The sequence below is a fragment of the Ostrea edulis genome, chromosome 1, assembly GCF_947568905.1.
Source record: "Ostrea edulis chromosome 1, xbOstEdul1.1, whole genome shotgun sequence".
Lineage (NCBI taxonomy): Eukaryota > Metazoa > Mollusca > Bivalvia > Ostreida > Ostreidae > Ostrea > Ostrea edulis.
In genome coordinates, this window is record NC_079164.1 from 86,652,730 (window position 1) to 86,713,677 (window position 60,948).

Below are 60,948 nucleotides of genomic sequence, written 5' to 3' on the forward strand. Positions count from 1 at the left end.
AAAGATCATGTTTTTAATGGTTATAAGAGAGATAGCATGTCGTCCATGTTAACTGCATGTTATGTTTAACACTGTTTTATATATTATGAATTACTTACCTGCAATACACATTTAAGAACAAATAATTTTGTTGTTGTTGTTATTATTGAAGTGATGAGTTGCTTTTTGCAGTCAGCAACAAACAATTTATATTAGAGGGGTGCCCTCCCCTCCAGATCATTAAATCCCCATATTCTCAGGGGGGATTGAGAGAAATGAAATTACGGAAACATCTGAAAAGGTCAGGTCCAGCTTCATTAATAGATTTTATTTGTTTTCTGTGATCATTCGGAAATGAATCATTTATCAGGAGTGCATCTTTTAAAACTATCTTATTCTTTCTCCCTCCGTGAAATCAATACACAACTGTATGACGTCCGTGAACACAGCAGTTCTAAAAGAAATAAATCAAGCAGAAAACACTAACCGCTGTCATCTGTACTGTCTGTGTTATGCAACATAGAGTATTTTTTTTTTATCTGTAACCGTGTTTTAATCAAACGTTGGAAGGCAAAGCAATATTAATTAAGTTCGTTTTCATTGAGTAAGGGGCTTGTTCCTCACAACAGTAATCTTGATAAAACGTTTGACCTTTAAAAGAGGCCAGTGGAGCCACTTTACAAGAGGCCAATGGAGCCATATTGAAATTCTCCTTCCGTCAGATCTTCTAGATAATTCAACATATACATGTATTCATGTACGTGAACGTTAGATACGAATATGTAGGGGCACAAATTAACCAAATGCTTCCTCAGTGTTGATCCCTCCTCGCTTCAGAGAACATCGTGTACTGAACCCTAGACCGAATCCCTGCAGTCCGAGGTAATTGACCATCACAACATTGGTGTCAGAAGTGGGATATAAATGGAGTGATGAACAGCGCCTTGAAAGACCGATTGAATCCTTACGAGACAAAGCACTAAAATACTACTGCACATGTGCCAAACAAGTTCAAAAATAACTACAAGGACCTATGCAAGAAATTCAAGTCAAGATTTTGGGCAAAAGGATTTGCCTCTTGCTGTTCGAAGAAAGCTTCAAGATATTAAACAGGAGAACAAGTCGGTTGAGGAGTTTGTCGAACTTGTACAAGAAATGGTGGCAGAAGGATATCCTGACGCTCCTGAAAGTGTCATAGATACAATTGCTGAAGATACAATTGCGAAGATACCTTTCCAAAGGGCATTGAGAACACACGGACAGCATTAACAGCCATGGACAAAGATCCAACAACCTTAGAAAGCGCATTACAGCATGTTAAGGCAGCTATTAACAACAAAAGACTTATCTTAGGAGCCCGTAAGCCTGAAGTCAGGAAACATCGGTTCAATGACAGTGACAGCGATGAAGAATCAGAATTTAGTTCTCGCTCAGTCCACCCTCAGGCTCGAGTGGATGAACTTGCAGTAGATGTCGAATCCTTAAAGTTGGGTTTGGAAACTGTAAATTCCAAGATTGATAAGCTTATAAACTCACTCTCAAGCCGACGAAGATCTCATAGGACCGTAGGTCAACCAAGATCACCCTCCCCAGCCAGAGGAAGTTCCTGCTATAATTGTGGGGAAATGAGCCACTTTGCAATAGACTGTAAACGACAGAAAAAGACAAGATCACCGTCACCCCAAGCTAACCATAGACCAACATTTGATATGAGACTCTATGAATGCAAAGTTAGACCACAAAACTTGCTGATCAATATTAAAATAAATGGCACACCTGTGAAAGCCATTGTCGACACAGCAGCACAGATTTTGGTCATAAATAAGAGGCTAGCTAATTCGCTGACATCACCATTAAATATTGGAAGAGAGGTGACCCTAAGGGGTATGGGTGCGATCAGTTTGATAAAAGCTCATTATTCCCATGATGTAGTTCTCGAAATTGAAGGAGTTCAGTTCGAATGGCCTGTTATAGTAGCAGACATCACTGATCAAGTCATAATTGGCCTCGATTTCCTTTCTACTAATAAGACACTTATTGACCTCGCTGATTAAAGCATCAACGAATAAGGATTAAAGCAGAGGTACTCAAAGCTGACAAAAAAGCTATCAGTGTTGCTAGAGTCTTGCTACAGAAAAAAGCGGAGAACTCCACCCCGTACTGCAGAACGAGTAGTTGGCAAATTAGATGCTACCATGGAAGGAGAAGTTATGGTATAGCCTTCGCAGAGTATAAAAGGTTTTCTTTTCCCTTACTCCATCACGAACCAAGAGTTTGAGGATGTGCCTATGCTGTTGCAAAATGTGTCGACACACTGAGTGGTCCTACCAAAACACCATGTTCTGGAAAATGTAACACCAATTGACGAAGTAATCAAAGACCACGTACAGATTCAAAATGATATTCAGAGTAGTAAAACACTTACAGAACTACATGATTATTTGTTAGACTTGGAAAGGAGATCTGTGGAAAACCTACCAAAGAGCCATGCGGATCAGGTTCGAGAATTGCTCATCCAGTTTCAGGAAGTTTTCGCGAGAGATGACATGGACATAGGCCTTTTCAAGGGAATCAATCACAAGGTGAATACTGGGGATGCTCAGCCAGTCCGTGCTAAGCTAAGACGAACTCCATAAGGTTTCGAAAAGAAAGAAGAAGCACATTTGAAAAACTTGTTAGATAATGGAGTTATAGTGCCATCAAAATCTGAATGGGCATCTGCCCCAGTACTTGTCCGCAAAAAGGATGGCTCTGTGCGCCATTGTGTTGACCTCAGACAAGTGAATAGTCTGACAAAGAAAGATGCCTTTCCACTACCGAATATTGAAGAGTGCATGGATGCCCTTAGTGGAAATGTTTATCTCAGCACATTAGACATGACACAGGGCTGTCATCAAATAGAAGTGGATCCGCTCGACCGCCCCAAATCAGCTTTCATAACTAAATATGGACTGTTCGAGTTTGTAAGGATGCCCTTCGACACTGTAATAGTCCGGCTACAATCCAACGCATGACCCAGCTTGTCTTACAAGGATTGAATTGGAAAGATTGTTTGGCATACCTGGGTGATGTAATTGTACTTGGAAACTCTTTCGATGATCACCTTTCCAATCTCCGAACAGTTCTAACCAGATTTAACAACATAACTTAAAGTTAAAACCAAGGAAATGCACTATGTTCAGGAAAGAGATACAGTTCCTTGGCAGAGTGGTCATCGAAAAAGGTGTAGCATTTACCCCAGGTAGCATACAGTGTGTGAACCAATGGCCTGTACCCAAAAGTCGTAAAGAAGTGGAGACTTTTCTGGGCTATATGAACTACCACAGGGAATACATTATGGATTTTGCCATCTCATCGGCTCCATTGTATGATCTCACAAAACCAAAAAGTACATTTGTGTGGGGTGACATACAGGACAATGCATTCAAGTCCCTTCGACACGTAATGTCCCAGCCAGCAATATTAGCATTCCTTAATTCAAAAGACCTATTCATACTTGATACAGACGCATCAGATTATGCAGTAGGTGCTGAAATGTCGCAAATACAGAATAACAAAGAAGTACTTATAAGTTATGCAAGCAAAACTCTATCATCAGCCCAAAGGCGGTATTGTACAACAAGGAAAGAACTCCTGGCTATTGTCGCTTTCACCAGACAATTCACTGAACTGAACAGGTTTTATCTCCTTGGAAAGCCATTTATCATACGAACGGGTCACCATAGTCTAGCATGGCTTCTGAGATTTAAAAATATAGAAGGCCAGCTCGCGAGATGGCTGGAGGAATTGTCACAGTACAATATGACAATACAACACAGAAGTGGAAAAACACACAGCTATGCCGATGGGATTTCAAGAATACCACCCACAAAACCCCAGTGTGATTGCTGTGATGCAGATAAAGTTTTAAGTGAACTGCCATATGTGTGTGTGTGTGTGTGTGTGTGTGTGTGTGTGTGTGTGTGTGTGTGTGTGTGTGTGTGTGCAAGTATAGTACTGCGAGAGAGTTCACAGCCAGTGGAGTAGGTTCGGAGAAGATGTTAATGACGTTGTCCCACTTGCCATTCGTGCGACACATAATAAACTTCCTACATATGAATTCAAATCTGATCAGCCTGATGAGACATGTAATTGGTCCGAAACATTTAGCCAAAAAGAGTTGAAGGAAGCTCAAGAAAATGACCAGGAACTGAAACAACTTTTTCAGTGGAAAACAGGAAGTGGTCCAAGTGAAATTGAACTTCCCCTCTCCAGTTCAGCAGTAAAACATTGGTGGAGTTGCCAGGACCTACTCAAAGTTATTAAAAGTGTTCTCTATTACACTTGGGTAGATGATAATACATCATACTGTTGCTTGTTCCAAAAACACTTAGAGGAACAGTATTGTCAGGTTGTCATGATTCAAAATGCACATGCTACCATGGAGAGCAGAAAACATTGCAGAGGGTACGATCAAAATATTTTTGGTATGGTGTTACCCAAGACTGTAAAACGTATGTCAAAACTTGCAAGGAGTGCAATACCAGCAAAAAACCTCACATTCAGCCAAAGCCTCACTTGGCCAGTTCCATGCCGGTATTCCCATGGCAAGAATACATATAGATATTCTAGGACCATTCATAGAATCCAACAGAGGTAACCGCTACATTGTCATGATGATTGATCAGTTTACCAATTGGTTGGAATGCTATGCACTCCCTAACCAATGAGCCGAGCAAGTAGCAATGTCACTGGTTGACCATTTAGATCAGTGCAAGAACTTCATGAGTGGCCTATTCTGAAAACTTTGTAAACTGTTGGAGATCTCAAAGACACACACGACTCCATACAGACCATGCGCAAATGGACAAATAGAATGATACAATAGAACCGTCTTGCAGTCAATCCGTTGCTATTTGAGAAATGTGCGTTTCCAGCGACAATGGGATAGGCACCTACAGCTAATTGCTGGTGCCATTAAGACATGCGTCTCCATAAGCACCCATACAATGTTGGTGATCTTGTCTACATGATAGACTAGTCCACTAAAATTGGCTAATCAAAGAAACTGCAGAAGCCATGGATTGGGTCGTACGTTGTAGAGGATAAATTGTCATCTGTTTTGTATGGGATCAGTGTCGAAAGAAAAGCAAAGTGGTGTACCATGACCGACTAAAATTATGTTCTGATAGAGAAATCCCTCTGTGGTTAAGTTGATACACAACATCTCCCCACAATACCCTCCACCAGATACATCACCACCGTTGTCGAAAACACCAGAATCCACAGAAGAAGACTCTTTGGAGGAACCCTTAACGTATCCGGCTGACAAAAGAAAACTAGAGGAATTAAACGAGGAAACATCTGTGTGTCTGAGATGTGAGCTCGCAACGGAAGCTACTAACAGATCACAGTGGAATGTTAAGCTTCCTAATGCGCTGGCTGATTTTGACCTTAGTGGTTAAATTCACCATCCCTGTTGTATATATAATTGTTTATAATTTTTCATTGTTTTTTCTCCTTTTTTCTGTTGAACTTCTCTGTGTTCTTATATGTCAGATCTTAGGGAAGGTGTTTTTCATTTCACATTCAATGTGGCTTGCTTTTGCTGGCCCATTTAATTATAAGTATCGCTGGAGCCATGTCCCAAAAATACCATGGGGAGGAGTGTAGTGGAGTCGAATATGTAGAGGCACGAATTAGATGCCTCCTTAGTGTTGATCCCGCCTCGCTTATGAGAACATCGTGTACCGAACCCCAGACCGAATCCCTGAATTCCGAGGTAATTGACCAGCACAACAATATTTGCTATGAAATTCAATGTTTTCTCCTACTACCATGAGCCAGTAACACATTACCCCACCCCCCACCCACCTACCCTTAGGAATTTTTCTACACTATGATTTTTTTTTAAAGTGTGTATAAAAGAAAGGTAAATACAGGTTGTTTGACAAATTTACGTTGGGGCGTTTTTAAGATATGACCAATTGAATTTATAATTTTTTTTTTACAAATTCAATATGGCCGTCACCGTGTTCCATACCGCATTAAAGACGACACACTGTAAACACAAACAATGGGCTAGGGACTTCCCAGAGAGGACATCGGTGAGAAATAGGAATAAAAAATAGAAGACAGTGTAATATGGAAAGTGGCACATATTTTTAAATGTCTGCAAAATACAATTTTCATACATACATTCCATTCATGTCTTACGAAATTATACTACATGTATTCCCAAAACATGTACCTATTAGGTTGTTCAATGAAAGGTGAAGATAACGAACAGTGATCAATCTCATAACTCCTACAAACAATACAAAATAGATAGTTGGGCAAACACGGACCCCTGGACACACCAGTGGTGGGATCGGGTACCTAGGAGGAGTAAGCATCCCCTGTCGACCGGTCACACCCGCCATGAGCCCTATATCCTGATCAGGAAAACGGAGTTATCCGCAATCAAAATCAGTGTACCAAGAACGGCCTAACAATCGGTATGAAACACGTCAGACAGCATTTGACCCAATAATAGGTAGTATTGACGAACTAGATCGTTATAACGACCATAGAATTTGCGAAATGCTGACTTCAATCGAGACTGTTGAAACCCCTGTACCATCAACTTTTTTGTCAGTAGCTTACCTCGATTTAAAAACTGACTATATGCAGAACAAGCTCTTGCATATCGAATCAGTTGAGATATACAAACACCATATGCAGGTGATAATGGAATATTCCTATATAAATATGGGAAGTTGACTTAAGTCTATTCTTAGTTTATTGTCTAGAAGCCAGGAAAGTACAAATTTACATGAAAACATCCCGACATAGTGCAGATTCAATTTTCCTAAAATCATGCCCACGGGGGTAGGTTGGGACCACAATAGAGAATCAAGGATTTACAAATATATGGGCAAAATCTCAAGAACCACTTGGCCTGAAAAGTTAACATTTACATGAGAGCTTCCTGACATACAAATATATAGGTTTGTAAAAACCATGGCCCCCGGCGGTAGGTTGTGGCCACAATAGGGATAAAAGTTTTTCATGCAAATATATAGGGTCAAATGCTGTCTGACGTGTTTCATACCGATTGTTAAGCCGTTCTTGGCACACTGATTTTGACTGCGGATAACTCCGTTTACCTGATCAGGATATAGGGCTTACGGCGGGTATGACCCTCAACAGGGGATGCTTACTCCACCTAGACACCTGATCCCACCTCTGGTGTGTCCAGGGGTCCGAGTTTGCCCAACTATCTATTTTGTATTGCTTATAGGAGTTGTGAGATTGATCACTGTTTGTTATCTTCACCTTACATCTTAAGATTTTGTCTAGCACTCATGTTAAAAAACCTGCATGTTTATAAAAGTGTAAATGCAAACATATACTGAAAATTTTATTTATGAAAATTATTTCAAAAGTTAGCTGGATTTGAAATTTAGACTGAAGCCTATTCTCAGTTTATGGGCCTAGTGGTTTTTGAGAAGATTTTACTTATATATTCGCACATAAAACTTTGATCCCCTATTGGGGCACCAAACTACCCCTGGGGGTCATGGTTTTTATTAAACTTGAATCTGCACTATGTCAGGAACCTTCCATGTAAATTTCAGCTCTTCTAGTCTTATGGTTCTTGAGATTTTTAAATGACCCCACCTTATTTTCTGCATTTTTGTGACTACCTCCCCTTTGAAGGGGGCATGGCCTTTCATTTGAACAAACTTGAAAGCCCTTCACCAAAGGGTGCTTTTTTTGGTCAAGTTTGGTTGAAATTGGCCCAGTGGTTCTAGAGAAGTTGAAAATGTAAGAAGTTTACAGACGAACAGACAAAAAGCATCAGAATAGCTCACTTGAGCTTTCAGTTCAGGTGAACTAAAAACTTATCATACGCAGAACAACAAGCTCTTGTGTATCGAATCAGTTGAGATATAAACATGATATGCAAGTGATACTGGAATATTGCTACATAAATATGGGAAGTTGACGATGGAGAAGCTGAAATCATTCATTTTATCATCAAGTTGAGTCATTCGTTTGCTGTTAAATGTATTTTCAATTAAATATTTAAGTATGAAGCAGAAGTGGACGACTCTGTGGTGTCTTTTATTTCAAGTTCAAAAGGAAATTATCGAATTGACATGCAAATGAAAATTATTATTAACAGATAAAACGTCATCGATATATCTAAATGTTGCATTGAAGGCCACGGCAAGAGAATTTTTCTTCTCATGTAGAAGTTTTTTTTAATAAATTCGGTTTATTAGAATATAAAAACTGGTCAGCTAACATAGGAGCTTAATTCGTTTCCATGGGAATTCCAGCAGACTGTTGGAGGAACCAATCACCAAAGACTACAAAGATATTGTCAATGAGGAACTCCAGCATATTTTTCATTTCAACTTCAGAGTACCTGTATATGGAATCAGAGTGGTGTTTAACAAATTAATTTTTTAGATGACTGATCACTAAATATGAATATTTCCGTTTTCCATTTTTGTTGAAGAGGCAACTGTCTTATGATGTCAAAAAGTCTAATCTTTACTTTATCGTGAGGAATGGCTGGGTCAAGTGTTGAAAAGTCATACGTTTTGATGTTGATTTGAGAAAAGTTTTGCATTGTGGTAAATAAAATTTGAAAATTTTCAGTTCATATCGTGTCTATGCCCCTTTAAAGGGACTGAATGATTCACATGTACTGAAATTTTTCTCTCCTTTTTATGTTAAAAATTAAAAAAAAATATCTCATTTAATGTTGACAACCAAAATTTGGACTTTCTGAATGCAAGGATAAGAGTGATATTTTGGCCTTAACTCTGTGTTATGAAAACAAAAACTTGAGGTTTTTTTGTTTAAAAACAAACCAGTGAAATGTTAATTTTGTAATTTAAAGCATCTTAATTTTGCACAGTCACAAATTTAACTTTAAAATAATTTTACCAAAAGAATACTTGAAATGTTATATTCATAATAAACTTAGATCAATATCTATTCATTTCGAAAACTTCGTAAACAATAACATCTCAATCTTTGTTTACAAAACAAATAATAAACTCTTTATAATGAGCTTTTGTTATAATATATGACCTCAATTTTTTGAGAAACCTTTTAAACACATTTGACAGTAGATTTTGATCATCGAAAGTGAAAAACGGGGGAAATTGTGAATCAGTCCCCCTATGGATTCTCAATATTTTCAGCAGATACCACAGATGCAAACCAATCTCAAATCAATGTAGAAATGACAAAGTATGAGAAGGATTAACTCACTGTATCAGCATCTTTTTACACACATGAATTTCTATGTGTGACTGAAAACAACGAACACAAAAACTACATAACAAATAATTTAAGTACATTTCATGTACACAGCATGTAAATCATGACCAAGAATGACACTACATAATAACTACATGTAATGAGGACAATAATAAGACTCCTATAATACAAAACAGATTTCTATTTGATCATACAAATGCTTCACACATTTCACTTCAATTTCGTGCAGATAGATGTAAGAGTAAGTTGTGACAATTATATATATGTAAAACATGAAATGGACTCACATTCATGTGATGAAAATATGATTTAGCAAACATGACAGGTCACCGATTCAAAAAAACATCCATTGAAAAACAAACTGACCTACAATCTCCGCAAACACAAATATACGTATTAAGCGATGGATTGTTGAACATTACAATTCAAGACATCATAATTCTGCACACTTCACTGAAATAATGATTTTTTTTAAATAGATGATGTCTCTGAAAATGGTGTACATGGATATGATTTACAAACACTTGGTTGGTTGTTTTTTTCTTCAAATTATGTCATCAATGACAGAAAACATTCAAGTACCCATTCATTGATGTAAAACACAACAGTGAAGAAAAAAACCCAATACACTACCAACTGCAAACAAAGGATGGAGAAATCCTATGGCTGGTGTTACACCAGAGTCCTTGATTTACAATCTATGTTGCATGTAAATGATTGTATTACATTAAATTTATGATTGACATTAATATGTTGTATGTTACAACTGTACATTACATTTAATTGATTTATATTACAAGTTATAGTTGTACATCTGTACTACAAGAAATCCTAATTTACACATTTGCTTCTCATGACTGCACCTGTAGTGGGAGATCAATAGGTGTTGCAACCATCCCTCTCCTCCCCTATGGTTGAAATTTATTTTGTAATAAATTAATTGAATAAATTAGTAATTGTGCCAAAGTGGGACCCTCTTTTTCTGCAAAATATGTACCATCTACGATTGCAATACTTTCAGAAAATTTCTGCATCTGCCCCCGACATATATTATATATTGTGTGTTATGGATGAACATTGTAATACACAGAGGTTTCTTAACATACAATAGGTGGCTTATTATGGTTGGCAATATATCACAGCTCTTAACTAACAATATAATGCACTGTAAATTCCAAAGCCATTGTCTCATTCTGGAGTTCTTGATATTTCACTGTATGAACTTTATTTACACTGGAAGTAACATCACCTATCCACATTCCACAGTACTTTCTTCCCCCTTATCTACACTTTGTCAGCATCATTATCATTCATCATTTCAAAACCAAATGTTTATTCTAGTCACTTCCCTCTTTCTTTTCTTCCTTTGTTCCTTCAATATCTTCACTGTGCAGCCCTTCATCCTCCATCTTGGACTCCTCTTTCATTTCCACGTCCACACTCTCTAAAATGGCATCTGTACTTTCCATGGTCGTGTCTTTCTTAAAGGACACCTCCTCATCCACCTCTTCATGTCCATCATCCACTTCATTGCCTGTCTCTTCCTCCTCTTCTGGATGATCGTCCATCATCTCCACATCCAACATCTCTTCTCCTAGTAGGTCTTCTTCCTCTTCATCACTTAGTTCTGCTAACATTTGAACCTGTGTCATGTACTCCTTCAAAAATCGAAACAAACAATAATGAGTTTATGTTCCTTGCTCTTGATGAATTTAAGTGTAAATTGTTCCAGTTTACAACATCTATTTCCATATACTGCATTTAATTAAATACATTGTCTGATAATGATCTGACAACACAATGCAATATAAAAAATTGATGAAAATAAAAAATTAAATCTCTTAAATTACTATTTCTATGCATAGTAAGAAATAAATTTCAAATCCTATCTAATACTGTATACAGTGTATTAGGAAAATTGTGTCCCTTTTCCTTTCTTTTCACACTTCATTGGACATGAATAATACCTTTTTCTCCAAATGGCCCTGACATATTCAAAAGACCTTAGGATAACATCAAGAAACACTAAAAGTGGTTACACACAATATTTGTATCAAGTTCAACTGTCTAAAGTTTTACTATTCAAAATATGGTTTGGACAAGAATTCCAAGTGGCCTTTACATTGTCAAAATAACCTTGAAATTGGATTTTAAGACATACCTACGGTCATTAGCAATCATAATGTCAAGAGCGCTTCTAATCTGTACATTATGTTTTCTCCTACAGACCTTGTCCAAATGACCAGACCTTAGACTTCAATCTAGACACACCCTCGTGACATGAAGAACAAACCTCTTTGTCAAGTATGAACATCTTATTACTATATGATTGTGTTCAATCAGATCCAGTCTAAGGTAAAAAATAAAGGGGGGGGGGGCACTAGTGCAATTTTTTTGTCATATTTATAATGTTATATACTTAGTACATATGCACTTCTTTTAAAACTGATATAGTTAATGTATCTTGATTTTCAAAGCTTACATACCTGACTATTGAAAAGTAAAATTTTACTATCATATGAATACTTTAAATATTTTGGGCAAAATCATTCTATATATTGTCCCTACATTTTTGTGAAAGTTTAGGAGAGAACTTCTTCTTTATATCAGACTGAGTTATGAAATTTAACAAACCTCATAGTTGTTTCCCACAAGGTGTTGCATTTCATGTTTGACAAGGATATCAGATGCAGAAAACTCCCTCTCACAGAACTGGCATATGTACTCATTGTTCTCAGGCTCTGTCCGGCTTTCCTCCGACTCTGTCTGGTTTCCCTCTGGCTCTGTCCGGCTTCCCTCTGCTTCTGTCTGCTTTGTATTGGGCCTCTCTCCTGGCTGCCTGCTGTTGTCACTATTTTCTAACTCATGAGTTTTTTCTTCACGTGGTATCTTGCTGTCTGTGTTTTTGTCAGTATTTTCAGGTTCCTCTGGCATCTGTTCAATCTTTTCATTACACATTTCATCATTTGCATCAGTTTTAGTTGCAGTATCCACATTCGAGGCACAGCTATTCTCCATATTCACATCTTTTATTGCTGCCTTCACTTCTTTTCCATCATTGACAGCCTCTGTAATTTTCTTCTCAGCATCAATATTGCAAATATCTTCCGCATTTGCTTTGCCACAGGCATCTGCACGATAGAGTTCTGCAACAAACAGTGCTTCAGAGAGATCAGGATTTTTGGTTTGTTTGACTCTGTCCATTTCACCATTCTGTGCCAACCAGCTTGAGAGTTCTGGCAGAGGGCAAAAGTGGACTCCAATGTGTTGTGTCAGGAGATGCTGTTTGGACACAGAGTAATCACAATATGGACACGCAAGTTCACTCTTGATCATGTGAAATTTTAAATGAGCCAAAAGGTGATCTCGTCTGACATTGGCATAGGGACATCTATCACATCTGTACAATTTCTTTGGTTCTACGTCCAGCTCTGATGAATTTTCATACATATCCATGTGGTCATGTGTTACACTGACGGAGAAGGTTCCTTTCTTGTCCAGTGGTGGTAAGGCACTAGACAAGGCCACATCAGCTGGGACCTCAGATAACATTTGGAGGTTAGACAGGGATTGCACAGCCAAAAGATTTTGATTTGGAGTCATGTGAAGCTTCTGATGCTGGTTCAACAGGTTGTTGGAGGGTACGCTATAATCACAGTACTGACACTGGCATCTCTGCTTACTGCCATGCAGAGCAACATGACGCTCGTAATGAGACTTTTTGGCACTAGCATATGGGCATTTCTCACAACTGTACTTTTTCCAGCGGGCAATTTCATACAGTGTGTCCACTTTATTGTCATATGAGATGTCTGCTACATCTGAACTGGAATCTTCCATTTCCTCCAACATGGGTCCATTCTCCTCCCCATTGTCTAACTCCATTGAAAGGTCCATTGATGTGTCTGCTCTATAACTTGGCTGATGTACTTTTAGATGATGTGATAGTAGACCTTTAGAACCCACATAATAATCACAATGTGGGCACTTCAACAAGGGGTTCTTGGATTTCCTGTATCCATGCATTAATTGGTGTAGACGCAAATTCCTTAGACGCAGATTCATGTAAGGGCACTTGTCACAGGTATGCATTTTTCTGTACACACCATTCTTTAGAGCATATCCTGGTCTATTGCCAACAGAACATGCAATTTTCATGGGTGACATGGCTGGCTTTTGTGAAATGCTTGGTGTAATTTTAGATGAGATCATTCGTTGCTTGTACATGGCTAATGTAACCGTGTCTTGTATGGCACTAGATTCTGTAAAGTCAGACTTGCAGGGTGAGGATGATACAGGGCTGGAATTGCCAGGGGACTGACCAGCTGCCTCATGCATTTTCATGTGTTGGTTGATCAGTCTCTTATGTGTCACCCAGTAGTCACAATAATCACACTTAAACTCAGAGGTAGACTTCTGACGATGGAACTGTTTGTGGTAGAGAAAATCATTCTTGCTGTTAGTTGTGTAAGGACATATGTTACATTTATACCTCTTTGGCGTTCCACTGGGTGACTGAGGTGGAAACATGGACACCTTTTTAGTGGGTGTTGACTTCATGCTAGCGGCCTCTTTTTGTCTCAGATGCATGTCTTGGAGATGAAGCCGCATGTGCTGATGGAGCAGACGCTTTGCAACTACAAAATATGGACAGAATTTACACTTTTCCTGTTGAATTCCTGGTTGTGGTTTGTGACAACTCATGTGAAAATGAAGCAGATTTGGTTTACTAGTCTTGTATGGACAGATGGCGCACTTGTGTTTCTTTGGGTCAACTGGTGGCTTAAAGAAATTTTCTTTTGTAAGCTGTTTGTCTGAGGAAGTAGAACTTGTTCTTCTCTTTTCCTCTGTCTCATAATGTCTGTGGATGACTTCAATCAAGTTGGAGTAATCCTTTGTTTTATGAGTCTGACGAATATGTCTACACACTGAGGACCTCCAGTTAGCTTGAAATGTGCACAGTTTGCATCTAAATGACTCAATATACCTCGTGTTGTCCCCCTTATCATCAGGCATGATTTCACTTTCATCAGATTCCTCATCCATTTTCTCTGAGGAGTTGTTGATCTCTCTCAAGAGATCAATATCTCCTTTCATATCTTTGATGTATTTTATGGAGACTTTACATATAGACATACTCTCGGTGCCATGCTTTGCCTTTATGTGCCTGAAGGCAGAACTTCTATAATTCGTTGCATAGCCACATTCATTGCACTTGTAGGCCTTCACACCATGAGATGATAGATGTCTAATCACTAGAACTTTGTCTTTGTTACAGAATTTACATTTGGCACACTTCCAGATCCTCCCTGAATCTTTTCTCTCCAGTTTCTTCATAGCATTACGACGGAATCTTGGATTGTAGTCATACTCTGTCAATGATTTCTTGGCCTCCTCGGTCCCCAGTAGAATGATCTTTGCTCTGATCATGCCATGCTTCCTTTTGATGTGGCGAACAAGATCGCTTCTCCAATTAGACCTATATGGACAGGCTGAGCACTTAAACTGCCTAAAGACACTTCTAGAGGGCATCTTGTTTGTCTCATACCTCACCTTTTCTGATGACACTAATGGTGTTTTTGGTTTTTCACTTGGTTTATTTGGAGTGGAATTATTAGCTGCTGCAAGCTCTCTCATGTAGTCATGGTAGGTTGCCTTGGCTTCTCTTACATCCATTGTAATAACTGTAGCATGCATATTTGGATGCTTCATTCTCATGTGTTTGTTTAAATCCCACTTCCAGTTTGAGCGATGGCCACAAGCTGAGCACTTGAATGGCTTGATGTAGCCAAAAACCTTAGGATTGGCTGATCCCAAGGGTTTGTTCGGTGGAGTTGGTGTGGACTTCCCATTCAGAGGTTCGTCAATATTTCTAGGAGTTGTTTCATTTTTATAATAAAACTTGACATCAACGTTTGGATGTATAAAGCTGTAGTGTCTCTTCATATCACCCTGACTGTTTGTTCTCTTCTGACAGTTAGGTTCTCCACAACCAAATGGTTTATGTGCTTCTGCTGGATTGACCTTGGACAGCTTCTCCAGTTTGTTTTGTGACTTTGGTTTCAGTTCATCAGGTGTGAGGAGAGTGCCACTGGATCCTTCTATATAAATTATCTTGACATCCATATATGGGTGAATGTAATGATAATGCTTTTTGACATCAGCTTTAAAGGCACATTTCTTGCCACACTCAGCACACATGTAGGGTTTTTCTGTGGAAATTTTGTTACTTTGTGATACTCTTGGCATATTGCTTGCTGAATCAGCAGATTTAATGTCCTTGCCTTTCTCTTCACCTCCATGATAAACAATGTCAATAGCCTTGCCACTATGCACTGTTCTTATGTGTCTACTCACTGTCCACCTCATACTGGACTTGAAGCCACAAGCTCCACATTTGTAGCCTTTCCATTTAGAACTCAGTGCCTCCAAATCATTCTTGTTCTCTTTAGTTGTGGAGTCATAATTTAGATGGTGCTCTCTCCTTACAACAGGCATTGTATCCATATATGACTTGATTGTGGCCTCTGCCTCTTGCTCGCTCATCTTGATGACATCTAGATCGCTTTCTGGGTGGTCACGCTTTATATGTTTGCGGATGTCCCATTTCCAATTTGCCCTTCTGCCACACACTGGACACATGTACTGCTTCAGGTTGGTGTGGGTGGAAACATGAGATGAAAGCTTGGAGGGAGCATTTGTAATGAATGGACAATATTCACATTTAAACACTGTGTCTTTAGAAGACGACGGAGATCCACTCCTCGAGTTTTCTCTTGAATTTGTATCTTCAAGATTTCCAAATGAAGTCTCAGTGTTAGAGCTGATATTACTCTCTTCATTATCATTGTCCAAATGGCCATATATGTCACTGTTCTGCAAACTAGGATCAGAAAGATTGGAATCATTGTTTTCTGACATGTCATCTGGGTATTTCCCATCTTCACTGTCCACATCCATTTGACTTGAGCGACTTCCCTTGTCTTTGATTTTGTCCTCCAGAATAGTTATGACCTCCTCAACTTTGATCCCATCTGTCATCACTGCTGGGTGATGCTTAAACATATGTCTTCTGATATCACCTTTCCAGTGTGTTTGATATCTGCAATAGTTACAATGAAAAGGCTTGTCATCTTTGTGCTTTTTCGAATGGCGGTCCACCTCAGATTTCCATGGCGAAGCAAAGGAACAGGAAGGACATTTAAATAGAGCTGGAGAAGATTTCCTATTAGCAACCATTGGAACTCTTAAAATGGGTACATTAGCAGGCTCCATCTTGTGATCACGTCTCAGGTGAACATTCAAATCTCCAACATATTTGTATTGCTTGGAACACTCTGGGCATTTGTATCTCTTTTCCAGAGTATGAACTGCAGAATGTCTCTTGACATCACTTGGCCATTTCCCCACAAAACTGCATTGCTGACACTTTAGGTCCTCCGCTGTGAAAGTTTGTTGATTTGATACATCACTATTGTTTAGGTTAGAGGAATCAGAATCTTGGTAGGATGCATCATCCATGCCCTCTGCATTGTCATTTTGTTCCTCTTGCAACATCTGTAGCAGATGATTTTTCATCCTCTTATTGTGTTTTAGCTTCATGTGTCTGTCCAAATCCCAGGATCTCTTGTACTTCAGGCCACACCAAGGACAGGCATAGGATCCATCAGGAGTCTGAAGCTTGTAACTATACTTGGCCACAATATGTTCTTTGGAGTCACTTCCTGTAGAGTTTGGAGTCATGTCCAAACTGTCATCTATTTCATAGTCCATCTTTGATTGGTCAACTGTTCCACGAGTGGTGTCTATTTCAACCGCTGCTTCGTCCTCTTCCTCCGGAGCATGGGGAATCACCACAGTTATGTCTTCGTGTATGCTGGAATGACTGGTTGCCATGTGTCTAATGATGGCCCTATCATTATCGCTGGAAAATGAACAGAAATTGCATTTGTTGGCAAAGGAATGGGTGTGGTTGTTGCGATGTCGGTCATAATTGGGTTTAAAGTCAGAACTATAGTCACACTCCTGGCACTGGTATGCTGCTGATTTGACCTGCCCCATATCCCCACTGTACTCAGTTTGAGGAGTTTCTTCATATCCATCATCACCAAATGTACTTGTTTCTCCAAAGTAATTGGAGCAATCCATATCCTTCTGCTGGCTGGTTACACCAGTGTTGTTTGTAGTCATTGCCTCGTTCAATGTCTGAATCTTTGTGGCTTGATCCGTGTTGCCATGTTCAGCTTTGTGGGCAAAAAACTCAATCTTCTTCGTTGTTTTAAAGCTGCACAATGTGCATGAAAACTGTTTAGTATTTAAATGGTTAGTGTTCACATGTTTCTGTACAAAGTCTCTGTCTGGATTATTGAATGCACATTTTCTGCATTTGAAGTTAACATGACCAGTGGAACCAACCACTTCCTCTATGAAAATATCGATGTCCACAATATTCTTCATGGTCCCTTTGGCCACCGATGTAGCTCTGATGTTCCTTTCAGGTTTCACCATAGTTGGGGGTCTTTTCACCATGGTTGGGGGTCCCTCAAATGAATCATGTGATCTGCTGCTCAATGATTTCTGTGTAGAGGTCCTGACATTACTTTTTGCCTCATACAAAGCCTCAATAGTTGCAGAATCAATTTCAGTCTTGTGTACCATTTGGACATGCTTCTTTATTTTTTGTTTAAACCTTGAACAGTATTCACAGTATGCACAGGCAAAAATGCTAATGTTGTAGTTGTGGTCCTCGACTTGATGAAACAAAAAGTTTCGTGATTTTCCTGTGCTAAATCCACAATCTGTGCAGTAGTATGACCTGTTCTTTGCCTTCCCGGGCACTGGGTTATGGACAACAGCAACACTACCCTTAACCACTGTAGATTTCTGTGTAGACTGACCCTCAGATGGTGTGGATTCTTTAGGCCGGATTCTAGAGATGGTGATTCCTTTCGGTGTAGCTGCTGAGGCAAACATAGGAACAGTAGGCTTGGCTTTACCTTTTGTCTTTTTTCTTTCCTTTTTGCATCTAACCCTATGACGCTTGAAGATGTACACATTCTTGGTGGCAAATTCACATAAATCACATTTGTGCAAGGGAAGGTTTAGTGCTTTATTTTTCCCCATCACTGCTATCAGCCTCTGCAATAACACACACTATATCAATAATACAATTGCAACATATCCATTGCTAGAAAATACAATCATCCATGACCTTTAATTCAAAATACAATTTCCATACTTTTATAGTCAAAATATCAAATTACTGCACATAAACTCTACATAAACTCTACATTAACTACTGGGATTACAGAAGACTGCACAATAATTTTTCATATTTACAACAAACTGCATACATTCCTCATCAAAACTCTTACCGTGTATGACTAATTGTGTGGCTTAGGCAATGTCCTGATCAAACACATCGGAAGTGTGGAATTAGTCTGAAACAAAACAAATTACATGAATAATTGTGTACAGCACTGAGAATGGTTGTCTTCGGTCTGGTTACAAAATATTAACTACCTGAATATTTGGACTGCTATGAGGGTTCACCAAACCTTCTAGTACTTTAAATTATGTTTGAGGGGTTTTTGTATGCATTTCTTGGGAACAATTTTTGCATTCAGAAACAGAATACAGCAACACGTAACATATCACACTGTATCATTAAATTCACACAATATGCCAGTTTCAGGATAAGAGCTCGAGATCTTCCGTGTACGAGGGTGCATTTAGTGTAATTTTGATTGCTTAAGTGGGACAGAGTAGACCTACAGTCAGTGAAGAAGACGATAAAATGTATCAAAAGTGGCTTCTCTTTAAATATGTAAATGTAGGAAATACAAAATACTATTTAATGAATTAACTAAAGTGGAAACCAAAAAAAATGTCATACAGTATTTGCAAGTAATATCTTGGATATGATATGTACAAACAACGAAATAACATGATACAATAAGAATTCCATGTATTTAATTACTTCCCGAATACTTATCACTTCCTTAGTTTGTGCATCAGTAGAATTGGCAGGTGATGAAACTGCGTTTGAGAAACTTACAGAGCAGTGATGAATAATTGTCCCATTCCCGTATGTAAACAAGTTGTCTCCCACCTTACTATGTAGGAGAGTTATCCAAAAGGAAATAACTTGGACAAATATCTCGAAACCAGCGGATTACTTTATAATGATTAGTTAATTAGAAAGTATGAAATTCTATTTGGTCCAAGGAATTCCATGTCATTATTCTGAAAACCAATGGACAATCATATGATTTGAGGCAAGTCTCATTGAATATGTTGAAGTCATTCTTAAATTAGCTGAAAACAATAATCCTTAATGAAATAATAGAGGATTATTGATTATAATCAGAATATCAAAATGTGATTATCAAGCATTTTTCAATTGATACATGGAGTGTTGGATTTTTCGCTTTGTGTGTGTGTGTGTGTGGTGCATCATTTGTTTTTGTTTTTTTATTTATAGTGTTATATATATCTACAAGTACATGAATATAGACATTTCAATCTCAGTGCTTTAATTAAATTATACATGTATATTTGATTTATAAGTTAATATTATCTCATAAAAACACATTGACACTGTCTGTCTGTGTGTATGTTTACAGGATTTGAAATGAACTTTTTCTAGCACTAATCCATACAGACTAGGGACTATCAATGCACATGATCACTAGTCCATAAAGCATTTCACTAGTCCGTTCATAACATAGAGTCATTTTGCTTCAATAGTATTTAATCAAACCAAAAACTTCACAATAGCAAACAATTCAGTTTCTGACGATTACGTACTGTAGAACAAGAGGCCCATGGGCCACATCGCTCACCTAAGCAGAAGTTCTTAGCAATAAACAAGCTTAAGCAAAACTATCATCATATAAGCAGTTTGATTCCAAAAAAAAAAAATTCAAAGGTAATGACTAAAAATTCATTAATTATCAAACTTAATTATTAAACTTGACTACATATTCATTAAATATTATATGCCCTTGTAGACAGGTAAGTTATGGCAATTCTTATTAACAAATTTCATCTAAGGATGCCTTGTGCAATTTAGTTTGTTTTCTTTCACATGTAAAACTTTGATCCCCTATTTGATCCCTTTATTGCAAACTAAAATGTCCACTTTGTCAGGAAGCTTTCACGTAAATTTCAGCTTTTCTGGCCCAGTGGTTCTTGAGAAGAAGATTTTTAAATGACCCCACCCTATTTCTGCATTTTTATGATCATCTCCCCTTTGAAGGGGGCATGACCCTTCATTTGAACAAACTTGAATCGTCTTCACCTAAAGGATGATTTAAGTTTGATTGAATGGCCTTTGAAGGGGGCATGGCCCTTCAGTTGAGTAAACTTGAATCCCCTTCACCAAAGTATGCTTTGTGCCAAGTTTGGTTGAAATTGGCCCATTGGTTCTGGAGTAGAAGATGAAAATGTGAAATTTAGTTTATGATGATAACGCCAACGACAAGTTTTGATCAGAATTAAAAGCTCAGTAAAGGCTCAGGTGCGCTAAAAAGGCAACAATATCTTATTGATCAGAATTAAAAGCTCAGTAAAGGCTCAGGTGCGCTAAAAAGGCAACAATATCTTATTTTGTTTTCTTCAGAAGCATACAATAACCACTTTCATGAGCATTTACATGTTTAGAATGTCAGCAAGTCACTGGGACAAAACTGCTTAATCATGCAGGTTTGACCTCAAGTTCAAACATGTAAGAGACTCAGACAAAAAAGCCACCTAGCTCTTCCTATAATCTTGCCAGTTCTTGTATCAAAACAGAACGTACCTGTTTCTATGAATTGATTTACCCGACATATTGGAATGATCCCCCTAAGGCCATAAACTTGCACATCATTTGGTTTAGACTTGCTCAAGTCTCTATGTTTAATAATCAGTGCTCTCTTTAATACTTTTGATAATGCCAAACATATGTTTGGTGACATTAAGTATGGTAGAGAGCAGAGAAACACAGTAAAATTTGGATGAAATGATAATGTAATAAAAACAACATAGAGACTTGAGCAAGTCTACATTTGGTTAAGAAAGAAAGAAAAGAGAAATAAAATTTATATGAAGCAACCATAGATTAAGCAGTTCATGACTAAATTTACTAAATACTTAAATTATTGAATGATTAAATTAGTTTATTCAAATTCAAATTGGTATTTTACATATCTGAGTGCATATTTTGTCCAAAGAAAACACTAAAACCCAGGAGCGAATTAGCTTCCCCACCTGGGCCCTCACCAGGGCTTTGAGCTAAACCCACTGGGCACCTTACGACCCCCAGACCCCCTGCCTTTTTGGTGTGCACATTTCGTTCTATAGCCCTCCTTGCACCTTCACTAACCATCACACCTCCTGATAATAATGAACTCAACCAAAAGTATGTACAATGTAGACAAGTTGATTGTTTCAGATTGCTGTACATGTATTTCATCATCGTAATTCTGTAATAGTCATATTATTATATTGTGAGGCATTACTTGTTACACAACTAATTCTAAGTGGATCATTTGTCAATGTTTTTAAATGTTTTTTTTTTTAAATTGACAGTTAACGGTTAATTTCTTTCTTGGCCTAATTTCAACTGCCTCCCACAAACTTGGGTAAGTGCTTCATTTGAGTTTTCCTGCCATTTTCTTTCAGTCCTTCAGTAACCATGCATGTGTACAGGACGGAAAGGTAAGAAAATATTAATGTAAACAAACTCCTAACTACTGTGGCCACCAAATAAACTCAGAATTTATGTTTTATATCAAAAAACGCACACAAAGAAAATAGATGAAACACACAAAAAAGTCTAAAAATAGGTCTCCAACTCGGAATCACAAAAAGTTAAGACTTTAATAGTTGAAGTACCGTATTGCTCTAATCTCTGCGCCACGAAGGCAGTGATACAAAATTATTTTTGACAGATCTTTATTTTTGACAGCTTCCTAGATCTTTGATAAAAAACGAGATTGGAAGAGTAGTTATATATGTTAATCATTTTCAACATGACTGAATGCCACCTTTTACAGCTGATTTACAGTAAGTGTGAACGAAACCTATTGACAAGTATAAGACATGCTCAAAATAGTTCATAGGAAAGTCCCCTGAGTGATTTCATGCAAGTGCAGTTGATTGGTCAGTTAAATTACTTGTAGATCTCTATTATTTATTTCGTTTACATAGTGGCCGGCTTTGTTTTGAATACAATTTAGGCAAAATCAGCTTTAGTCTTTGTCTTTAAATATAACATATTTCTTTTGAGTATGCTCACATCAGTTGAATTTAGATTTTGTGAACATACCCTTGTCAGTAGAAATAATCTGAAGTATCTGTAACAGTCCTACTCCGGGGTGCAGCCAGTCTATGTAACTCATTTACAAAATAGAAGATGCTAAGCACAATTATTGTACATGTCTCTTTGTAGCACTCCTTTAGTCACAGGTAGATTGGTAATGGAGATTTCAAAGCCTTTTAGTCACAGAAAAATAATCAATGTCTTTAATGTCAAAGAAAATGGAGAACATGCAATAAACCTCTTATATTCATCTTCCAAAAAAAAAAAGATAACCAAAAGTCCTGACAGCTGATTTATCTATCTTCCCATTTCCCCCTGTATCTGCACCCAATTACGGAGCTTGGGTATGAACATACGACCCTCGCTTCATCTAAAAAATGTAACTGACTTGGCCTTAGTTGCAAATTAGTTGGAAATCAACACTTCATTCATGTTCAAGTCAAATTAAATACACTAATGGCCGGTACATTGTTAGGGGTACAAATATTTCTCCTTGCTGATCGGTGTGTTAATTAGAATCTATGTCCTGGTTTCAGTTGGTATTGGTTTTCATACAGTCTTCCTTGTTTATTTTTCTTCCATCGTGCCAAAATCTCCATGGATGAAAAATTCTTGAGAGGGACGTTAAACAACATACAATCAATCCATCACACATTTTAAAGATTTTCCCTATAAATTCCCACACAAAACGTTCCCCTAATGACCCTCTCTCTCTCCATGCCCATGAAATTTGCACTACATTTAACTTAGGATGTTTGGATATTATTAGTATTAAATTACTCTTCATGACCCTACTATTCTTTAGAAAAAGATTTTAAAAGGTTTTTCCTATATATACTCAAGTAAAACTTCAATCCCCTAATTTGACCCACACCATTGAATATTGTATACTATAGTTAAACATTAATTATATTTGTGATTAATACAATAATTTTAGATACTTCTAGGCATACTTTGATAGTAGAAAAAAGCACTATAAAGGTATATTGCATTCATCACTGGATGTTCAATAAAACAAAATAATGAGACAATAGTTTCAGTGTCGGATTAACACACTCTATTATAGTCAGTCAGTGAATATTTCCCTTTCCAAAGGTAAAAATTTCCCTTCAATTGTACATGTAGAAGCTACACAAAATTGTATGAGAATTCTAACAAAAATAATTTATATATCTAACTTAATTATCATAAGACAATAATCAGTAATCAATCAATTTATATGCCTGTTTTGAGATATCATAATCTGATGACAAAAACAAGGTTTAATTTCTTGGATTTTATGGAGAAAACTTTTTAAATATGCACTTTGTCAAAATGTAGAGTTGGGGAATGGGAGGGGGGAGATAGGAGGGGGGGGGGGGGGTGTTGTGTTATAGGCGTATTTCATGTTTATTTCTGTCCAAGTTATAATGCAATCAATACCGAGAATGTCAGTTTCTGTAGTAGTAGTAGTAATCTTTTTTAAAAACAGCAGACACTTAAAATTCAAAACACAATGAAAGCATGTCTGTCATATAATCAGGCACTAGGGCTGTCACGGTTCCAAAACATTTCGGGTCTGGTTAGTTCTCAATTTTTTACTTCGGGTTGGGTTCGGGTATTTCAGTTCGGGTCCATATAACTATTTTAAAAATCTAATATACAGTTAAAATCAAAAACCTTTATTGTATTTTGTCACAATAATTACTCAGGGACGTAGACTGAGGTTTAGACTCGACATCCATGGTACTAGAAACAGCATTGTCACTTCTACTCATTTCTATCCATGCTTTCAATGTTTTGTCATTGACAATGTTGATCCTGTGGTGTATTTTCAATGCGTCTGACATATCTTACACATACTTTCATTATTTATAGTTTTGTCCACAATGCCATCATTTAACAATTGATCAAAATACAGCCACCTTTGAGGATTTTGATGACATAATTATTCTAATTTAAAAACCCAACCCGAACCGAAATACGGAAAAATAGAACCGAACCCAACCCGAACAACACGGTCTGCGGTTTTCGGTTATTTCAGGTAGCTGTTGCAGCCCTATCAGGCACGTAGCATCGTTTTGAAATAAGGGAGGGGGGAGTTGACTTCTGTTCATTATATTGCTTGAAAATTCTTGACAAGTTAATTTTAAAAATAAAAATTCAAAGCTCAAGAGGGAAGGTGGCAAGGGTTGACTTTTTAGTTCCATTCATCTGTTAAATTGTTACATTTCCACTACCATTCACAACAATGCTATTTTAAAAAAAAAAACAAAAAAACAGAGGCCCCTGGGTGAGGGGGGCTATCTTAGTATTGATCAACCTATACACATAAGTAACCACCTTTGCAGTATGTAATAATTAGAGGGAGCAAATCCATTGTTGCTACAATATAGCAATTGAACTGCAAGAAAAGCTACAAGTTGAATTTACACACAAAATTTAACTTTCAAAACATTGAATCACATGCAAAAGATATTTGAACAGAAATATTACACTAGAGATATCAATTCAACAGTCTTCGACGTTAACCGGTGGCCCGATGCCCGAGGCCAGTAAAATCGGGATCGGGCTTCTAAAAATATTTAACCCAGGAGTCCGGCGGGCCTGTAATTGTTTTATTGTATGTGTTGTATATATTACAAATAAAGCGTGAGATTGACTCAGACTTTCGCATCGATCATTTTTCAACCATGCTACCTTTTCTGAAGTATAGGGAGGCACGGGCACTGGAAGTTAATGTAAATATATGGTATGTGCATGTATAAAAAATACATGCACATACTATATATTTACATTAACTTCCAGTGCCCATGTAGGGAGGGGGTCGTCCGTGAAATTCAAAACCTCACAAGCGTATTTAGCAATCACAACCATCAGATCCAAATAAAGAAAAACGGTCACACAAGCCAAGGAGAAAAGAGAACGAAAATCCTTGCCCCATTGGACCAAGGGTGGGCCTTTGCTACGATTTAATTCTTGAGAAAACAAAATGTTTTGTACGTGGTGTTTACAAAACAAAGTAGATTCTGAACAGGAACTGCTGATGTCATCTGCGAGATTAATATTTTGAAAAATAAGAAATGTAATCCTTTTAATGTCAGTTGTATATTTTCCTACAGTAGAACATACATGTATCTATAGTGTAGAATCAGCATGCAACACCTTGCAAATGACAAGTGGTCAAATTAGATAAAATATTTTGGGCCATTAAAATATTGTTCGGGCTTGCAAAATTATTATACTGGGAGGCCCGAAGGGCCTGTGCTTCACAAAGTTTTTCGTGAAGACTGATTCAAGATAATTAACATAATATTCTGTTTATTGGCACAGAATGTTTATCAACATATTCTGTTTATCAGCAACAAGTAGTATTGTCCATTGTGAAATAATAAATTAATAATGTACATGTATGCATTGATTGTACATGCATTTTCAGGCATTATATCATATTGTGTTTTGGTTGTTGAAAATATTGAAAAAAAAAAGTAATAATGAAGCATTGCTGATATACTAAATTAAGACATCCTGATTCCAATCGAAAGGAGTTGATGCTTCTGATCTAAAGAAGTCAATGATTCTGGTCTAAAGTCGATGATTCTGATCTAAAGAAAGCATCAACTTCTGTTTACATGCGAGGGTGAGACAAATAATCATCACTGCATAAGTGAATGTGCTAAGTAAGTTTCTCATATGCTGTTTCATCACCTAATACAAACACTAATTAAGTGATAAGTATTCAGGGAGTAATTAAATGCATGGGATTCTGATCATATCACGTAATTTCGTTGGTCGTATGCATCATATCCAGGATATCACTTGCAAATATGTCATTGTTTTTATGTTTCTACTCTTACAGCAGTACATATAGGAGAGAGAAAAATTTAATCTTTGGCAGGACCAGGAATTGAACCCAGGACCCCTACATTACTAGTCAGGTGCTCTAACCACTGAGCTAACCAGGCCGATATCTATGGTCCATATACTATTATAGCCCTAATTACTACACTACTATAGTAAAACATTTCTTTCTTTAGCATTTTGTATTTCCTACATTTACATATTGAAAGAGAAGACCCTTTTAATACATTTTATTGTCTTCCTCACTGACTGTAGGTTCACTCTGTCCCACTTAGGCATTCAAAGTTCCACTAAATGTACCTCCTATACAAGAATCTCAAACCTGGCATATTGAATGCAATCAGAAATTATAAATTTTCTATCTATTCCTTATATACATGACACTGTCAACTTAGGACTGCAATGTGTGGTGTGCCTTCTGTAATCAAGGGGGAATAACTTGCACAGCATTGTGAAAATTGTAGGCCTTTCTTTTCACTACCCAGATATTTTTTCACTATAGGGCCCTAATAATTAAAAACATGTGATTAGACATTCTTGAACCTAATTTTACAAGAAATTAATTAGTCGGATGACATAACATGATTAATGTATTTGAGTTTCCAAGATCTGTGTAAAGTCTGGGCAGTCGCTTTTAGGAAAAAGTGGGAAGATCATGATGATAACAGATACAGGTATATGTACACACAAGCTTGTAAGGGTTGGGCTCGCACTTTCAGGGATCGGACATATCCCCCTTTTAATGTGCAAATCACAACAAAACCAATGATAAATAATCCCTGTAAAAAAATTTATTCTACATCTAAATTCCCATATAATTCATTGCATTTACTACATACTTAGCATATAGGGCCCATGTGTTAAATTTGTCACAAAACTTTAAAAAAAAAAAAAAAAAAAAAAAAATTCAGTAATAACTATTTTGAAGAACGGTAGGGCTCAGGCCATAATGGGCTAATGAAGTATGATGGTATAGTGTACAGTACACACTGCCCGGTCAGGGTTAGTTTTATATGTGACAAGTAACAAATACTTGCCTTTAAGCTCTGTATGAACACATGGTAACAAAAAATAAACTGTCATGATATATGTAAACAGATATATATGTAAACACATCAAATAGGGCACAAGACGCCAATCTGACAAGACATGTTCCCAGTCTCCCTTCTAATACAAGACAGTAATGTAGGTCGATACATGGACCTCGGCAACGCAGAACTAGAAAGATTACAAATCAATGTCTATAGATAGCGCGCGGGGAAGGCGTCTGCTCGAGTCCGAATGTTTACGGTTTATACCGAAACGACAGACATGTCTCCTAGCTGGTCCCTTTTTTGTTTGTCTGTTGTTTCTGTGTAGGAAAAATCCACGTATACAAGAATCATGACAACAAATACTTCACTGTAAATTTGGTTGGTTTTTTCCTCTCTGTGTGTGTGGTTTTTATACGACCGCCAAAATGGTTCGTAAATTTATCACTGCATGGACAGCAGCCATCTTGACTGCACGAGAATCGCCTCGACAAACAAACCGCAAAGATCCGCACGATGCGAACACATCTCTCAAAACACACACAAAGAGGACATGCACATTTATTATACTTACATTGATTATCTAATTCGCTGATTCCTCAGTCTGAATTTTTTTCGGAGTCATTGATAAACTCTCGAAGAAACACGTGCGGAAGGCAACTGCATTCTTGAGCTACACAGCGAACAAACAATAGAGGGCCGCTTAGGACGGCGCAGAATCGATTGGGCATCTGTCCAAAGTGTCGTAAACGAATCGTTAGCTCGTTAAGTGGCAGGCGGGTGCACTGCTAAACAGATGGTGTTATTATAAGGTTACAAACAATTTGGGAACTTCAGAAACTGATTCTATCAGGCCTTGCTTGATTTCATAACTATTAAAATTGTGTATCTTTGGGATGTACATATATAATTATATATCTATATAACTAATGAGTTATGGCACTGGACATGGCTTTTATAGTTTTACAAATTTTACGAAAAGAATGACAAGATTTTTTTTTTAATCTAGAAACACTATATAGCAGACAATGTGACAAAAGCCCTTTAGGAATTTTTCTAAGTTTAGTATGGTCCCTGTACACCCACTAGTGTTTACAATACAGTCGTACTATGAGCCTGTGATTTATAATAAGGGGATGGGACGTGCAGGGTAAAATGAGGAGGGTGGGGGAGATACTTGTACATGTACGTGTGGCGATTCAATCACCGATGGTCAGATAGCTCAGTTGATAGAGCACTTCTATGGAGATTCAGGGGCCCTGGGTTTGAATCCCGGTTTGGTCTGCTGTATTACAATACGTACAGTTGGTGTTTGACATAGACCAGCCCCTGGATCTGACAGGTGGAAATGTCTGTCAGGGGATAAAGATCCTGGGATGATGTCTTGTAAGTGGGTGTGAAGACTTTATAAGGAGGGAGGAATATGTAGCGGTTAGATCAGCTGGTAGAGCACCTGCCTGGAGGTTCTAATCCCAATCTGGGGTTGTTGGGGTTTTTTTTGCATTTTCTCCTTTCTTGTTACACATGTATATGATGCTGATACTGCGTCTACATGAGAACATTAATTGAGGATCAGGACTTGGAAAGACTGAGGAATGGGATGGGGTGGGAGATTTGAACAGCCCTCTATACTGACACTACCCGGCACGTAACCTGTGGAGTTACCAAACAGTCTAATGTACTTCATGGTTAACATTAGCTCTAGATTCCAGGATCTATCATCTATCGGTAATTTGCCAAGATGATCTGTTTGTTAGTTAATTAATTATTTTTATATGTAGATTAATTACTACATATGGTCTGGCCATATAGGTCAGACTTTCACTTTTCAGCCCCCCCAAAAAAACAACCCTGATCGATACATGTATATTAATGCAATTAAACATTGTCCAAATGCATGTATATTTGCAGAATATTTTTGCACTCCCACATGCACCCCAAAATGTTTTCTATACGGCCTGTCAACACCAGAGCTCTGCATTTGTTTAGTGATAGCCTTGTAATGTTATGAAACCTAATGGACATGTGTACCGAACTGTTACGAATCATGCAGCCTCTCGAGATCCTCTACCCGTCAATTCTTTCTCTCATCCTCGGGGACCTCCCTCTGCTCTAAATCCCCTCTCTCCCTTCTCCAACCCCGTCCCATTTCATCTTCTCCCACCACCCTTTTCCTGTCCTGTATACAATATAATTAGAATTAAAATGTTAGATCCGCTCGCTTACTCGGAAGCAAATTCAACATATGATTCTAATTAAGACTGGGGCCCTGTCCGTCCCCTCAAAACAACACTTTAAATCTCACGATTGACAGAAAACCCTTTACAGCAGGGTTCCATTCCAGTCATTTCTACATGTATCTAGCTTTCCTTGATTAAATATCAGCATATTCAGGATTGGCTTAGGGATGGGTCTGAGGATGCAGTGGCGGATTTAGAGGGATGGGTCTATGGATGTGTGATCCCCTGCCTCCCCACTATGTATATCATCTGCCCAGGGTCCTGGTACACATGTGGTAAGAAATCGTCCCTCTCAGAATGAAAGCGCTTGTACGGTGTTTATGTGTACCTTTTTCGATCGGTAGATAGGGTTGCATGTGTTCCAAAAGCCATGCAGATATATGGTACGAAATTTGTCCTTTTTGAAGTCATTTTCAATCAACTTTATTCAACATTCTTCGGGTATTTATCATTTGTGACCTATTTGCACCTTAAAATGTTATTTTTACAAAATTTCCGAAGTACACTAAATTTCATTTTTGAAAATTCATGTACTAAGGTTATGAACTACGATGTTTCACACCAGCGTGCGAAGATCATGATTAATTTATGTCGTGATTTGATTGCTCTGTGTTTTACCAGGTACATTGAATATTTCTACACTAAGGCCATTTACAATCTGACATATATTGAAAAATAAATTGAAAAAAGACTTCTTATGTTTAGCACCAGGAATTAAAACAAGTACTCATCTCTTTGACCACACAATAAAACCAATTTTATTATATAATTCTGAAATATGGGGTGGATACATAGGTTCGTGGAATAAATTAAAATCATCACCATTTGATCCAGACAAACTTTTTAATTCACTTTACTGTGAGAAGCTTCATCATAAATATTCTAAATGTATTCTTGGTGTACATAAGAAAAGTACAAGTTTTGCTGTACTATCAGAATTTGGGAGATTTCCTCTTTGAAATCAATCATTTGTTATTGGTACAGGCTTGAAAACCAAAATGAATTTAAACTACTTAAGGATGCTTATCTATGTAGTAAATCGTTACAATTAAACAACAAACTGTCATGGTACTCACTATTAGAAAAAGCTTTAGAATATGTTAAAATTGGATATCCGTTAAGAGATTTTAGTCAGTATAGATTTAAGAAAATTGTAAAGAAATTACTCTGTGATAAATACACTGAAACCTGGTACAATAATCGAAATAAATTAATTGATGGGAAACTGTGCACTTATTTTAAGCTTAAGGAGCACTTTGGTTTCGAGAACTATCTTAATAAAATTAAAAAATTTGATATTAGAAGATCTATTTGTAAGTTACGGATATCAGCTCATAAATTAATGATTGAAGTTGGTAGATATTCTGGTATTATTATGTAACTAATGCAACTCCGGTTTATTAGGTGATGAGATTCATTTTTTGATTAAATGTGAAAAGTTTGCTGATGAAAGAAAATCTTTTTGTGGTGCTATAGAAAAAACAGTTAAAATTTTTACCAAACTCAATGATGAACAAAAATTCATTTACATACTATGTTCTGAAGAGCCATCCATTCTAAATATAACTGGAAAATTCATTTTGAACAATATATGACACTGTATTTGTATATAACTATGTGTTATGTAATCACTTCTTTCTTTACTTGTATATGTATATTATTCGTATGTATCTTCATGCTGCCCCTTGAGGGCCCTTGATTGGAAATAAATATAGTTAGTTAGTTAGTTATATTGTGCGATGCACAGGTAACTGTATCGCTTGGATTCGAATTTACCATTAAAGAATACTCTCTAGTAATAGAGTCTAAATCTATAAAAGAGTACTCTGAACATGTTTGTGTCATGGATGTAGTGTTTTATAAAAAGTCTACAGATACACCAGTGGGCGGAACCATCATTTGCAAATTTTTTAAAAACTGCAATATGCTGTGTAAATAAATTATTGAACACCATGAAGTTCAAATTAGAATTCACGAGATCTAGGCTCGCAGCCGTGTCGATATCCATTTATCATCTCCCATGCCAGTTTAATTTCACGAAATGTGTGATCATCACATGCTTGTGAGAAAATCCTCATGGTCGTCATTGAATAAAAACTGTACATCCAAATCGTGAAAATCGCCAATGATCATAGTTTAGGTGCTCTGATCAGACACAGCTCTCATCAACGTGCCTAACCAGAGCACCTCAACTATGAACAATGGCGATTTACACGAGTTTGGTTTACAGTTTTTATACTACTTTAGGACTATAAGTAGGTCAAACAGTTTTCCGAACTCTTTTTCGTCACAGATACAGGTATTGTCCTGAAATTTACACATAAGCTTCCTTTCAGAGGAATACAAGTTCAGTTTGCATTTCAACTGGATTGGTTCGTCTGTCCGTGACCTACATTAGGGCTAAAAGTAGGTCAAACAGTTTTTCGGACTTATTTTCATTATGGATACAGATATTGCCCTTATATTTAATCGAAGGCTTCCTCTTTGAGAAATACAAGTTCACTTTGCATTTCAGCTGGATTCGTCCTTCCTTGACCTATTTTTTGGAAAAAATAGGTTAAACAGTTTTCCGGGCTTTTTTCATTACTGATACAGATATTGCCCTGATATCCAGTCAAATGCTTCCTCCCAGAGGAATATAAGTTCAGTTTGCATTTCAGCTGGATTGGTCCATCCTTTACCTACTTTTGGACTAAAAATAGGTCAGACAGTTTTCCGGGATTTTTTTCATTGCGGATACAGATATTGACCTGATATTTTGTCAAAGGCCTCCTCTCGGAGGAAGACAGTGCAGTTAACATTTCAGCTGGATTGGCGTACTATGACCTACAGTACTTTAGGGGTAGAAGTAGGCCAAACAGTTTTCCAATTTTTTTTTTGGTATGGTCACAGGTATTGCTCTGAAATTTAGTCACAATCTCCCATTCAGAGAAATACATAATCAGTTCATATTTCAAACATTTTATTAACTTAATTGGGGCACCATGGCCTACTTTAGGGCTGAAAGTAGATCAAATGGTTTCCTGGACGATATTGCATCGACATTTTGTCACAACCTCACTCTCAGAAAAATACATAATCAGTTCACATGTCAGATGGATTGGTGCACCATGACTCACTTTAAGGCTTTTCTATTCAGAATATGTGTTGTATCAATTCAGAGTTCACAATATGCTTCCAGGTTGCATTTCACTGTCCGACGGGCGTATATTGTACCATTTGCTGTACTCTTCTTATTCAATGATGATCATGAGAATTTTATCACAAGCATATGATGAAGTTGAAACAAATCACACATTTCTGGAAATTAAACTGGGAGAGAATAAAATGGATATCGACACGGCTGCGAGCCTAATTTGATTTGAACTTTACCAATTTAAAAAAGGAATGTTGAAATTGTCATGTTTTGTTTAATAATTTATTTATTTGCACAGCACAATTTTGAAAAAATATGCAGTTTATGGTTCCACCCACTGCTATATCTCCAGTTATCACCGAGTGTACCCCAACATGCGGTGTGTAAGCTATGTTGTGACTGGGGTGTAGGCTATTTTGTGACTGGGGTGTAAGCTATTTTATGACTGGGGTGTAAGCTATTTTATGACTGGGGTGTAAGCTATTTTGTGACTGGGGTGTAAGCTATTTTATGACTGGGGTGTAAGCTATTTTGTGACTGGGGTGTAGGCTATTTTATGACTGGGGTGTAGGCTACCGAAGCGGTAATACAGACGGTCGAGGTTCGTTTTTGCACAATATCTCAATTTATGGATATATTTCGCAGATGGTTGAGCGGTCCAACACATTGCTCACATGCCGTTCTGATATTTGGTTCTGCGGGTCGCGAGTTCCATTCAGCGGTAAGGGGTGGAAGTGGGTAATCAATCAATCATTGCTTTATTCTCATAAATGGACAGTCCTACACTACGGAGAGGAGGTTGGAAAATTTCATACAAAATACTGCATATACAACAGGTACATGTATCAAATTACAGATATTTTTTTTCTGTGCTTTATATTAAATGTATTTCTTCACTTATAGGACAGTTAGGTTCATTGCTTCACAAAGAGAGAAAGATTACACACACACACACACACACACACACACACACACACATCACGAACGTGTTTAGAGTCTATAATAAATAATGATATATGCACTATATCCTGAACATTAAAAATCGCAAATGAAATGTAGGGATTAAATTTTTTTTAAAGTTAATGTAACAGTACTTTAGTTTTGATCAATTCATTAATTACTGATATTCATACTTGTATATCCAGACCTTAGATCCACCCCTTTATTTACACCACTTGCACATTAGGTACACTAACATTTTATATACATCGGGTGGCTTTAGTAATGTGTCTGAGTGGTCATTTGGCATGAAGGGTTTTTATTGGTCAGTGGCCAGTAGTAACTGCGTGATTTTTAATTACCCAAATGGAAAATTTTTGGCAGGTGATCGCTTGGATATTTTAAGCATGTTCATCGCGCCACAGGCAATTGTATCGCTGGGGTTCGAATTACTATTAAAGAGTACTCTTTTATAGATTTAGACTCTATTACTAGAGAGTATTTTTTAATGGTAAATTCGAATCCAAGCGATACAGTTGCCTGTTCATCGTGCAATATATGTCAGATTGTAAATGGCCTTAGTGAAGAAATATTCAATGTACCTGGTAAAACACGGAACAATCAAATCACGACATAAATTAATCATGAACTTCGCACGCTGGTGTGAAACATCGTAGTTCATAACCTTAGTACATGAATTTTCAAAAATGAAATTTATTGTACTTCGGAAATTTTGTAAGAATAACATTTTAAGGTGCAAATAGGTCACAAATGATAAATACCCGAAGAATGTAGCATAAAGTTTATTGAAAATGACTTCAAAAAGGACAAATTTCGTACCATATATCTGCATGGCTTTTGGAACACATGCAACCCTATCTACCGATCGAAAAAGGTACACATAAACACCGTACAAGCGCTTTCATTCTGAGAGGGACGATTTCTTACCACATGTGTACCAGGACCCTGGGCAGATGATAGACATAGTGAGGAGGCAGGTGATCACACATCCCAGGGGCGGATCCAGGAATGGGGGTGCCACTTTATGAGGCAGTGGGTCCAGGGGGCGAAGCCCCCGGAAGCTCCTGGATTTTATGGGGCTTGAAATATTTCTCCTATTAAGTCATTTGTACTATTTTCTATCATTTTAATTGGTGAATTTAATAAAAATGACCCAAATTTTAAGGGGTTTTGGAAAAAATTAAGTTCTCCTAATAAAGTAATTCAAGAAATCAAAGGATTTTGTCATTTATTTCTTCGGGAGTGAAAGAAATTATTGCTTCTTTTATCGTTTAGTACATTTTCCGAAAAAAGATACCGCGATTTACCTTAAATTTGAATATTTTAGGGGGGGGGGGGTGCGCCGGCTGCGCCCCCCTCTAAATCCACCACTGCATCCACAGACCCATCCCTAAGCCAATCCTGAATATGCTGATATTAAATCAAGGAAAGCTAGATACATGTAGAAATGACTGGAATGGAACCCTGCTGTAAAGGGTTTTCTGTCAATCGTGAGATTTAAAGTGTTGTTTTGAGGGGACGGACAGGGCAGTCTTAATTAGAATCATATGTTGAATTTGCTCCCGAGTAAGCGAGCGGATCTAACATTTGGAAATTACACTGGACATGTCTTTTATAGTTTTACAAAATCTATGTCAATTAACTAATTTAACGAAAGGAATGACATGATTTTTTTAAAAAAATCTAGACACACTATATAGCAGACAATGTAACAAAAGCCCTTTAGGAATTTTTCTAAGTTTAGTACGGACCCTGTACACCCACTAGTGTTTACAATACAGTCGTACTATGAGCCTGTGATTTATAATAAGGGGATGAGACGTGCAGGGTAAAAGGAGGAGGGGGAGAAGATACTTGTACGCGTGGCGATTCAATCACCGACGGTCAGATATCTCAGTTGATAGAGCACTTGTCTGGAGATTCAGGGGCCCTGGGTTTGAATCCCGGTTTGATCCGTTGTATTACAATACATGTACATTTGGTGTTTGGCGTAGACCAGCCCTGGATCTGACTGGTGGAAATGTCTGCCAGGGGATAAAGATCCTGGGATGATGTCTTGTAAGTGGGTGTGAAGACTTTATAAGGAGGGAGGAATATGTAGCGGTTAGACTGGTTCGATGGCCGGATAGCTGATCAGCTAGTAGAGCACCTGGCTGGAGGTTCTAATTCCGGTCCCTGTTACACATGTATATGATGCCCATTTTGCGTCTACATGAGAACATTAAGATTGAGGGAAGGGATATTTGAACAGTCCTCTCCTGACACTACCCGGCACGTAACCTGCAGAGTTACCGAACAGTCTAATTACTTTATACTTTACTCTAGATTCCAGGTCAGCCGGATTTATCGGTAATTTGCCAACATTTTTGTTAGTTAATCTTTTTTTTTTTAATGTGGTCAGGACATATAGGACGGACTTTCACTTTTCAGACACCCACCTCCCTACCCCCCAAACGATAGATACAGGTATTAATGCTATGAAACATTCTCCAAATTCCCCAAATGTTTTCTATTCGGCCTGTCAACACCAGAGCTCTGCATTTGTTTAGTGATAGCCTTGTAATATTATGAAACCTAATGTGCATGTATACCGAACTGTTACGAATCATATCCAGCCTCTCCCTCTACCCGTCAATTCTTTCTCTCATCCTCGGGGACCTCCCTCTGCTCCAAATCCCCTCCCTCCCTTCTCCAACCCCGTACCGTTTCATCTTCTCCCACCACCCTTTTCCTGTGGCGAGACACGCTGGCAAGAAACTTTACAACTGCGGGCCTAACATATCAGGACGCCGAAAATATAGCCAAAGACCGTGTGACATGGAGGGATACCATAGCGGCACTGATGTGATAACAATCACTAACAGTATCCAGTAAGTAAGTAAGTAAGTGTAATTTGGTTCTCGCCCCAGCCAATATCTTGATCACTCGTTTTAGGTGATCAAGGAGTGGCGGGGGGACCAGACTATGTCCAGTGGCATATAACTCATTCGTTATATAGTCAAGGACACACAATTTTAACTTTATGAAATCAGTCAAGTTGATATCAGACCTTATAGAACCAGTTACTGAAGTTCCCAAATTTTTCTAACCCTTATAATAACACCATCTGTTCAGTTGCATTTGGTTGTTTTCTCAGTTCTATTGTTTTTACCGCCAGTTTTGAGCAGTGATGATAATGAATATGATTCAGAAGCTTTATAGACAATTGACTTGATGTGAATTTTTAAAAGAAAGAGTTTAAGACTGACTAGCAGACTGTAAAATTCTTGATTTCCGGTCAATCCTGATCGATTAATATTGTCCTTGCTGTAATTTTCTGAGAGAAGCCTCTTCCCACAGAAAGGGCCATCTTTAGAGATAGATATATAGATAATTATATATACCCATATATTGTCTTGAAATCGATTTCATCACTATGTCCAAATCAATTTTGAGAACTGAACCAGGCGTTTCGTCAGTTATTCCACACTCAGGACTGTGACGGCATAGGATTTTGCAACGTCAATGATTTAATGACAGGAACATAAATTTTGTTGGAGCCTTTTTCAATAGTTATTGTAAAAAATCTTGTTAGCCATAAAATGTTTCAAAAGTCTTAGTTATATTTGAATAGTCAATGATATGTTTCAAAATATTGAATCCAAGGACAATAACTCTGTTTTCATTAAATTATTTATCAATTCCATTATACGATAGATTTTATTTTATTTTTGACAAACATTTTACCAAGGTGATAAGGAATCATTATCTGTTTCTTTTCATGAAATTACTTAGATTTCAATCTCGAGTGATTTTGAATAGCTCAACTGTATGGTGCCAGATATCGTTTTTTATGGGGGTATACATACTCTGGAAGCTATAGATTTGAAATTATTAAGGAAAGGTATGCCCCCCCCCCCCCCATAAATAACTATAACAGATGTACATCTACTAATATAAACAGGAAAAAAATGATATGTAAACCATGCTATAAGGAAAATGCGTCCACATTTGTTTGTTTTTTAACAGTTTGGAGAATAACGCTAATTCAATAATTTTGCACATATTATATTATTCTAAAACTTGATGAACATATTGAAAATGACATGTGTTTTAGTTATTGATATGTTTCCCGATAAATAAATGCAATTCGAAAAATATTTTGTTGTTCTTATTTTAAAATAACAACAAATAACTGTTTCCAATGAATTTCATAAAAATCTACATAGGGGTACATGACTTCAGTAGTGTCTGTAATTAAAATTAATATGGAAATCCTTAACTGTTTTGCATTTTTTCATTACTCTGAATGTTAATTTATTGATTCCTAACCCCCCAAAATGCTATCTAAACCCCAAAAATTCAGGACTACGGACCCACCTTAAACAAGCTAACTATAAGAGTGAGATTCGTTTACATTTGGCATGCAGTGATGGTACTGGCCTGGCCATGATTTCTAGAATTTGGGTTGTTGTCTACGTTGAAAGTGAATATATGAGACAGAGAAAGGAAGGGAAAACCCAAACGTTTTCTTTCATATAACCTTCCGCAATACTTGAAAATGCAGCCCTGATCAAATTTAAAAGTTATCTATACATGCATGACTAGATTCTTAGTTTGGAATTACGTGTTTATACGGTGAATCGGTGAAAAAATAAAATCAAGTAAATCAAAATATAGATCATGTGTCGAATACTGTCAACTTTCTTAAGAATGTCCTGCATGACACAGATTATTTTATCGTGCATGTGACTCGAAATAGACTTATATTGCAGATTTTATGAGATAAAACTCTCAAAAGAAAAGGGACATTCTGATAGTGTAGACTGTGTATTGACGATAAATACCTCTAATTTGCCGTTGATCGTATCAGATACATTGGTGGATTTTAAGGAGGGGGGGGCGCCCCCCCCCCCTTAAAATTTTCAAATTTAAGGTAAATCGTAGTAGTCTCTTGTTTAGAAAAATGTAAACGATAAAAGAAGCAATAATTTCTTCCACTCTCTGAAAAATAGATGACAATTTCATTTTTTGATTAATTGCATTACTTTTATCGGGAGAACTAGCTTACTGTTTTTCCAAAAACCCTTAAAATTAACGTCATTTTATTTATTTCACTTTATCAAAAATGACAGAAAATAGTGAAAATGACTGTTTAGGAGACATATTTCAAGCCCTATAAAATCCGTGAAATCTAGGAGCTTACGAGGGCTTCGCCGCCTGGGCCCCTGGTATTTACCGACTAGGCCTAGACATAGATATTATAATAATATAAGAGACATAGACAGGGGCGGATCCAGGAATTGCGGCGGATGGGGGTGGGGAGTTTATGAGACAAAGGGGTCTTATGTTATAAGAGAAGTATAATGAGATACTAAAACTACATACGGTACATGCAAGCATAAATAATCTAAAACATAAATTTATTCAACACAAAATAAAGGAGATAGAAGATATCTATTTTTTTTTATTTTTCCGATCAAGGGCCCTCGAGGGGCAGCATGAAAATATATATACAAATATACTGTAAACATAAGTAAAGAAAGAAGTGATTACATAACACATAGTTACATGCAAATACAGTGTCATATTGTTAAAAATAAATTTTCCAGTTATATTTAGAACAGATGGCTCTTCAGAACATAATATGTAAATGAATTTTTGTTCATCATTAAGTTTAGTAAAATTCTTAACTGTTTTTTCTATACCACCACAAAAAGATTTTCTTCATCATCAACAAACTTTTCAAAATGGAATCAAAAAATGAATCTCATCACCTAATGAACCGGAGTTGCATTTGTTACATATTCTTTCACTCCTAGTAATACCAGAATATCTACCAACTTCAATCATTAATTTATGTGCTGATATCAATATATCTACTAATATCAAAATTTTAAATTTTGTTAAGATAATTTTCAAAACCAAAGTACTCCTTAAGTTTAAAATAAGTGCACAGTTTTCCCATCAATTAATTTATTTCGATTATTGTACCAGGTAATTTCAGTGTATTTATCACAGAGTATATTTTCTTTACAGTTTTCTTAAATTTATACTGACTATAATCTCTGAATGGATATCCAATTTTAACATATTCTAATACAGTTACATGCAAATACAGTGATAAATTGTTCAAAATAAATTTTCCAGTTATATTTAGAATAGATGGCCCTTCAGAACATAATATGTAAATGAATTTTTGTTCATCATTGGGTTTAGTAAAAAAAAAAAAATAACTGTTTTTTCTATAGCACCACAAAAAGATTTTCTTTCATCAACAAACTTTTTACATTTAATCAAAAAATGAATCTCATCACCCAATGAACCGGAGTTGCATTTGTTACATATTCGTTCATTCCTAGTAATATACCAGGATATCTACCAACAAAATGAATTTCAATCATTAATCTATGAGCTGATATCCGTAACTTACAAATAGATCTTCTAATATCAAAATTTTTAATTTTATTATAAGAAAGTTAAGTTTAAAATAAGTGCACAGTTTCCCATCAATTAATTTATTTCGATTATTGTACCAGGTTTCAGTGTATTTATCACAAAGTAGTTTCTTTACAATTTTCTTAAATCTATACTGACTACAATCTCTTAACGAATATCCAATTTTAACATATTCTAAAGCTTTTTCTTCTAGTGAGTACCATGACAGTTTGTTGTTGAAATGTAAAGATTTACTACATAGATAAGCATCCTTAAGTAGTTTAAATTCTTTTAGGTTTTCAAACCTGTACCAATAACAAATGATTGATTTCAAAATATCATGATGTAGAGGGAATTTCTCCAATCCTGATAGTACAGCAAATTTTCTTTACTTTTCTTATGTACACCAAGAATACATTTAGAATATTTTTGATGAAGCTTCTCACAGAGAAGTGATTCTAAAAGGTTGTCTGGATCAAATGGTGATGATTTTTAATTTATTCCATGAACCTATGTATCCATAATACACATGTATATGTCAGGATAAGAGTTAAATATTAAAAGCAGACATGTGTCAAAAGGACAAAGTCCCTCATGAACCAATCTCATTAAAATTTAATCCTATGATACACTCAGCGATAGTAGATGAGCGGATTATAGGATCTAATTTTAATTAGATTGCTAAGTAAGTAATTTATTTCCAATTTTTGGCCCAGAGGATATACAAAGAATACAAAGTTCATATACATAAATCATAAAAGAGTTATATATTATCCAAAAGATAGATGAAAAATAAAATTTACAAGTTCAAGCTCATGAGCATGTAGGTAGGTGTATATGGAAATTAATTGGAGTACCTGGCTGCGTCATTCGTTTTATCGACATGATTTTCCCGGCTGTACTGTACATTCCCGGGGTAAAATGTGAGTTTATTCGCCCACTTTGAACCGGGCACCACCCCTCTTAATTACTGGACCACCACTTTGTTCTGAACCAATCAAAATGCCTTTCGGGGCCTACGGTTTGTCGATAAGATGTCTTGTATCTTTTATCTTGTAGTGATTACTCATTGATAACATAGAAGAGCAGTAGAGACAGCATTGCTTATTTATTAGCCTTGTCAATACTCCTAGATCCGCTCCTTTTTGTTTGAGTTATCATTCTTGACCACAAGGCGTCGCTGCTCTTTAACGTCACGTCTATTCTTGTGAAAAGAACCTCGTGAAAATGGCAGACACAAAGCTGTATGATATTTTAGGTGTTAATAAGAATTCTTCAGACTCGGAAATTAAGAAGGTAAAGTGCTAGAATGTTTTAGAAGTACCAAGGGATATGATGAAGATGTGTTGTGCCGATTTGATAACCTCTGTTTAAACCACGAGGTTCAAGGATTTGAAGGAAGTTATGGTTCTTGAATCCGATCCCACCGGGAACCTGTTCTAGAAAATTCATAGTATACATTTATGTGTTTCATCTCAAACACATGTTAAATTAAAACTGATGGAGCGTCAAGTTCTTATTCAGTATCAAGTTGTTACATTTTCATCATATTTTACTTGTATCTGGGTACAGAGATCCATTTTGAATGACACAAGCAAGTTTGGTAGCTTGGGGTCATGAAATACATTTAGGCCTAAAACCACAGACACTTGTTTCATAGACTTGGTAAGCTATGCTATTTAATGTTATAAAATAGCATAGCTTACCATGTCATTAAAACAAGGGTTTTTGCCTTAAATCAAAATTTTGATAGCAATGCTGTTGAATTCTTTAGAAGTCCAGTAAATGCATTTCATGAGTCAAGTAATTTAAAAGTAAATTAGTGCCTGCAACTCCTTTGTTAAACAAAAAAGCTAGTGATGAATATTGAACTTGAAGACATCGATTATCACAGGCACCTAGTGTGTATAGGTCTTTAGTACATATCCCCCCTCTTCTTCCCAGACTCGGTACTTACTTGTCCTCTTCGTGTTAGGTAACACATAGGCTTCCAACAGGGCCCGCCAACCAGCTCTGTCCTTTGCCTTTCTAACTCACCCCAACTGTATCCCAACTCTTTCATCTCCCTTTCAAGTGTCCACATCCATGTACCCTTTGGCCTTCCTGGTTTCCTCTTGCTAGCAGGTGTCCACCTCAGTGCTTTTTTTGACATGCCTGGTGTTATCCATTCTTAGTATATGTCCTGTAAATCTCCACCTTTTCTTCTTAATTTGTTGATTCCTGTTCTTTCTGCGAGTTCGATGTTTGATACTCTGTTCTTTTGATGTTCATGATCTTCCTTAGTAGCCTGCCTTCTACTCCTCTCAGTTTCCTTTCATCAATTTCCCAGTTTGTTCTCCATGTTTCTGCGCCGTATAGCAAAACTGATCTTATGTTGCTTTTATATGACAGACCCAGTAATTTATTTAAAATATTTGATTTCCCTGCTGATCACCTAGTTGTTCTGAATAGTTAGTTTTTACTTTCTGTTAGCTTTTGAGATGACCACTTGTTAGATACTAATATATGTAAAGGTGTGCAATTCATAACACGATGATGTAAACAAACGGGGCTGCCCACTACTGGTCATGAACAACTTTACCGAAGGAATTTTTGCAAATATCTAGACAAACTAATGTAGTTCTACTTCTGTCTTTCATCCAAATCCCATGACAAGTTTTGTTTCTCATATTTTGTTTATTTCACTGGACTGAGACTTATGGGACCTTCCCAAGTTGGTTCGAATCTCAGTCTGGTCTTTTGCATTTACATGAAATAACATTTTTTTGTTCAGCACACTATCGAACTAAAACCAGATCCCCAATGTTCAGGCTGTTTTTGTTTTGGCCAATTAAAATTCATTGATAGATTATCATCCTCACCCGCCCCTCAAAAAAGGGTCCACCCTGATTTTTTTTTTTTATTTTCGCAAAAGTTACTATTTCAAACAAACTTGCCAGTGACATGAGTGAATGATGAAAGTCACAGAATGTTGGTTTTATATCTTCTACCAAGGATTCTTTGAATGTTAACTTGATTAACACTTTATGTGATGCCTTTTGCCATTAAATTTTTTTTCTCGGAAAATAAAAATTAAAAAATGAAATCCTCCCACTCACTCCATATTTTTTGTGACCCCGGATGATAATCTACTAATTAAGTTGAATTGGCCTTATATGTATGTATATATGATGTTCCTATGTATTTCTTTTAGGCCTACTACAAGTTGGCTAAGGAGTATCATCCAGACAAAAACCCAGATGCTGGAGAAAAGGTATTACAAAACAATCTAGAGAATCAACTGAGTGAATGAATTATGAACAAGTACCAATTTGGGGTTTGACACTAGCGATGAACAGGTGGTTTGAGACCACCAACATATTGGAAGGTCCGACCATCTGAAGGCTTGGTCTTAAGTCTAGAATTAATGTGAGATGGAGTGATAAGCTTACCCACACAGGAAAGTAATAGATATAGGGATTGATATTTAGTCAGTTCAAATACTTACTACATTAGATTATCTTCACTAAACATGCTTACTTCCACATCTTGTTCAAGTATTTTAGGCAAGCATTAACTTCAGTAAATGCAATTCAGTAGCATTTCATCATTGGTAGTGAAGTCGTTTATCTAATATCAAAAGCAATCTGGATAAACCTCAGAGTTTAGGAATGGCTTTAAGAACAGAAACGGTGTAGAGTAATTGTTGTTTCTGTCATGTCTGATGAAATCACTTGATATTTTAGGAGTTGAGAATTATAAACATTGCAAGCAATTATGGTCTCATGTATTGTTTGTAAAGAAAAATTAAGGGGGGGGGGGGTGGATATCAGCAAACTGGAATATCAGCATTATTGATATATGATGAAATAGATTCACAAAAATTATGTATTTTTTCTTCTTATCAATTATTTCTGAAGGTCCACTTGAAATCTGGAAGGTCCACCTGGAGTTTTGAAAGGTGGTGGTGGTCCTTCAGTCTACCACTGGAAAAAAGTTAGTGTCAAACCCTGCAATACTTATCATTTCCATTAGTGGAACTCTTCAAATTAAAGGCGCGTAAAGTCGTGCTACCGGGACAACATACGTAAACATTACTTAGGCATACATAATATAAATTATGGTATCGGATACATATTATATATAACCGACTGCAAACCACAACACTGATTAAAATTCTAAAGTAAAATTTAGGAATTGATTATTCTTACAAGAAAACAGACGAACTTATTAAACTATGTGAAGGAGTGCAGGTACTAAATCTGCCAAATCTGACCGATATAAAGCATCAATCGCAAGAAGAACTGTGAAGGGAAAAACCTATATGCACATCCAACACAAGAACCTTTCTTGTAATTAATGTGATTAATATGTTTTTAAAGTTATTCTGTCAGACTATGAAGACATTCTATTTTATCATACAATTAGGACAGGTTCATATGGCATGGACTTGGTAATCGTACACGAACATCCCCCCCCCCCCCCCCCCCCCCCCCCCCCCCTCAATTTCCATATTTTAGAACAAGTTATATATTTGCCAAACTGCATTTTTAAAGACGTTTATAACACTAATTAACACAACTAATGCGTTTCCAAACTGCATTTAAGCTATTTTGAAAATTACAAAATATTGATGGATTTAGGACAGAGAACATCATTGTTTGGAATTTTTAAAATAGGTGTGGTGGAGTTTAAAAACATGTAACATTTTTAATACGATTGTGTTAGAATATTTCAAAAATGCAGTTTGAGCAATGGTTATTTTATATAAAAATACACCATGTATTTTAACTCTTAAAAAAGGGGGGGGGGGGGGGGGGGGTGGTATGACCGTTTCGTTTATGTCCCAGTAATCTCGCACTTGCTCGCGAGACTTGTGCATTTTCTTACCAATGACGCACAAGTCATCAAAGCGCGATAACTCTAACGAGCTGGTAATGAGAAGTATTAGGAAGCAACAAGTGTATATCCAATATTTCAAGGGATTGAGAATGCAAATATATTTTATTCAAAGAATTGAATGAATTTTATGTTGTCTAAATAGAATTACATTAGACACATGGAAAGCATATTTCAGGGATCAAAATTGTTTGAGGTTGTAGACCTGTAGAATATGATTTGGAATCTCACAAGGGATGTAATTAATTTCATGGTTACCTTTTTTTAAATGTACAGTTTTATGAATAAAGTAAATTGCAAAGCTTTCAGTTTCAAAATATGAATGTAAATATATCTCTGATGTGATATGCTTCTTAACATAAACTTTTTTTGCTTGTTATAGTTCAAGGAAATTAGTTTTGCCTATGAGGTTCTGTCAAACCCAGAGAAGAAAGAGACATATGACAGATATGGTTTACAAGGCATTAAAGAGGGTGGTGGTGGTGGACCAGGTTAGTAAAGAGCTTATGTTGGTAAACTAAACCCAACAACTCACCCAGTATACACTTTAGAAAGTTAGCATAAATTCATAAATTACTAGAGAGGATAGGAAACCAATAACATCAAGGAAGTCCAATTTTGTTGTGAATTACTGAAATGTGTGTTTGTTTTATAGGAGGATTCCCAGGTGATATTTTTGGTGACCTGTTTGGAGGGATCTTTGGAGGGGGAGGAGGGCCGTTTGGGATGGGGGGAATGGGTGGTCGACGAGGAAGACGTAGAGGAGAAGACACCCATCATCCACTCAGGTAAATGTTCAGGAAGGCCGGAAATAAATTTGTTTGGTGTTGGTGACTGATCGACTAGAATTTGTGCAGTCCGAGGAAATTTTATTGATCTTATATCCTAATTTATTTTATTAGATGTATGAATCTGGAATTTTGTAACGTTTCCATTGAAATGCTTTACAATATTAATATTCAAATCATCTGTGCACTTTAAGACTCGTGTGATCTTCCTATAACCCACAGAGCTCACATTACAATAAACAAACATGCCGAATGTAAACAAAGTTTGATGGTATAACTCTCTACACAATTGTCAGATATGCTGCTCTATGGGAAAAGTCTGTCAAACGGAATATATTGATACACACCCTTACTTAGTATGATGTTCTCACTGACTTATTAGACAAAACAGGCCGCAAAGGAGATAAATAGTCAATAAATCTAAGTGTTAAAGATTAAATCAACAAATTCCACCCCAATCTACTCTAAAGTATTGAAATTACTTACAACTTTACTAATTCACGAAGTATGTAACTTCTTAAAGTTACCTCCTTCAAGTCTGTTGAACCGTGCACTAATTCTAGATCAACTTTGTGAACACTAGGGCTGAAACAATTAATCGCGGTTCACTCGAACCGCAATTCACGGCATTCGGTTCAATTTTCGGTTCAACATCTTCAAATTTCGATTCAGTTAATGTTTACATTTTTTCCGGAAATAAAGAATTCAACACGGATTTGGTTTTTTACCTTACAATTTATTACAACAAAAATGGCGGACACTAACTCGGGAACCGTGATTAAAAACCCTCCGGCAATCTAAGGTCCCCTGTATGGAAGCATTTTGGTTTTAAAGAGAACGGAACTGCGGCAGTATGTAGAATTTGTTTCACAGAAATAAATTACCAATGTTCTTGCGGGGGGGGGGGGGGGGGGGATGAAATAAAAACATGAAAGTTGTGTATTCTTTTATTGTTTATTAGAGTTTTTGACAACTATTGAATTGAATCGAAAATAATCGAATTGTGGCCTAAGAATCGAAAATTGAACCGAACCGTGAGGTACCTGAATCGTTTCAGCCCTAGTGAACACGTAAGAGCATTCAAAGTACAACTGATGCAGAATGATTCTGCCAAACAATAGAAAGCTAAGTCCACAATTACATGTAAATAATTATTGATTTGGCATTGCCAACCCACATTTGAATATTTCAAAATAGGACAGATTTTCTGAGTTGTTTTTTGATTAGTAGTTTCATTTATACATATATCAGAAAAGATTTAATTAAATGCAAAATCTTTGTCTGAAATAATGTATTATAAATATTTACATTTTCTTCTACAATCAGTGACATAATGCAAACACGGTATTTGAAAAATAAGGCATACGTTATTTTACACACACATATTTTTAAAAGATAACACTTTTTCTTGATGTTAAGGGGTCAACGATTTAGCCTAATATCTTTGTTTGTCTTTTTTTTTTTTTTGTATTTCCCATTGAGATATATATATATTGCATTTTTTGGGATTCCATGATGTAAAAGAAGATATAGTGTACAGACTCTTGATAAACAGTTGCAGCAGAAGTTGTGTAGATTAGGACCATTTTACTCATTACTTTGAGGTGTTATTTACATTCTTGGGTGACATTTTTGCACTTTGAATACTTTTCTTGGATTAAGCAAGCTTTTAAATAAAACAAGCAGTTGTTTTTGTCTTGGTGCACCAGCAAATATTTATGGTGCAGATGGTGTGAAGTGTGGGGGATTGACTCAAATAATGTAAGGGCTGTTCCAGAAATGATCAAATGGGGGGGTCGGGCGGCAAATGATATTTTTTTGTGTGGGTGGTCGTATTTTTTCATATTTTATTTGGTCCGTGGTTGGACTGTTAAAAAAATATTTATTATGGGTAGTGGGTAGTTTCTATTGTTTTATTTTGTGCCATGTGGGTGTTGAGTTTTCAGAATATTTTTATTGTCGCTCTTGTCGTGTTGGTTACAAAACGTCGGAGGGAAAATTGAAAACGTGCTTTCGAAATCGGAAATCGGAAGTAACATAGAACTATTCGAGTTGTCGCTCTTTGCAGCGGATAACTTTCCATTACGGCACTCTTCAAATTAGAGGCGCGTTTAGTAGGGTCCCTTTGGATGTGATGGTGGCGAACTCTGTTCTGTAGATTATTACAGTTTACAGTGCATCGATTTTGGGAATATTTTGAAACCAATAGGTATTCCGTTTTCTAATAAAAATAGGCAAACCTTAGTTGATTTATACGAGGGTACCGATGCATTATATTTATCAGTCAGTGTGATGGTGATATAGAGGCCTCAGCTCAGCTCCTATTCTCTTTAGAGAAGTCGAAAGGCATAGCCTTCATCGACTTCTCTTCACAAGCATTCATATTTTGATTCTGGAAAACGTGTAAATGTCAGAGTCGGTGACGGTTTATGCTTCGACCGACGTTTCGACTCCGATGTGCCTGGATTTACGCAATAGACAACTTGTTTTCAAACATTTAACAGCAATGTGCAAAACCGGCACAAGGAAATCAAAACTTTCTTGCTTTTAATCCATTTCTGCATGCCCCTGTCCCGGGTTTAAATCACAACTCTGAATACGTCAGCCTGCTTTTCTCTTAACTGGTCCCCTATTGTGACAGCTCCCAAGACCAGTTAACGTAAACCCGGGACAGGGGACATATTGAAAATGGATTAAAAGCAAGTAAGTTTTGATTTCTTTGCGACAGTTTTGTGCATTACTGTTAAATGTTTGAAAACAAGTTGTCTGTTGCGTAAATCCAGGCTCATCTGAGTCGAAACGTTGGTCAAAGCATAAACCGACTCCGGCATTTACACGTTTTCCAGAATCAAAATATGAATGCTTGCGAAGAGAAGTCAATGAAGGTTATGCCTTTCGACTTCTCTAAAGAGAATACTCAGCTCCGGGCGCAGGCTCCATTAGAAGACGAACGATTCGTGGAAAAACATATCCATACCCATTTCATGATAATAGCATCGTTTGGACTCCCAATCTTTCCAACATTCCCGCCATAGATGCCTTTGATTGTTGATGTGACATCGTTTCTTCAGAACTACTGTGATACAATGTCGCACAGGCATTGCCGCGTCATTGACTAGAATGTTTGTCCCGAAAACCTCGCGAGATTTGTACCGTTTTCATTTTTAAAAAAATTTTTGTGGTGGGTCTGGTTAGTTGTTTTTTTTTAATTAGATGGGTCATTGTAAAATGAGTTTATCAATTTGATGGGTCATGGGGTAATTTTTTTTATGGGTGCTTGGTATATACAAAAGGTGCCTCCCGACCCCCCCATGTATTTATTTCTGGAATAGCCCTAAACAAGTTAACTAAAGTTATTAATGAATGAAAGAGTAATATTGGTGAAGATCATTGAAAGAAAAGAGAGGTATTTCGTTGTGACCAAAAATAACTTTTTCTTGCATTATTTTTTAATGATGTGTTTGTATTCTGCCCTGAACTATTCTAAGATCTTTCCCACTGAAACTTTTAACATTTTAAAAGATTTATATGAATAGGAAAGGAGTCCATTTTCTTCTGGCAAAGTTTGAAATTTTCTTTAATCTGAAAAAAATTCTAAGCAAAAACATTAATGCAAAGAAAACAACACATTTATTTAATTTTTTTTACCTCAGAGTTTTGTTTAGGGCTAATTTTCTTGTATTGTCCCACCACCTCCAGTGAAAAAATATTTCCTACCTTCCGAGTACCGACCCAGCAGTTTCAAGTGTGGGTTGTCAATGCCAAACCAACAATTACTCAAGGCCTGATTGAATCCACACCTATTTCTTGTTTTGTTGCATATGAAATGATTCTATTAATTATGGAACTGGTTTTCACAAGATCCTCATTTACAGGAATAGTATCGAGTTACAGGAATTTATTATTTGTTACTACTCAGTGTTAATTGATTTTGAATGTACAGTGTATATGAAAGTTTTACATTATACTTCAGTTTTCGATGTTGTCATTTTAGGGTATCACTGGAAGACCTATACAATGGAAAGACAGCTAAATTACAGCTTAGTAAAACGATTATCTGTTCCAAATGTAAAGGGTAAGCTCTCAGTATAACTGATGCAACTGCAAGCATTTGTAAGGGCAGACTGAGTTCATACAAACTATGAAAAGTGCTTCAGTTTTGACCCAGTCCTTGAAAATGCTTATTAAATACCTGTAGCTTAAAGACATTAAAGATTGTTTAAATTTGCATTTTAAGTGCTGGAATTCTTTTTCATGGTGGTTGAAATTTTATCGTTTTCAAATATAAAAGCAAAATTTAAGAAAATAAAAACCATGGATTTATGCAAGTATATACAATAATCTCATGCTTCTGTACAACAATTCTGTACACATTAACTTATTAATATTGGAAATACACCTATAAGGAAAATCTACGTACATGTATTTTCTTGCATGGTAATAAATTTTTGGAGTTTCAAATTTGACTCTGAAGTCATGACTGACTCAAAAGCTGTATACAGGGAAAGATTTGCTCGAGTTTCATTTCACGTCCTGCAAGTGTAAGAAAACAAAATAGCATGGGCCGAATATAACCCTGTATATAGTACTACTGCCAGAAATTATTTCTTGCCACACAACTCGCGTTAATATTGGTTTAATCAGCAGCAAATCTGCAAGAGTGATAGTTTAAATAGCAAAGTAACAATATGAAGTGTATACCAATATGAAGAAGTTAAATAGAATTATTCAATTCGTTTTATATGTTTAAAATCAATACATGTATATAGCATTTTTTATGCAGAACGTCTATCACCTTAGCTGAGCTTTTCTGATCACTTTTTGTCCAGTGTCTGTAAGCTTTTATTATTTTTTACTTCACCAGAACCACAGGGCTTAATTCAGCCAAACTTGCCACCAAGCATGCATGGGTTAAGGGGATTGTTCAAATGAAGTGCTGCACCCTTTTTTGATGTGGAGATAATAAAGACTTGTAAAAATTTTGTGGCATCTTTTAAAAACATTCTCAAGAACCACTTGACCAATTTCAATCAAACTTGGCACAGATCATCCTTGGGTAAAGGGGATTCAGATTTGTTGAAATAAAGAGCCATGCTCTCTCCAAAAGGGAGATAGTCATGAAAGGGCAAACATAGAATGGGGTCATTTAAAAATTTTCTCAAGAATCACTTGGCCAGAAAAGTTGAAATTTATGTGAAAGCTTCCTAATGATGTAAGTTTTTAAGTCATGGTCCCAAGAGTAGGGTGTGGCAAAAATGGGGATCAAAGTTTTACATGGGAATATATGGGAAAACTTTAAGTTGGGACCAAAATACGAATTGATGAATTCTTTAATTTTGTTTAATTTATTGGGAAGGTGCGATGTTAAAAATATTTGACATTAATAGGTTAAGTTTTTTGTATTCAGTGGGTACATTGTTTTGCAGAGCTGGAGGTAAAGTTGGAGCAATGCAGAAATGTCGGACATGTAATGGCCGTGGTGTCAAGATCACAATGAGACAACTGGGACCAGGGATGGTACAACAGATGCAGTCTGTCTGTCCAGATTGTCATGGAGAGGGTAGGCTATTTTAGTAAATTAATGTTGTGTGTGTCTGTCACAGAGAGAGTAGGGTACTGGTGTAGTACAGTAGATGTAGTAGGAGCTATTCTCTGTACGTGTACTTGTCTGTCTGCCTAGACTGTCGTACAGAGGGTAGAGTAATTTGCTAGCATGATTGTGTTTATATTTATCCAATGCAAATTATATATGATATATTGATATGTACTTAACATTTCACTTAGATGTACTTGTGTATATGCTCTCATTTGTCAATTCCTTTTGCAGGTGAAATAATAAATGAAAAGGATCGGTGTAAAGAATGTAAGGGAAAGAAAGTGACAAATGAAACCAAAATCTTGGAGGTCCATGTGGATAAGGGAATGAAGGACGGCCAGAAAATCACTTTCAGAGGCGAGGGGGATCAATTGGTAAAGCATTTGAGTATCTCATATTATGTAATGTAGACCTCCATAGGGCACCATCATGACGATACTACATGTTATAGCAAGTGCATTTAGCTCTAAAGATTAAAACAAAATAAATTTGAATCTTCACATATGTCCAATGAATTTTCAATGTTAATCCTACCGAAAATCCTTTCCATTGCGAGATGGGATATGGTAACAAGACTTGTGTGTTATCAATACTGAGCTTGTAAACTCTACAGACCAGATATTTTGCTCAATTGATTTCACGGTAGCATTGTTATCAGAAGAGGAAGAACCCTGTAAATTTTAGGGTAAAAAAGACCGGTCAAGGTCATTATGGGACTTCGTAGAACAAGTTTGTAGACATTCTCCTAGCCATATCCTTTGCTCGATTGATTTGATACTTCACATGTACATGTAGCTTTGTTATCAAGAGAAAAAAAACCTATTGATCATTGGATCATATAGTCAAGATCACTGTGGGACTTTTATACAAAAAGCTTGTAGACACTCATTGCGAGGGGGTATGCCCTGCCTTGCGGAACTCTGTTAATGTTAATCTTGCAAGGTCACATTTTACCGATGCGATTTTGAACTTACATGTATGTGGATTGTCTCAATTTAATCCTGGTCTTGTAATCCTCTGCACAATACAGAATTTTGTACTTATTGGAAATGAGAAACCTAATGTATAATGAAATGTATTGTCTATCATGTATTGTCAAACATGGCCGGAACAAGATGGTAGTCTAGATATGACATCACTGTCTATGTTTTGACGTCAAAATACAAATGATGCTGTGGCAAATCTAAGTATTAAAGAAGACTGCGCATGGGTACAGGAAATTGGCAATGTTTGTTTGGAGATGTACAGCTGTAAGGTTGACATAAAAAAAACTTGATCAGCCTAGTCAGTGTTTTGAATGAAATCGTTATCGATTAAAAAACAAAATGGGAGAGGAAGGGTGTGTAAAATATAGTTGACATTGAATCGACAATTATTTACAAGATACGAATGCTGAAACATTTAATCAGTGGATTATTGAAGATTAGGTTTCTGTATAATGAGATATTGTTAGAATTTGCTCTCTGAAATGTACTCATTGCTACATGAGGATTTTTACATAGCATTTAAGGATATTGCCACTTTAATTAATGAAGAATTTTTATTCAAATGTTATCTTCCATACCCTTGGACAATTTTTTGTTGATTTTTATCTTTATCTCATTGACAGAAGCTATGTTACATGTAGTTTCACCTATAGAACTATATTTGCAGATGACTCTAAAGAATGGGGCATTTATCCTTTGTTATAATATCTATAGGTTACACTTCATAGAGATGAGCAACCTAATCTTCAGTAAACTATTCTTTAAAAGCGATTTTTTAATGCTTTTGTTTTAGGATGAATCACCATTTTCTATTGTGTAACACATGATACTATGTCTTGATATCTAATCCTTATTTTTGACAGCCGGATATAGAACCAGGTGATGTGATCATTATCCTACAGCTAAAGGAGCATGAACTTTTCACACGCAATGACAATGACTTATACTGTACATATAACCTTTCACTGACTGAGGCTTTGTGTGGTTTCCAATTCACATTAAAACACTTGGATGCGAGGGACCTAGTTATCAAGAGCCCGCCAGGTGTTGTTGTTAGTCCAGGTAAGTTTTTATTTCATGATTGGTCATTACATACTAATTTTTACGACGGATTACTCCATTTACCTGATAAAGATAGATGGCTGGTGTGATCAGTCAACAGGGGATGCTTACTCCTTGGCACCTGATCCCATTCCAAGTTTTGGTTTACCCTACCCTATAATTTTGTATTCTTTATAAGAATTATCAGGTTCATCACTGTTTTTTTTCAACATTGGTGATAACTGATTGATGACTTCCTTAATAAGTTATCAAGCTTCTGTTGTTTAGATTTTCTATTTTTCATGATTACTTAATTGTAAATGATTTTATTTCAATTGTTCTACATTTTCCCTCTAAGAATGTGTTGCAATCATCAGTTCAATGTGATATAATTTTCAGGTCAATTAAATGTGTAATGTTGTACAATTAATTGCAGGGTCAATACGATGTGTCATGGGGGAGGGAATGCCCTTCTATAGAAACCCTTTTGAGAAGGGGAACCTTATGGTGAGGTTTGACATAACCTTTCCACCCCAGAACTTTGCCCCTCCAGAAGATTTACAGGTTAGTTACTAATTGTTCCTGAATTTCTTCCATTTTTATTAGCTCACCTGAGCTAAAAGCTCAAGTGAGCTTTTCTGATCACCCATTCAGGGGTCGAAATTAACTTTTTCTACCACAGGCTACTTTTAGCCTGTAGGTAAAAAATCCACAGGCTAAAATGAAAACCTACAAGCTAAAATTAAAATAATGAAGCAGTGCTCTTTTTTCATGTTTTTTTTTAATCAACGATTTCCCCCATCATTACTGAGCCTAGTGGGTCAACAGGCATCGTTTGGACAGGACACTAAGCTAAGTTACGTAAGTCATATGGTGCAATGTTTAGGTCTCTTGACTATCGCACCTCTAATCCACAACCTGTTTACCGCAGGTCTAGATCCAGTCTTTCAATTTCATGCCACATCAGGGTACGTTGTTACTAATGATTTTTCAAAGCGAATCCCGGACTCGTGGTTTTATAAGCAGCACAATCACGAGCCCCATGTACTTTTTTGATAATCGTCTACGCGGTGAGCAGTGCACTCGTGTCATCACTACAACCCGACCTCCATATGACAATATAAAATTAATTTAGATAGGACATTCTCACGATTCTGATACAAATGACTACCGGAAGACTTGGTAAAACATAGACTCCGATTTTTTTATTTTTTTTTTTTTTTTTTTTTTTTTAGATAAATGAATAACAAAAACTTCCTACTTGGAATTCAATTTAATCACACCTATATGTGAACAGGACTCGTGACACATTATTTTTTTTTTCATCATAATGCGATGTCCGACCTCTTAAGCATTTGTTTGACTCCGAGTATCTTAAAAAAATCATGAAAGAAAAATCCGGATAGAAACGGTTATTGAAATCGGTCATTCTTGTAAGCGTTTGTGTGATTCAGAGTGCAAGTTTAAGAAAAGCGAATAGCGCATCACCGTATAAAACGGATACGGTACGATCATAGTTTGTAAATCACCACTCGCTAAGATTTTCGAGCGTCCACTATTTTTACTCGCTATTTTTCAAATGTACTCGCATTTTGCGAGTATTTCTCGCTAATTTCGAGCCCTGCCCATTGTCCAGAGTCCATCCGTCTATAAACTTTACATATCATGACCTCTTCTGCAAAGCAACTTGGCCATTTTCAATCAAACTTAAAACTGAGCATCCCTGGGGATTCAAATCTTGAATACTTGAAGATAGAATGAACGATTTAGAGAGTAAGGGTGCAGGTTTTCTTTTCCCCACCCCCTACTTACTAATGCTAGGCATATACACCTGTATTTTATTGTGTTTAGAGTGTTTGTGGAGTTTAACTTGCGTTAAATCCAGTAAAAATGCACGTTGGCCCAATTTTGCAATCCTAACTAAACTAAAAAAGGATTTTTGTGGTTAGAAATGGTAATTGAAGAAAATAGAAAATATATTTACTTTATAACAACCCCCCCCCCCTCCGAACCCCCCAGACAGGCTACATATGGCATGAATCTTCAAAATTATGGGGGTACAAATTGCCAGTCATGTTTATTGAGTTATCTCCCTTTGGTTGCAATGCGTGTTGATGATGGTAATAAAATTTGTATAAGCTAAACATCAATTGATAGGCAAAAAATAATAGTTATCAAGTCTTTTTATTTGCATTTTCAACATATCAGATAAATAGGGCTTGTAAGCAAAAGCATACACTGTCCAAATATTGACATTGTTGATTTAATATTGTCGTGTATCATTTTCGATGATCATCTCAAATTTATGTTTCATTTATCGATCATAGATTTATAAAAGTTTTCAAAATGATTTGGATATGTACACTGTATTATATTCCTCTGTAAAAATCTACCATTTATAAATGTTTTACAAGGACACATCCATTTTGCAAATGAAAAACTCATCATTTGATGCATGAATTACGCTTGTCTAAGACCTAAAACAACCAATTACCCTATGGCCACATTTATCGAACAAAGTAAATCCAAAATTTATTTGTGCAATGTGCATTTCTTTACCATGTCTGAATTTTTAATTTGTTTGATTGATGTGGCCAAAGTGAAATTGGGATTCAAAGTTGCAAAATTGATAATTTTTAATGAAGAAAGAGCAAATATCATGTCTTATGACATGTTCTACATAGTTATGACGTCACAGAATTAACATTTTGATATGCATACATTTACTACGATCTATATTGACAATTATTAGTGCAATATTTGTTAAGTTTCAGTTAATTTTCCAATAAAATGCATGCCGATTTTGACCTTCTGTGACTCTAGCTCTTTACAGGGAAACATCTTTAAAAATCCTCATTCCAGCAACAGCATAGTCCTGATTAGTTATATTAATACAAAAGTATCTGATCTATGAAAGCGTGACCAGTAAAGCGTCTCTAATCCCCTAACAGACCTGGAAATTTACATGGTGACTGCCTGGGACAGTCAAGGTGTGAATGATTGATTATCATGAGAATCACTATTGAATAATTAGAGGTTTAATACGTAATACCGAGTCCCGGAATCTTGGGACAACGTAATAAAGAGATCTATTTTATATAGGTTTGTTAAGAAATGGTTTTGTGCTTTGAAATTCCAATGTAATATGCGGAGTAACGTAATAAAGGGGGAACGTTAGAACAGGGTTCCACTGTACCTATAGGTTTCGTCAAAATTAGTTCAATTGTAATAGAAACATGGGAGTAAAATGGCTGAAATATTGCCATAACAGCGTAAAACCACAAACAATCAATAAATAGAAACATTATCTCCATTGATTCTGATTACAATCATTTTAAGAAGCTTACATATTTTATTATCCCCTAAAGTATTTAAGGTCGAGCTTTCATATTTTGTATTTGATGGCAAGACCTTTCATTTCATACTATTGTCTTTGGCCTTGTAACCTTGACCTTACCCAGATCAGCAAGATCATGTTAGTCATATTGGTATTGCGGCATCCCCATGTTGTGTGAAGTTCGGTTATGTTGTGACCCTTTGGTGATAGGTTGGGGTCACATTATGGGATCAAAATTTTTCTTGAAAATAACGATTGAAAACAAAATCTTTGAAAAATCATAACAGCAGGGCCAAGTTGACTCAAATGAGCAATGTGGCCCATGGGCCTCTTGTTGGACTAGTACTTCAAAATGAAATGTATGTCTGTGTTTAGAACTATGTATATCAATAAAAAAAGTTATTACCAGTTAAACAGGAGTTAATATTCTTGACAGAAACTAGAGAAGTTACTACCACAAAGACCAAAGATAGATATTCCATCAGGTGAAGATGTGGAGGAGGTCAATCTTGTGGAGTTTGAGGAGTCCCGTGGTCATGGCTCTCGGAGGGAAGCTTATGATGATGATGAAGATGATGATCATCACGGACATGGACCTCGGGTTCAGTGTGCACATCAATAACGACAAGACACTTTAGGAGAACTTTTTTAACCTTCTGTACCGGGGGGAAAGTTTTTATCCGTTCCTGAACAATTAGGTGTTGCTTTTTCATAAATCTGTGAATATTTTATTACAACTTGATTATTTACCCACACTTATGATAAGCAGTGAAAGATGTTTTTGGCATGTCCTAAGCCTAAAGGATTTTCCAGAATATTTGGATGTGCTTTGATTATTCATACCAAATTGAGTGTTTTGGAAAACCCTTCTTTCCAGTTTTTGTTTTAGGGTTTTCTCCTGTGATATACAGCTGAGTTACTTCCCCTGCTGTCTATTTAATATGACTATATATTTAGTATATGTAATAATTGTTGTATTGAGTTTTGTCATGTGAGCATTGTTTTAGCATGGTAGGCACTGGTTTTTTTTTGGTACATTGAACTCAGTCATTATCATGTTAGTTTGTATTATATGATCATAAGTGAAATTAATTTATGTACAAGTGTACCTGCACATTTTTTACCCCTCAGGTTGGGTAAATTGGCTGCCAGACAATGCTATTTTATACATTTACTGAGTATCCTAACGTGATTTTTCTACTCTTCCCAGGCTGAATTATAAGATAATTCTGCGTCACATGAAATGAGATTACATGTGCATTGTTATAGTGTCCTAGTGATTTGTAAACATCTGTGGATATGGGTTTTAATGTTGGAGCATATCAAATTACAAATGGATACACATAATGAAAGTGAAAGTATTTATATGCACAAAAGGAACTAGATATATTCTATGGGGAACAAAGACCTACTAGCATTTTATCACCAATTCTTTTCAGAATTTCCATCATAAATACATCTACTATCCCAAAAAAAATCATTCCTTAAAACAGAAATCTTTTTCTTTTGTATTTGTTGGGCAAACCATCACAACTGATCTGACCATTTTCTCCCAATCTGTTGGCATGGAAAATGAAAAACAATTTATCCAGAGTTGTGAAACATGGTATTAATTGAAAATTTTAATAATATTCCATAGTATGATAAGGATGTTGCATTATATTCCAGCTTCAATTTTTATAAATGAATCCTAGAAAAGGACCTGTGCATTTTGTGTCATGATATATTCTAATTGTCCAATGTAAATAAATTCTTCTGCTGGACACTTATGAACAAGTGTTTTATTTTTCAGTTTTGGTTTTTTCTTTTCCAAGTGATATTCATATGAACAAATGATCCGTGCACAATGTGGATATATGGTTTATTAATGTAGATCAGCCCAGGTCTCGGAGCTATGTCCAAACCTTTATACCTTAGTAGCAGTATAAGAAGTATACCAGCAGTCGAAATCTGCTTGTCATACCTGGTTACTGTAGGGTTATAAGACAGTAAGGTCTATATCATGACACGGTGAGCATGTACTGTATGTAGTATGGAAGGCATGAGATTTTGACCTTGTATGTGGTCATGCATTTAAACAACAATATGTCAAAGTCTATACACTGTCTGTGTGGACTTTGTAGAACAAATAAAACAATCTTAACAGATTCTAATTTTCTTCTATTGTAATTAAGGAAAATGAAGTGAACTAGTTGGTATTTAGACATGGAATTTATAATCATAGTTTGCCTCAAATTCTTGTAGAAGTGTTGCAGTGTTAAAGACCCCAGCTGTGTGTATATTTAAGGAGAAGGTAGTATTGCATATATCAACAGGTTTGTTACCTGATTTCACCAGAAAACAGATTTTATGAAGTTGTCTCTAACACTGCAACAGTTATGAGGTTAACTAGGACTACAAATTCCACACCATGTGCTGCATTAAAAACAACAGTTGGAGATGGAGACTAATTTGTGTTGCCCATTATAAATTAATCTCTATGAGAACTTGAAAACAGCTTTGACACAATGGGCTGGCAGTAGAGAAACTGCTTTGAGATGGATTTTGGGGACAAGGGGTCAGGTCTAGAAAATCTATTGATTTGGTATACAGTTTGAGTTCAGTCTATGCACCATTTGTAGGTCTGGTTCAGACTGATTTTTGGATTGCTTAATAGGGGTCAGATGGATGTTGAGGTGAATAATAGTAATTGTTTCCACTAACATCCCAAGACAAAAATCTGTTGGACGGGTAGGAAATTATATTTTTTAAAGACACGAAGCTGCAGAACTGTAGCTTTCTGAAAAAATATTGGGACAGATCACAGAGTTTCTCCAAAATGTGTGGATTCCCTGTCCCAATTTGAATTTTGTAATTGTTTTTCACTTGTTTTAAGTTTTAGAGATTGGCTTATGCTGGAATGATAAAAGCACAAGGTAAGAAACAAAAATTGAAAACAAACCGGAGGTCCTGGCTTCAGGGCACATTTCGAAGTAAATGCAGTATTACCTATTACTAAAGAAATTTTTGTGAGCGCCATGTCTGGGGGATGTCGTACTGAAAGTCTCTTCAACCCATCTCGTGTATTTTATTATACTGGTAGAAGGCCTGAGCTTTAAAAAGCGTGCAACCATTACTTAAATTGAAATGTTTCAGTAGGTTAGCACGTCGACTGCTGAACTGTGGATCATGGGATTGAATTTTTCTAAGATTGCATTTTTTGACTAAATAAAGTAAAGAAGTAGGTACAGTTTCTAAAGTCATTTGGCCCGAAATATCGATGATTCTACTTGGAGCTCAAACCCTGGCATTCAAATAAGGAATGGATTAGCAAACCCAAAATCCGCTCAGTTTGATCAGCAAAATGATTTATTTCATATGACGAGAACTAGAAGTTTGCATAAAATTGCAAAAATGCCATTTTCAATGAAAATATCCACAAATTCAGGTGGTTTTCTTTTCAGAAAACATACAGCGCATGCATCGAGCAAATTCATATTCAAGTATGTTTTTCATCTTAAAATAATACACTATATCATTTTTATTTTGCTCGACAATGCACACATCTTTTCCTGAGCAATAATCTGTATGACATTTGACAGTTTTCAGGCTTATTTTGAAAAAAAAGGTGGGAAATGTCTTATTCATGATGTCATAATGCTATCCAATTAGAAATATCATTCTGATTTTGTTGACATAGTATACCGGGTATATATTTTACTTTTTTAAAACGCTTATTAAGGTTAATTCCAGACACATTTTATAGAGAGAAAATTTTTGGGCCTTTTTATGTATACATTTCATACCAATGTTCTTTGAAAGTTTTCAATTTCAAAATGTTGTACATATATCCTCCACTTTTCATGCATGCATCCATATCAAATTTCTATGGTGTAGCAAATACCTCCTAAGTATATCCATCTCACATCAATGGGGGACATGTCAAACTTGTTTGTCTTAATTTATATTGATCATGTTTATATTATAAGTTACATTTTCAATGTTTTTGTCTTTGATACCTCTTTACACATTGTATTTAATGATGGCCATTTCCTCATGAATGCATTGCAGTTGTTAATAATTAATGCCTATATGAATCTTAAATAATAATAATAAAATTTTGTAAAGCGTAAAATCCATATTGCTCTAAACGCTATTTGAGTAAAAATAAAA

General features: G+C 36.4%; 2 protein-coding genes across 2 annotated transcripts; one reads left to right on the top strand and one right to left on the bottom strand.

Moving 5' to 3' along the window:
• Positions 1 to 9,294: 9,294 nt before the first annotated feature.
• On the bottom strand, positions 9,295 to 28,132 carry LOC125676721 (zinc finger protein 462-like). Its single transcript, XM_048914547.2, has 4 exons — positions 27,992 to 28,132; positions 18,615 to 18,680; positions 11,875 to 18,378; positions 9,295 to 10,898 (listed from the first exon to the last, which is right to left on the bottom strand). The coding sequence occupies exons 3-4, from the start codon at positions 18,361 to 18,363 to the stop codon at positions 10,578 to 10,580; spliced, it is 6,810 nt and encodes a 2,269-aa protein (XP_048770504.2). The 5' UTR covers positions 18,364 to 18,378; positions 18,615 to 18,680; positions 27,992 to 28,132; the 3' UTR covers positions 9,295 to 10,577.
• A 13,207-nt stretch (positions 28,133 to 41,339) lies between these two features.
• On the top strand, positions 41,340 to 58,944 carry LOC125676948 (dnaJ homolog subfamily A member 2-like). The gene is made up of 10 exons (XM_048914828.2): positions 41,340 to 41,466; positions 43,364 to 43,423; positions 45,431 to 45,539; positions 45,704 to 45,836; positions 49,831 to 49,911; positions 51,263 to 51,396; positions 51,664 to 51,806; positions 53,282 to 53,480; positions 53,896 to 54,023; positions 57,233 to 58,944. Exons 1-10 carry the CDS (start codon positions 41,398 to 41,400, stop codon positions 57,416 to 57,418), a joined length of 1,242 nt encoding a protein of 413 aa, XP_048770785.2. The 5' UTR covers positions 41,340 to 41,397; the 3' UTR covers positions 57,419 to 58,944.
• The last annotated feature ends 2,004 nt before the right edge of the window (positions 58,945 to 60,948 follow it).

What these genes read in the sequence shown, in the direction of transcription:
- LOC125676721 (XM_048914547.2), bottom strand. Translation starts at nt 18,363, where the DNA reads ATGGGGAAAAATAAAGCACTAAACCTTCCCTTGCACAAATGTGATTTA. An exon ending in TTGTGGGAAACAACTATGAG is followed by an intron (nt 10,899 to 11,874) that starts GTTTGTTAAATT and finishes CGATTTTTGAAG; the next exon opens with GAGTACATGACACAGGTTCA.
- LOC125676948 (XM_048914828.2), top strand. Translation starts at nt 41,398, where the DNA reads ATGGCAGACACAAAGCTGTATGATATTTTAGGTGTTAATAAGAATTCT. An exon ending in ACCCAGATGCTGGAGAAAAG is followed by an intron (nt 43,424 to 45,430) that starts GTATTACAAAAC and finishes TGCTTGTTATAG; the next exon opens with TTCAAGGAAATTAGTTTTGC. An exon ending in GACACCCATCATCCACTCAG is followed by an intron (nt 45,837 to 49,830) that starts GTAAATGTTCAG and finishes TTGTCATTTTAG; the next exon opens with GGTATCACTGGAAGACCTAT.